The 72,089-nt window shown below is 31.4% G+C and overlaps 3 protein-coding genes, 1 long non-coding RNA gene and 1 pseudogene across 5 annotated transcripts in view; 3 read left to right on the forward strand and 2 right to left on the reverse strand.

Annotated features, from left to right (window-relative positions):
* The window catches only part of ALDH2C4 (aldehyde dehydrogenase 2C4), a 10,325-nt gene extending 1,881 nt beyond the window's left edge, over positions 1–8,444 (reverse strand). The window contains exons 1-5 of the mRNA XM_085720021.1: positions 8,282–8,444; positions 6,073–6,215; positions 1,338–1,721; positions 237–326; positions 1–144 (exon numbers count right to left, since the gene is read on the reverse strand). The exon at positions 1–144 is cut by the window's left edge and continues 30 nt beyond it. Of these exons, the coding sequence (XP_085576147.1) occupies positions 1–144; positions 237–326; positions 1,338–1,721; positions 6,073–6,215; positions 8,282–8,387 (867 nt within the window). The 5' untranslated portion in view covers positions 8,388–8,444. The remainder of the gene's footprint in view (positions 145–236; positions 327–1,337; positions 1,722–6,072; positions 6,216–8,281) is intronic.
* Positions 8,445–18,583: 10,139 nt separating this feature from the next.
* LOC146918362 (aldehyde dehydrogenase family 2 member C4-like) lies at positions 18,584–23,979 on the forward strand. The gene is made up of 9 exons (XM_085720022.1): positions 18,584–18,969; positions 19,837–19,979; positions 21,154–21,537; positions 22,000–22,089; positions 22,195–22,368; positions 22,454–22,591; positions 22,786–22,923; positions 23,022–23,083; positions 23,467–23,979. Exons 1-9 carry the CDS (start codon positions 18,873–18,875, stop codon positions 23,738–23,740), a joined length of 1,500 nt encoding a protein of 499 aa, XP_085576148.1. The 5' UTR covers positions 18,584–18,872; the 3' UTR covers positions 23,741–23,979.
* A 13,407-nt stretch (positions 23,980–37,386) lies between these two features.
* LOC146918363 (ABC transporter B family member 9-like) lies at positions 37,387–38,948 on the forward strand (annotated as a pseudogene). The gene is made up of 4 exons (XR_015016165.1): positions 37,387–37,521; positions 37,690–37,804; positions 37,901–37,981; positions 38,179–38,948. The product of XR_015016165.1 is annotated as an ABC transporter B family member 9-like (transcript).
* A 5,605-nt stretch (positions 38,949–44,553) lies between these two features.
* On the forward strand, positions 44,554–45,610 carry LOC146918364 (uncharacterized). Its single transcript, XM_085720023.1, has 2 exons — positions 44,554–44,884; positions 44,986–45,610. Exons 1-2 carry the CDS (start codon positions 44,668–44,670, stop codon positions 45,414–45,416), a joined length of 648 nt encoding a protein of 215 aa, XP_085576149.1. The 5' UTR covers positions 44,554–44,667; the 3' UTR covers positions 45,417–45,610.
* Positions 45,611–53,694: 8,084 nt separating this feature from the next.
* Positions 53,695–55,362, reverse strand: LOC146918365 (uncharacterized). The gene is made up of 2 exons (XR_015016166.1): positions 54,029–55,362; positions 53,695–53,947 (listed from the first exon to the last, which is right to left on the reverse strand). It is a non-coding gene; the product is annotated as an uncharacterized LOC146918365 (long non-coding RNA).
* Between the last annotated feature and the right edge of the window lie 16,727 nt (positions 55,363–72,089).

Raw genomic sequence — 72,089 nt, forward strand, 5'->3', positions numbered from 1 at the left:
TTCAGCAGCTTTATCAACATCAGCATCATCAAAAATTAAGAGGGGTGATTTTCCTCCTAATTCAAGTGAAACTGGTTTCAAATTACTTCTAGCTGCAGATACCATTATTTCGCGTCCTACTTCTGTTGAACCGGTAAAACTAACCTACACAAACACAATCAAGGTAATTTCATTAGTCTTATGTTACTTTAAATCATGACATTTTCAAATGCTTATGCTTGATATTTAAAATTTACCTTATCAATGTCCATGTGTGAGCTTATTGCAGCTCCTGCAGTTGCACCAAATCCAGGCACTACATTGAGTACTCCATCTGGAATTCCAGCCTTCAAAAGATGATAAGTAAGAAAAACTAATCAAATTAGTCTTAGAATTTAGATTAATGTATAGTCTACAAAAGCTTGTTAATGAAAATTAGTCCTAAAATCTGGATTAGAACTAACTCAACACAACAAACATAACTGGTAACGGATATCTTCCACTTATAAATGTTTTTACATATCATATCACATCCAACGTGACACTACAAGAAAAAAACTTATTACCAATATATTATTGTTGAAGCCTCGTTTCTCAAATGATTTTCTACCTCCTTTTTTTGATCTATGTTTGTTAATAATCCGCAGTTAAACATTTGTTTTGTAGTTTGAGACTAACACATCCCCTAATGCTCAGTACTGGACATTTGGAGTGTGACCTATGTAACCTGATTACGGGTTAACCGATCTTTAATAGACTTAGAAATAATCTAAATTAGTGTTGAATTGAAATTCAACCCGATAAAACAGACTTTTAAGGTCAATGATGCGTCCACTTATATACTTTTCAAACCATATCTCATCTAACGTGATACTTTCAGTGATAAGTTTATAATTGTTTCCTTACACAAAAGTCCTTATAAACTAATATAACTTTAGACAAGTTAAATAAGAAAATGTTTGAAAAAATTGAGATGCAAAAACATTTCTTTCACATATAAGTACAAGAACCAATTGTTTTAAAACATATAGCCATTGCGAGATTGTTTTATATAGTTTTTATTTTACTTACAAGTGCATCTTGAGAAGTTTATGCAAACTATATACTCCACCAGACTTTAATATAAGTAAAAAAAATACACGAACATGACTAATGTACTTTTTTGCTTATATTTAAGTCGAGATGAAGTACGTTTCAATCCTCATGTGGTTAACATGTACATGTCAATTAAGTTCGATAAGAAAATTTTCCAACCACAAGGAATCAAAATACTCGAACATATCTCACATGCGAATGTTACTAAATGAATTAAGGAACTATGCTTGAAAAGTAAATGAACCAATTTTCTTTAACCTTACCTCTTTAGCAAGATGAGCATAAAACAAAGCAGAGAGAGGTGTTTGTTCAGCAGGCTTAAGAACCATAGTACAACCAGCAGCCAAAGCAGGAGCAACCTTAGCAGCAAACATGGTACTAGGAAAATTCCAAGGAATAATGTGTCCAACAACACCGATTGGTTCCATCAAAGTATACGCATGCATCTCCCGAGCAGGTTTTAAAACCTCACCGTGAATTTTATCCGCAGCACCGGCATAGTAACGTATTGTATTTGCTACTCCAGGAATGTCAACAGCTTTGCAGAAAGTGTATAGTTTTCCAGCATCAATTGTATCTAATGCTGCTATTTCTTCTATGTTTTGATCAATTAAGTCTGCCCATTTCAACATGATTTTTGCTCTCACCTGATTAATCAACAAACCATATGTCAAGTTTAATATATGCTGCAAAATATAAATGGAACCAAAGTATATAGGCCATGTTTTGATAACCAACTTAATTAACTGTTTATAGCATAAACGATGATCATATAAATGTTTATGTATAAGCTATTTCTACAACAAAAGGTAAAATAAGTCAACAGGTTTATATGTTTTCATAAACTATCATGAATAGATTATCGAAATAAGCTGAAAATAGCTTACGTACATGCCATAAGTGATTTTCATATGTTCTTGTAAACAATCTCACGAGTGTTTATGTCAATAGACGAGTTCAAACAGGTCAATCAAAAGAAGGTTGCAACTTTTTTTAATCATGGTATGTTTTGCTTTCTATTATTAACTAAATAAATTAAGGGAGTCAAATATTAGATCAGACCAATTTTAAAGAAAAATCATCTAATTCAGTTGCTTTGATTTTGTTTCCTGACCCTCCAATCAGTTTGATGTTTTTAACTTAATTTAATTTATTTTAATTCAGATTGGATTGGTTATTTGTTTTTCAAAAGATGCTATACAAATTTTATCCAACATTTCATCACATATAACTTGTCACATTTCATCACGTATATAAATAGTACTACATATATTTTCTTTCAAAAAAAAAAAAGTACTACATATAATATTTATGTATGTAGCTTAACTATAATTTGTGATTTGCATTTAACTCCATATTTTTTTTTATGGTCAAGTGTTAAACTGCTTCGCTTAAACATCAACTCCTAAACACCATTCAATATACCAACTCTAGAACAGCAATGATTGGTGTGAGTGTTCTAAACGTTGCTCCATTTCAACCAATAAAAAAACCATAAACAGAACGTGGACCCAGTGACAGTGATATGAAAGTTAAAGAAAAATATTTCAAAATATTTATTGGCTGTTTTTTTTCCCAACCCTACGAAGTTTTCACGCGCCCTATATCATTTGGATTTTAGAATTCAAATAACTAAAGATCTCATAAGACCTTTGAAAACATGTTAAAATATTTTGAATTTTAGAATCGGAAGAAAACGCACAAGAAACTTATAAAATGAAAAAAGTAATGGTCATATTTATCTGGTGTAGGCCCGTTGCATTATATTATAAGTAACAGCCTAGGGCTAGACGGATTATTGGACTATTTGTACACCAAAAGAGTCACGGGTTTTGAAGTCAAAGCACATGACACGTCAGAAACATGAATATATCTTATCAAAGTTCTTTGTTTTTGTCTTATAAAATATAAAAGTTGAGTTGTAGTGTTGTACCATGCATTATGCATGCAACTTGGAAAGGTTATTATATTAGTCATTGAAAAAAGTAGACACTATTTAATTTTTTAAAAATGAAAAATATGGATTAAATCTTTAAACAATGATTAAAAAAATGTTAAAAGTTTAATGTGTAATTTTTAAAAAGATTGGTGATATAAATGGCCCACTATTAATCGTGAAAAGATATGATTTTGGTTGAATCCTAGGGGCTCACCAGATCATTAACAGTCTAAAGGCTCCAAGAAAGTTTAAGAAAATATTTTCATACTATTCAGACATCATCATGTCTGGAATATAATTCAAACTTATATATTTTTTTTAATTACAAGCGCTACAATTAGAATGTTCTAGTACAGTTTATGGTTTTCGATGCTTGAGAATTGTTCAAAATTTCGATGTTTATAGACATCTCCACCTTCAAGGAGAAGTTCAAGGTCTTATACATCTTTTACGGTTGAGATAAATGTAATGGTTAATTTGATTCTACATAGACCAAGAAACATATATAAATTAAGTTTTGAGCATTAATATTCGTTTTCCTTGTTCTTTGTCGAATTGAGACAAATTAGATCATCCTCGTAATCGTGAGATGAATAATATCATAAACTTCTAATTAATATTCATTTCATAGGTATAGGGCATTTGTTTCAAGTTATAGAATTATATACTTGGGAATGATATTTTTAAGAATCTTATCATCCAAAGTATTTATTCCTACAAATATGTTTGGCAAGTTCTTGATATTCCTATGAACTTTGATAAAAAAATAATATAAAATTAAAATAATACAAATAAATAAATAAAAAGTGAGTAGTTACTGGTAGTTGTATTCTATTTTCATGAGAGTTTTTAAAATATCTCTAAAATATTTATATATATGAAATTTAATATGATTAAATTATGCCTGTGTAGAAAAAGGTTACACTATTTATAGACAAAAGTTAAATCCTTTTATTTAACTAAGAATGGTGGTGGATCCTTTGTGTAAAAAAAAAAAAAAAAAAACTAACAATGGAGAGGGTCCTATTATTATAATATCAGTTTCTAGTTTACTTTCAATTTGTAGGGTAGAAGGTCAGCTCATTAATCATTATGAATAATAAATAGGAGGTGATCCCCACTTTTAAGGGTGATTATTAGGACCATTAAACTAATTTGGATGAAACTTGGAACCATTCAAAATAAATTTTATTTTGTAAGTTTAGTTTTTGGGTTAATATTTGTGTAGTCAACCTTATTTATTTTGTGAGTTAATATTTTATGTTATCACTATTTTGACCTTATTGAACATGAGAATGTGCTGTGTACGTATTATATTTGGAAAAGTCCATTTCTGAGTGATAATACTACTTGACTTTGAGGGTTGAATTGAATTACTCAAAAAATTCATTGTTAATAAGTCTGCAAATCAATCGTAATATAACTACTTGCTTGCATCAATAGGATTTAGTTGTTTGGAAATAAAAATTGAAAATCACAAATAATTCAATTGCAATATCAAGTGACATAATTAATGAATAATCAAACATGTAGCAGTTGATTAATCACTTTTTATAATCGTACTGTCTCATTATGCAATGTCTGAGGTTTTCCACGGCATATATTGTGCATGTCTCTACCAACTGAGCTAAGTCTATAGGGACACAAAAGCTAACAAATTAACAATTAACTTACTAACGTAATTGTTTAAAAAAAACATTTCATCATTTCTTTAGTGAAATATCCCTAACTATTTGAACTCTTTTATTAAAAAAACAAGTAGGAGTTCTTTTTTAAATTATTTGAACTTATTTTCTTTTTAATCAACATGTTAGCAATGAATTCTATAATGAGAATGATAATTTTTTTTATTTTTTTTATAAAAACTAACTATCAAATCACAGATATTACTGTCTCTTTTATAGGTTCCCTACAAGTTTTTCTATTTTCTACTGTATCAAATACTTCCCCAAAAAAATTCAAATACCATATATTCTTCTCATTTGGTCAATGGATTCTATTCTTAATAAATCCAAACTAGTTGTGCCAACCAAAGAGATAATGCGTGTATATATCGTGCAAAACAAGGCACAAGGGGCTGCCGGAAGAATATGTCTAACAACAGTAGTTATAATTTTTTTTTATTTTGTTAAATAGTTTAGGGTTTATATATTCAACCCTTAAGTTGAATCGGAAATTTGAGGCTTAAACCCTGACTTATAGATATTGTAATGTTTCTATCAATTGAATTATATTTATGGAGACTAGTGGTTTTAATTATTTTTAGAGGAAAGTAGTTATAATTTATTGAATGATTTTTTTTTTTTATCAATTTTCTGTTAATAAAATTTAGGATGAAGAGATGCTGTCCAAATCTAAGGAATAGAAGAGTGAAAGCAATGTTGAGGAATAAAAGTATTTACGTTATTTAGGTCCATCAAAAAGCACTAACACAGTTCAATAAATATTTATTATTTGTGGATCCTTAACATATGTGTCGTAATGATATGTTAGTATCACCTTTTTTATTGGAAAATGTTAATGTGTACCCTTAAGACACAAGTTATTGATTTAAATAAAGAAATAATTTATTGAAATATGTACATTGCATTTAATCTTTAACTTTTTAATGAATTGAATGCACAAACTTTTTAAAAATATTTATTCTTTTAGATTTCTTAACATGTGCCCTTACTGCATAAGATAACACTACCCTTTTTTCTTTTACCAAAATTTAATGAATGATTTATTCGAAGAAATATTCTTCTATGGTCACAAACATAAAAGAATAACGTTGGAACACACATATAAAACGATTTTTTTTAATAATAAAGAAAATTGATAAAAAAAACTATTAATATTTTGAATATAAATGTTTCTATGTGTACACCGAAACACTATTCATTCATATTTGTGACTATAGAAAGATTCCTTTGTTACAAGGCATTAACTAGAGAAAGTAAGTCAAATTAGACTGTTGCATAAACTAAAATAAGGTTCAGCCAAAAAAGAGTAGAAAAATGGAAATTTAATTAAATTATTAAATGAAATAAAAAGAGTAAGAGAGAAAGATAACATACAAAACCGGGCATTCGAGGCCATGGACCATCATCGAAAGCGACACGTGCCGCTTTTACAGCTATATCAATGTCTTCTTTTGTTCCCTCTGCAATCTTTGCTATCACCTCTTCAGTTCTTGGATCTATTGTCTCAAACTCTCTTCCTGTTTTTCCCATTTTAAATATTAGAAACAAAAGAAGAAGAAAAAAACACAAGCACCAAAAAGGTTTTAATAGTTACTTTTAACAAGCTTTTTGAAAGTACAAAATATGTTTCGCTGAGAGATGTTTAGTCTCTGATTATGTACTTCATCAGTCAAAATATCTCTGACGACGTCCTTGAAACTAAAAACTACTTTTAACTAATTTTGGTTGATTTTATATGTTCGAAGGACTATTTTGAGTAATGAGTGCATAATCAAGAACAATTTAGAAATTCAGCTACATTGATGAACTATAGTATATATTCATTACACATTTAAGAATAAAAATGACTATTTGCTCTATGTAATTCGACCTTGTTTGAAATCCTTCCTAAGATAATAGATCTGATTAAATGTGGTTTGAATCACAACACTTTGAAGTTTGAACTAACTACATCGTTAAAAAAATAGAATGTATCAATTCATTCAAATTTCTCCTTTTTACGTATAGATAATGACACATTCATGTAATGTCAACCTATTATAAATTAAAACCAAGTAAATGAGTTTAAGAGGTTAATGAACTATATCAAAATACGAATTGTTTAAGAGAATCTCAATTCGATTTCTTAGTTAAACAATTCTTGACAAGAGCAAACTTTAAATTATTATAAAACACCTTTACCGTAGAGATTGGAGGGTTAAAAAAAAATATAAGTCAAAAACACACCGACGTATATTATGTATATGTAATATACTAAATAAAAGAACAATAACATTTAATTAATAAATTCTCTCAAAAAAAACATTTAATTAATAAATATTTTAAAATTTCACCTAAAAACAAAATGTTACTATAAAAAAAAAGGCATAAAAATGAAGCGGTTATGTGCGTTCCCATTTTTTTGTCTTATTCTTTGTCTATTATAATACATTGCATAATTCAAACGGAACTGAACTCCAATATTAGTAAAAGGCAGGGAAATGATTCTTTGACAGCAAATATGATATCTTCTCCCCTAAAATAAAAAAAAATGATATCTTCTGATTTTTTTTTTTGTATGTTTTAATATGTGTAAGTAAGTTGTAGAAAATAATTTTTAAATAAAAAAATGATATCTTCTGATTTTTTTTTATTTTGTATGTTTTAATATGTGTAAGTAAGTTGTAGAAAATAATTTTTTAAATAAAAAGAAAGAGACATTTAGATAAATATATAAAATGTCACATTCTGTATTTTTATTTTGATATTCAAATAACTCTGGTAAAATTTAATATAACTTATTAAAAAAAATAAAAAATAAAGGAAAACACGATTAATCACATTTATGATATGTATGTACACCTGTGCGACACACGATTAATCACAATTTTAACTTTTTTTTTGGTCTAATCACAATTTTAACTTTAAATTGAACTAATCATCTATCAAAATAAATTATTAATTATATCTTTACACGTGATTAACTAGATGTATGGAAAAAGGGTCTACATCAAACATTTTTTATCTAACATGCACAAGTTGTATTGTAGGCCTTATGTACTAGCATGATTTAAGAATGAGTGAATTACGGTGGCGGCCAACTCTTAACTAACAATCATATTTATGAGTCCAACCATTGAAACTATATGCAACATAAATTTCACATTTCATTCATCTATACATGAGTCCAACCATTGAAACTATATGCAACATAAATTTCACATTTCATTCATCTATACATACGTGTAAAATTGTGTGCCGTGTACTATCATTCAACTTTCATGTGACAAAAAAGGGAAAGAAACATAAAACTCATAATCTTGAAGGTATGATAAGCTTGAGAAACAATGAATTATTTTTTGAAGAATTTAAATTAGGCTGCCTAAATTGATACCGAGAAAAATTGATATCGGGAAGAATCGAACCTGAGACCATGTGAATGATCACGTTCTCAGGTCTCAAGTCAATATCACCGAATCAACCCAATTGAGTTAAGAAACAATGAAAATTAATCTATGGAAAGAAGAAAAACTTGAAATAAAGGGGAATTAAAGAAGAAAAGGAATGAGTAGAGAAAAGGAAAGATGTAAAATTAGTGAAGAACCTTGAAGGGAATCAACAAATTCTCCATTGATGAAGAGTTTGGTGAACTTGATGGTTGGAATCTCTAGAGAGAAATTGGTCTTGCCATTGGAAGAAGGTAGAGTCATCTTTGTGTGTTTCCCAAAGAAACTAGATTCAAGTCACAAGACAACTTGGAAGAAGGTAGATTTCAAAAAATGGGAAGAGACCCTTATTTTTATAGACAAATGACTGAGGATATGGGGACATACAAGAACGTGTGAGGAGAGGAGTAAAAGGTGACACATTTTGTCATATTTGACACATAAACGTGTCCTTTTTAATATTCAAATGGATGAATTCTGTTTTGGTTTAATTTACACGGTCAAAGTAATTTTTTCCACGGTTACGATCAGCATAGTTCAGTTGGTATAAACAATGCATTACTCTCTCTGATCCTATTTATAACAAAAATTAACTTTTTAAATACATTGGGTAATTGATGTATCTTGTCTAGAATATAGACAAAATACATCATTTATGTAATGAATAAAAAAAGTCAAATATTTCTTATAAATAAAACCGGAGAGAGTATTATTTATAGGGGCCGATGTTCGAATCTTGAACACTTCACTTATTGTGAATTCTAACAACTAAACTACTTAAAAAAAAGTAATTTTTTCCACACGTGTATCTTAAATATATTTGCACATATTAATTATTTATCGAGGTATGTGAGAACACATCGTTAAATACATATAAAATTTCTTTAAGGCTTTGTTTGCGAGTTTGAAGGGAAAGGAAAGGATAGGCTTGGAGGGGTGCAAAATATGAAGAAAAATAGAGAAATCTTACAAATTTTTTAAAAGAGTAGTTTTTTAGAGAATGATAAATTAATGCATATGATTGCTTTATTTTTAATTTTAAAAATATTATAACAACCTAAATTAAATTTGAAGAATTCTTATTAACCCTCCAAAACCCCCCAAAACTCTCCTCCAATACAATTTTTTAGTTCCTCCAAATGAGGAGGGTTTTGTATAATGAAGAAAAGTTAACCCCCTAAAACCCTCATCTCCCATTTTCCTCTATTTCTTCCACATGCTCATTCCTTTTTTCCCAAACTTCCCCCCCCCCCCCCCCTCCAAACTCGCAAACAAACCCTAAGAATATGAATGAAATCAACCTCTCTTTTCAACACTTTCTCTAATAACCATTTTTAGAATGTAAAACTCAAATTGATTAGAGTGGATGTTAGGGATAATGTTAAAAGGAGAATGTTGCTAATAACTACTCTATATTGAACGTGAAATTTTACTTCCTAATGACATGTCATGAAGCACACAATCGAAAAGTAAACGACTAAATTGGACAGTTGATATACTTTGAGTGATATCAGCAGGGCACAATTAGGAAAAAAAATTGTTGTTTATAGCATAAAGTAATGGTTAATGGTACCAAGAAAATAATGCATCGACAAAACAAAATAATGCATTGGATGCAATATAAAAATTATATGAGTATAGTAATTTATTTGAAATAAAATAGTACACGGTCCATTACATTTGCAGAGGGTAGGGTCCAATATTATTTTCTTTTTATTAGGGACAAATAATAAGACAAGGTAAGTCCTTGAAAATCAGGTGAACTCTCCATTGTAAAAGAGATAAAATATTAGAAGAAACCAAAACTAGGTAACTAAAAATAGGAAAGCTAAAGTTTCACAATTATGATATTTGAGTGACTAAAAATGAAAATTAAGCATTTATCTTGAACTCAATAGTACCATCTGACTGTTCATCCAAGTGAATTTGTTGTAATAGATGGTATTGAAAACAATTTTCATGAAAAATGATATCTTTCTCACTGTTTGTACTAAAAGAATGAGTGTTGGAGAAGTGTAAAAAAGAAAGTGTTTTTAATATAACCGAAAATCTAACACCAAAACTTATTAATCTAACACCAAAAATTTAACTCTAATGATAAAGAAAAATAATAGAAAGAAAACTTAAAAGAGTTTGTCTAACATGTGCAATATTGCATATGTTAAATCAACTAAAAGTTGTAACTTTTTATTGAAAAACAACAATTATTTATTAAAAAGCTACATATTTAATATAAATGCATAAATTCCAATTCAAAGTAACTAATTTAAACTTTTTAACATGTGTAAATTTGCATACGATAAAGGATAAGAAGCAAAAATAATGGGCCTTTAGAGCCATTTCAATTTTTATAGCAAAAAGAAAAGTCCAAATTCTTTTTCTCTTCGCTAACCTCTAGAAATGGAAAATGTAGCATACAAATCATTGATTAAAGTTGCATTTGTTCAAAACTAATCTTTCAATTTGAATCAAATAATCATCTAAGACAGGAAATAAAAAACACACGATACAAAAACAAAAAATCGAAACAAATAGATTCGTGCACAAGTGACGAAATCACAAAAATAAATGAAAGAACACTAGAAATATGTTGCAATTACTTATTAAACTATAAACGAAAGAACACTAGAAATATGTTGCAATTACTTATTAAACTAAAAAAAATAAATTGACTACGTTTGAACAAATAAGTTAAAATACATTAAAATCATGATTTTCACAACATGCTTTTTCAAATCTAAAATATATCTTTAAAAATAATATTTTTTAAATGTTTTACACAAAAAATGTTGGCAAAGCCAATCACGTGGACAAGATTTACACAAAAAATGCATTTTTTTTAACCCAATCTCATGTGCACAAGAAACTCTCGTTTAGTTTATGATAATGAAGAAAGTTCTCTTGTACTAACTTGTATACAAGTTTATATCACATATATTTATATATAAAGACTCTAAAGGAAGCAAATTCAAACAAACCAAGGATTTGAACTTGTTGAAATATCACTCAAAAACAACATTTTCTAGTCTCACTTTTAATTCATTTTTTAATTATTAGTCTCAGTTTGATTTATTCAGCATTGCAATTGTGAAATTTCACTCCCTAACATTGACCAATAAAAAATAAATGATTATATTTGCACAATTGTAAAATTTTGAGGGAAATCAGCAAGTCACAACCAGAAAAAATTGAAGTGGGGGCAAAATACAATAGACTATATATTAGAAACGATAAAGAAACTCATTTTTATGTCTCTAAATTCTTTTGCTATTTCAACTTTTTCCAGCAGATAAAGAAACTCTACCATGACAATACTCATTTTAAACATATAACACATAGTATCGTTTCATTAAAAAAATCATTTGTTTTTTCTTAAATTACTATGTTATTTATACGAAGTTTTCATCACTTTTTAACATAAAGTAATTTAATTGCTGCGTTTTTTTTTTGAATTATATAATGTCAAGGGTGGTATTTTAGTAAAAAATGGAGGGCGCGTGAGAATTTTGAAGGGTGGGAAAAGAAATTCTCCAATTTGACAGTGAACTATTATTTTCTAGAGAAATGATATTTGTACAACCATTTTATTACAACTTTTTGACAACTTTCTCTCTCTCATACTCACATGATGTTATTATCCTCTCTCTTCCTTTTTCTCTCTCCATTGTTTTTGACCAATCAAAAGAGAGAGAAACAAAGTTGTCACCAAGGTTGTCATTAAAGGGATGTACATATATCATTGCTCTATTTTCTATTGGAGGTGGCAACAACCCATTTCTATTTTATTTGAGTAATGATATTTTAACAACTACTTTTGTACAACTTTTAGGACAACCTTGTTGTTCTCTCTTCTTATTGGCCAAAAACAATAGAGAAAGAAAAAGGAAGAGAGAGAATAAGAAGATAATGTGAGTATGAGAGAGAAAGTTGTACAAAAGTTGTATCAAAATGGATGTACAAATATCATTTCTCATTTTATTTAGGCTTTCTTTTGTTTTTATTTATTTTTTTGTTGCTTTTACTTTTCCCACCACATGCTATTCTCACACACCCTGTTTTTCTTCCCAAAATACCTTTTGTGCGGATTTTATAATTCAAACCATGTTTTGGATTATGCATTTCGAAATCATGCATTTCTCAAATTTACAAAACAGCACTCACATATAATATTAAGAAGACATAATTAGAAATGACCAAAATTAAAATTATTGTAAAACAAAAATGCAAAGAGACAAAAATGAATCAAATTCTCATTTTATTGTTAAATTATATCTTTTATGGTACATTTACATTAATATTGAAGCTTTTTACACAAAATTATTAAACTCATAATGATAAATCTATGGTGCAAGAAGATAGAGGGGAAAAGAGACTTAGGGTAAGATTTGTTCACTCTATAGGGAGAATGAGACTTTGATGATCAACCTTACACTCAGACAGATGGTGTCAATTTACAGAAGGCGACCATTCATGCAATCCCTAAAATATTAGAGTAACTTTTTTGTATGAAAGACCAACGGTAGAAGCAATTTGTAGAAGAAAAGAGAATGAGAGAATGCGAGATGGAGTGAAAATTCGTGAATGATTGATGGATATTTACAGGGAGGGGTTTGTGAAAGATGGTGCATAGAGTGTAACGACCCATTAATCATGGTAAACAAAACATGGTGAAACTGGTCTGGCTAGTCAAGGGACCCAAGAACAAACTGTTCAACGAGTCAGTCATGTTGCCCAAGCCACTGTCCGCACTCAGAACTAGTTCACACTATATAATCTAAAACCATCTTAGAAATGCTCGAATTATATAATCCAAACTAATTCAATTATCTGTGTTAAAACTCGCACTTTGTAGGGTGAGGGACAATTCAAATTATACAATCTGAACTAGTCAAGTACACAATTTTTATGTGGTCTACATTGAACCAACAATTTATATGGTCTACGTCGCATAAAAAATTCTATAAATTGGTGCTCTTGTTTTCATATGGTGTGAACCACACCAAATAATCATGGACACAGTAATCAATTTGAATATTAAACTAGTTGTAGTTTATTGCAATGGATAAAACCCCACTTTATTCAGGGTTTGAAATGATGTCACTCTCTCTGAATTGATGGAACTGTTAGAAAAAATCAATTGTCGACTCAACCACAGAGGCGCGAGGAGGATGGATGGTGTTGAGTATCGATGTCCATCAACCGACTCAGCTGGAAGCGTCTAGTTTACCCAGATAAAGTTCAAGAATGACGACGACGTGAGAACTACGTTCTTAATATTTGGTTAGTATAATACTAAATAAACAATTGAGTTGGACGCTTCCTTGGTTCTTTCGAAGATACTAAAAAAAATTGATTTGACCCATAACATATGAAGAAATCGTGGCTCTCATGGAGGAACCAGATGAAGAAGTAGTTTCCCTGATCTGTGATATGTTATTTTTGTTTTATTATATGTTTAACTTTGTTGAATTGATGTATTTGAGATTGTTAAATTTAATATATGTCGTTCAAATTAAATTACCAGTGTTAAAACTCGTACTTTGTAGAGTGAGAGACAATTCAGATTATATAATCCGAACAAGTTAAGTACATGATTTTTTTGTGGTCCATATTGCACCGACAATTTACTTGGTCCACGACGCACAACAACTTGTATAAATAGACACGTTTGGTTCATTTGTTGTTAAACACAACAAAGAACTCTGAAAAATTATCCAACAGATCTAAACACGAAGAGATTGTTATAACCCAGATATTGCTACCTTGAAATATGTCAGCTGGTAAAACAACAGGATCAAGTTCAAAAACACTACTTGAAACACATTATTCCCTTTCAACATTATCATGCAGCTATGAACACAAAGAGGTTCTTATGAACTTAAACATTGCTGCTCTGTCAATAGAAATATGTCAGTTGGCATGACAGTTGGATCAAGTTCAAAAACACCTCTTAAAACACCTTCCATTTCATCATTTATCATATTATGTTGTTTTACGCTGTTGAATTATGTCATTTAATTTTTTCCTATGTTATTCACAATGCAAAACCCTCCAAACCTCAATCTTTAACACAGTCCGGGATAGTTCGGATTATATAATCTGAACCGTCTCAAACTGTGGACTATGGCGTTACACCAAAGTTTTGAGTGGTTTTGGTGTGTTAATTGAGTTTTAAATGTTAAAGATGTCACCTTTGACCCAATTTACAATCTAAGAACATTTTATGGCTATAAATAGTCTTGCATCCTTTAACATTTTCACTTCTCATCCATTCTCAATTATTTATTTATTTTATATAGTTTTTAGTGGTTTATGATATCATGGTCACGACTGCCCATTTATACAATCCCTGAAATTGCTTTGCAGTTTTTGTGGGGATCGTATGATGGGCAATACAGACGTTTGATCTCAACTACATATTCATTTATGTGTTTCAGCATGTTTTAGATTATATAATCCGAAAATCCGTCTATAAGAGTTCAGTTTATATAATTCAGATTATATAATCCGAAAATCCCTCTGTAAGAGTTCAGTTTATATAATCTGTGCAGAGAGTATTTTGGAAAAAAATAGGACGGGTGAGAAACGCATATGGTGAAAAAGTAAAAAGCCATTTTTTGTTTGTTTTGAAAAAGTAAAAGCCTGAATGTTCATGTGTTTGTTTTTGACAGGTAAAGCTACAGTCGAAGAGGAGTTTCTTCAAGTGCAAATTTGGAGCAATCGTGTTCAACAAAATCCAGTATTTGTAAACCATTTCAAGTCTTTTGAATTCGACTAGAAAGAAATCAAATTCTCTCTAAAAAAGCAAGATCAAAGGTCCATGACACGTGGAAACAGAGTCAAGCTTGTTGAAGTCATATAGTTTAGGACCGTTGATTTTTCAGTTATTTTCTTATGTATAAATAGTAGTTTTTCATAGGAAAACGGGGTCACAAATCATTATCAGAATTCTCATACTCGAATTATCTAAGCATAGAGAGAAAAGAGTAACAAAGAATGCATGCAGTGACGGATCCAGAAATTTTAATAAGTGGGGTCAAAGTTATATCATAAAAATGTATATAAAACTATATAAACGCGTAAGCGTGCAAAAATTATATAAGTTATGTTTATAATTGCTCTAAAATGTTGATTTTTTAAGACATTTTTCTATTTCTAGCAGAATATAAAAAATATAACCTTAATTAATTATTTTTTCAACCCCTAACGACAATCAGAGAGCCTTTTTCAACAAATATAAGAATAATTTAGAATATAATAGTGGTTTTATGGCTTTGCTAACGATATCATCTAAGAGAATTGGTTAAAGATTTCATAAAAGAACAAAAATTTCTTATATTTTTGTCGATATAATAATTACAACAACTTTTCATAAAAAATTTACTTCTTTTAATTTCTTATCTAGTGCTCTTAGAATACTCACTGTGTTCTTTCTTAGTTTTGTAATTTTTTATAGTGTTATGAATTAACAAAGTAGAAACAATAATATCATATAAGTGGGTCAAACTGCATAAATATCAAATTTTAGGTTAAAAATACAATAAGCAAGTGGAGGCAAGTGGGGTCGGTTGACCCCATTGCCCCCACATTGGATCCGTGCCTGAATGTATGTAACATGATTTGATGAACCATTTCCTTAATGCAATTTCATTTCTTTTAAACTTATTTATTTGCATCTTTAAAGTTAAGTTTACTTTCAGTCGAATCAAGCTTTATTCTTCATCTTCTTCATATTTAAACTCATGAACATGATGAACATTCAAACAATTTCTGAAATAATATTGCACAACATGTCATATGATTTCTAGTTTGATCATGCAAGTAATTTTTTTAAAACTAGCACTTTTTAAAGAGAAAATAGATCTAATATTTTCTTCATCAATTTATTTAAAATTTTTTGAGCATAAATCTAACATTTTCAGAAATTTTGAAAATGCTAAAACCTTATTTTCATTTCTTCGATAAATACATTCTTTCTAGCTTTTCTTCCATCTTTACTCTATAACAATTGTTTTTTTTTTGTGGTGGTCGGGATTTGAACCCCTAGACCTTGCATATATTATGCATTATTCAAACCAACTGAGCTAAGCTCACGAGGACACTCTATAACAATTGTTTACTACTTGAGTATTCTATTCCGTTGCTCGTAGTTTAAATAAAATATATTTTATGAAAAGAAAATTGAAAATGTTTTCATAAAGTAAATGAGATTTTTTTTTGGTTGTGTCCGGGGTTCGAACCTCGGACCTTGCATATATTATGCATTCTCCTCACCAACTGAGCTAAACTCACGGGAACAAAGTAAATGAGACTTAAAATAATAATAAAAATGAAAAGAATAAAATATTTTCTTAATAGTGTATGTCATAGTCCAAACAATAAGTCACTTATTTCTTAAATATTAAATTTTTTACTCCTGCACCATGAAAAGAAGAAACATCCCATGTCAATGCAAATCAAACCTTAAGACATTGATCATATAAGTCGTATCTTTTAGATTCAACATTTTGCTAAACTATAGTCGACGTGTGATTAATCATTCATACTCGAATTCAGACGTCGAATGGTGTTTGCATATGGATCATTTGTATCGATTATCTTTTGCAATAAGGAGTTTGACTAAGAAAAAGCAATGGCAATCATAAAAATTCAGATGTAAGACTGGCTGAAAACCAAGGTTAAGGTTTTGACTTTTCTATCATAAGTGGTACAATGTTCGATGGTGTGCTTATTGTGTGACGTGCATGCACTTCTATATTTAGTCAGTCAAGGGTAGGTGGCATGCATGTGCATTGGTAGGCATGCACTTCAATTTTTGAGAAGTTCTTAGTTGCTTCATGTTTCAGTCATGGGGTGTTGTACAACATTTCACACTTTTTTTTGCACTATAACAATAAGGGTTAATTATGTTTCTAGTCCCTATAAAATAGCGACCTTGTAAGTTTAGTCCCTACTTAATTTTAATAGCATTTTTAGTCCCTATAAAAAAAAATTTACTTATAATTTTAGTCCCTGCTAAAACAAAGTTTGATTAATTATCCTTAAACTCTTAAATTTTTGAACGATTTTTTTGAGACAAGATTAGAACACTATGAAAGGTTCGTTTACTAAAATTTAGAATTTTCTGACATGAAATAAATTAAATATGAATTTTTTAAAACGACAAAAGTTAAAGATAAAAAGTAATAAAATCTGTATGTAGAAATCAAATTTTGCGATAATTTTTTGCGGATGAACTTTTAGTAATGTTCTAAACATGTCTGCAAAAAAATTGTTCAAAAATTTAAGAGTTTAAGCATAAATTAAACAAATTTGAATTGAGTAGGGACTAATACTCAGTGCAGAAAAACAAAATTAGGGACTAAAAATGCTATTAAAATTAAGTAGGGACTAAACTTACAAGGTCGCTATTTTATAGGGACTAGAAACATAATTAACCCTAACAATAAAGACTTGTCTTTTTCTCTAAAAAAAAGTTTGAATAAAAGGCTAAAATATAGTTTTGGACCCTGCAAATATGTCTCATTTTAGTTTTAGTCCATGTAAATATTTTTTGTAGTTTTTGGTCCCTGCAAAATATTTTGTTTTTGAAAATAGTCCCTAAAATATTTTGTTTTTGAAAATAGTCCCTCCAGGGACTATTTTCAAAAACAAAATATTTTGCAGGGACCTTTTTAAAAATCAAAATATTTTGTAGGGACTATTTTCTACAAAATAGGTTCAGTCATCATGTGCCACGTGTACAAACTATCACAAAAGTGGGGTTAGGGACCAAAATCAAAATGAGGCATATTTGCAGGGACCAAAAACTACATTTTTTTTTACAGGGACTAAAACCAAAACGAGGCATATTTGCAGGGACTAAAACCATATTTTAGCCTATATTAGACAAACCATTCATTGCCTTAAAACAAATGGTGAAATACTACTTTTCTTCATCTTCGAAGGAGGAAATCCTAAAATGACGGGTTAACGTAGACTTAAAAAATCAATATGGTGTTGAGAGAGATATAACAATCCAATTCTCTTCATAGAAAAAACACAAGTTCGGTCCTAGAGTTGCAAATTAAAATACCATATGTTATCCGATTTGAGGATTAGTTTTATATTGGACCTCAACTATGCTTATTAAGACCTACAAAGATAGTTAGAGTTATATTTTGTTGTTGTGTGATTCGGACATCCTCTTTTATATTTTGTCGAGTTTTGTATTTTACGAAATATCATTTCAGAAAAATATCATTTTATTGTTTATATGAATCATAATAATTTTTTCTGCATATTATCGTAAAAAATAATCAATATTGACTATTTCGAGTAATAAAAATAACATTTTTCATTTTCATTTTTTTTTTTGGTGCAGTTTCACTTTCATTTTTATTATATCATTATTGCTGTCTATCCTTGAACGTGAACCACAATTTTTCAGTTTATATGTTTTGCACCATATTCTTGGTATTGCCCACAAATTCTGACATTGCTAAGGCATTCAAAGTGGAAAATAGGAAAGGAGAAAAAGTGTAAGTCCCAAAGTATCAGGGGAGGCCAAAAGAATTTAAATCTTTTTTTGAGCTTGATATTTTTCCACATATTCTTTAAATATAATGCAAACTCATATGTGAGATATGTATATGTGTCATTGCTCCTTATAAATAACTCATGTACCACACCCCTTTTCTCAAGTTACTCTTTCTTTAAACTTATAAATAATAACTTATTTAATAGAGAAAGATAGGTAGAGAATTAGAGATGGCAAATCACAGCATCTTAGACTCCTTTGTAAAGATTCCAACTATAAAGTTTAAAAAGCTTTTCATCAATGGAGAATTCGTGGACTCAGTTTCAGGTTTTTTTCAATTAGTTTCATACATATTTGCCTCAATTCTTTTTAATTTTCGTACAATATTTACCTCACTTAATTGACATTTCATGCCTTAAAAAAATAAAAAATTTCATACATGCTAAGTAAATACAACTCAAATTACAAGTGCAAGGATATTTGATATCTTGAGGCGCAAGTTTAAACTTATAGTTCTCTATTTTTCTACATGTAATATGTGAGATTTTCACAATGTGACCATTTGACAAAAAATAATTCATACCTTTGTGTGGTGTGTATTTTTTGCATTGTTTCCTAACTAAATATATAAAGTAAGAGTTTAAAGATTTGAACCAAAAAAAAAGTTTAAAGATTATACGTTGACAAATATGTTTTTATAAGTGAGAATATAATTTTTTTTTTTGAGGGAAATATAATTCTTTTATATGGTCATTCAATCATATATTATCATATAGATATTTGTAGATTTTTTTTAAGATATGTTTATTACAAAGTAACATAGTGTTCATGATGTTGGATTGAATAAATGTGTAAAAAGTCATAAATGAAAAATATATAATTGTATAGTCGTTGATGAGAATTTATCCATGATATATACAGAGATCAATTATCAAAATTCAATTTGGATACTATATTTTAGCACCAAAAATATGCATTCCATTTCCACTATTAGAAAAAATGACATTGGACTATATCTCAACTTGTGATATAATTTTTGGGTGTATTCTTGTCAAATCATAGATATATAGGGGTAATGGTCCCAATTTTTTCAAAATAAAAATTTAAAATTTAAATTGACTTTTATGGTTACAAAGTTTTAATTGACTTGATATACTTATATGCATATTGGATTTTTTGTTGAAATAAAAAAAGGAAAAACTTTTGAGACTGTTGATCCAAGAACAGAAGAAGTGATTACCAAAATAGCAGAAGCTACCAAAGAAGATGTTGATATTGCTGTGAAAGCTGCAAGAGAAGCATTTGATAATGGTCCATGGCCACGTATGCCTGGTGCTGTAAGTTCAAATCTTCACCTATTTTAAAGTTTGTGTAACAACATACTCTAATACTTTTTTTCCAACATTGGTGTATGTTTGGTTTTAATTTTGAATGTGACAAAATTAATTACATAAGTATAGAATTGATTTTTGACATTTTTGGTTGTTATAGGAGAATTGATTTTGCTTGTAGAACAGATTCTAACTTATAATTTGTAGTTTTTGACGCAACAAGATTTTTCCATTCAAATTTATTGTTCAAATCATTTCTAAGTGAACGTATTCAAACATACTCCTTTGATTACATTTATAAATAATTTTTGTTTTTTCAAATTTATTAAATAACTGATGTATCTGGACTATATTATAATCAAGATACATCAGTTATTTAATGAATCTGAAAAAGCAAAATTGCTTATAAATGTCACAAGAGGGAGTAAATCACTTCACAATCAACTTATTTTAACTAAAATCAATTTCACAAAATAATTTCATGTGGGTCCCACTTCTATAAGAGATTGAGTTTATGTTAGGAATTACGGTGAGTATTGGTAGCACCAACCTTAACAATGACAATTTTACAACCGTTTTCGAGTAGATTTGATCTTCATCCCTCGAAGCGTAAAAAAACGAATTTGTGGATTTTCTTGGTGAAAAGTTGCATTAGCAAGCATCATTCATAAATTACTCATTGAACACAAATATTTCATAAATTATTGCAAGGCTACTTTCATTTATTTAAGTATTTTATATGAGTAGTCATCTAGTTGGCTTTTGTCCAAGGTGATCACAATAAAAGAGGGAACATACTTTTGACATCCCTTTAAGAGTGCATAAGAAAAGTAAAAAATAAAGTGAATATTGAGAAAGACAAAAAATATGTAAGGAATGTATAAAATAAGTGGCTGTAGAAATATATAATTTTCTTTTCCCACCCTCCAAACTTCTTAGGCACCCTATTTCGGATTTTAAAATCCGAAAAATGGAGAGTTTATGGAGGGTTCCTGAACGTTTTTACACCTTTCGAGTTATATAATCCGAAATGTTGTAAGGCGCGCAAGAAGCTTGAAGTGTGGGAAAAGAAACTCTCAAAAAATAATGCTTAACAGATTTTCACACAAAGAACTTAGCAAATGTTCTCAACTAGGAAGCAACATGCATTAATTTGATATGGTCATGAACTGTTTGATAGGAGAGAGCAAAGATTATGGTGAAATGGGCAACCCTAATTGAGCAGAACCAAGAGGAAATAGCAGCATTGGATACAATTGATGGAGGGAAACTATACAGTTGGTGTAAGACAATAGATGTACCTGAAGCAGCCAATATCCTACGTTACTATGCCGGTGCAGCCGATAAAGTTCATGGAGAAGTGTTCAAAACTTCTAGGAATCTTCACATGTATACCTTGATGGAACCTATTGGTGTTGTTGGACACATTATACCTTGGAATTTCCCAACTGTTATGTTCTTTGCTAAGGCTGCTCCTTGTTTGGCTGCTGGTTGTACTATGGTCCTTAAGCCTGCTGAGCAAACACCTCTCTCATCACTTTTTTTTGCTCATCTTGCTAAGGAGGTAAGGTTAAAGAAAATTTATCGAGTTGGTTTTGAAAGATTGTTTATAGTTCCTTAATTCATAGCGTGTGAGGTGTATCTGCGAGGATTTTGATTCGTTGCTGACCGGAAATTCAAATCAAGCAATTTGGACTGTCCAATCAAGTTAGGAGAGCTCACGTTCCGACTTGGTATTTTGAATCCGATTTTCAAAGTCGGAAAGTGAAAAGTCCAATCTTAATATGATGTCAAATGCATGATTTCCGTGACTGCAGGGGGGATCTGAACCCTAATCCTTGGTATCTAATGTGTTTATGTCTAGTTTGTTAGCATCACCAATACATGTATGAAAATATGTTACCATATGTTCAATTTAAGAAAATTTGTACCTATTTCTACTTTTAAACTTTTATACTAATTAATAATTACAAAAATATCACTTTGTTTCTTAAGACTTTCTTGTTTCTTTCTCCTTTTCATCTAGGCTGGTATTCCAGATGGAGTGCTCAATGTACTGCCAGGATTTGGTTCAACTGCTGGAGCTGCAATAACCTCACATATGGACATTGATGCAGTAATTTGGCTTCAAAAAATTTTTACGCCATGGATTAAGTTAAAGATGCATTACATTTCACAAAAACTAGGCATTGACAACTACTAATTTTTGCTGGTTTTACAGGTCAGTTTTACAGGTTCAACTGAAACAGGCCGTCGAGTAATGCAGGCTGCAGCAATGAGCAATTTGAAGCCTGTATCACTTGAATTAGGAGGCAAGTCGCCTGTTTTAATTTTCGATGATGCTGATGTTGATAAAGCTGTTGATCTTGCTCTATTTGGAATCCTTCACAACAAGGTATATAATTTTACCTTCAAGGAAAATCTTGTAACATAAAAAAGATCAAAGACTTGTTACTTAAGTAACTCTTTGTAATTTTCAGGGAGAAATATGTGTTGCATATTCTAGATGTTTTGTCCAAGAAGGGATTTACGATGAATTTGAGAAGAAAGTGCTTGAAAAGGCGAAAAATTGGGTCGTTGGTGACCCTTTTGATCCTAAAGTTCAACAAGGACCCCAAGTAAGGATACTAATATGCACAATAATTCAAAATAGATTCCTTATTGTAAATGTGTTACACAATTACATATCTCGACCATCTAATCTCAAATCAATGATCAAGATCATTTGAAATTGATTTACGCGCTTTATAATTAGAATCAGAAGGAAATCGATACCAACATACTTCTCATTTGCACATTATTTTCTTTGCAGACTAGTAAGGCGCAATTTGATAAAATTCTTTCCTATATTAAACATGGAAAGAATGAAGGAGCCACATTATTAACTGGGGGTAAGCAAGTGGGAAACAAAGGATACTACATCGAGCCTACTATTTTTACCAATGTTACGGTATATTTCTACTCTACCAAGAAAAATGAAACCATATGTCATTCTCATAACTGAAGAATAAAACTAACTTTTATTTAATTTTTTGAAAATTTGTGTAGGATGACATGTTAATAGCACAAGATGAAATATTTGGACCTGTTATGGCACTTTCTAAGTTCAAGTAAGTATAATTTATATTTCGTTTTCGCCATCTTAGACATGGTTTTAAATTAGAGTCGCAATAATATCAAAATTTTAAATATTATAGAAAATTGCGGTCAAATATAATTCGTGTTAAAGTCGAAGAGACATCTAAAACCACCGACACTTTATATTGAAGGCATGCTTGATGCCCGACAACACACACAATATTGTAGTGCACATAATTGCATGTGTCAATATTGTGAGTGTTGTCAAGCATCAGACAAGCCTTCAATATAAAGGGTCGGTCAATAACCACGATGTTGTGGCTCAAATTCCGGTCACAAACTTTTTTTAAACCCTAAACTTAGTTTTAAAAGATATTTATGAATATGCACCTAAATGTTGAATTAAATATTGAAGGACCATTGAGGAAGGAATTAAGAAGGCCAACAATACCAAATATGGCCTAGCAGCAGGGATTGTGACAAAGAATTTGGATATTGCAAATACAGTCTCAAGGTCAATTCGTGCAGGTATCATTTGGATCAATTGCTATTTTGCCTTTGATATTGATTGCCCTTTTGGAGGGTATAAGATGAGTGGATATGGAAGAGATTATGGATTGGAAGCACTTCACAAGTATCTTCAAGTTAAATCTGTTGCAACTCCTATTTACAATTCTCCATGGCTTTGAAACTTTCATCTCAAGCTACTTGTGATATACAGTGATATACATGAATTGGATCAACTACTTTAGTGTTTTTTTTTTTTTGAATTCTAAACAATGTAAGTTTTAGGTTAATAATGATCACTAAACTTTTGAGCTTGTATTTTATGTATCACATTGAAGAACAGTGATGAAAATTGTCAAAATGTTGGTGATTTGAAATTGAAATATACTATCAAATAAGTGAATATTGAAGAAGTTGAAAAGTTGAGGCGTTTATAGACACTCATAAGCATACTTTTAAAGAAATTGCTTCTTTAGTATAAGTTAGAAGGAAATTAAGGCTATGTTTGGTGACGTGGTGAGTGTTGAAAAAACATGGTATAACCAACAAATAGATAAATAAACTAAGAGAAAGATGAACTTTAGAATTGAATGAATGAGAAAAAATTGATTACAATTGGTGTAGGAAACACTTTATATAGTGATCCTAATTAAATTAACAAACAATTTGTAACTACTATTAACCAACTTATAACTACATTTAACAAACTATAGCAATATCTAATAAATCTCTAATTATATCTAACATTGAGGGGAAGTGAACGCACGATGAGTATAAAACTATAGTTGGATGCAGACTTTAATTGTGAAAAGTGTGAGTTTCAAACAAAGACGGAAATCAAAGTTTTAAACTTTAGAAATTTCATTCTTGTTCAAAAAAAGGTCACGTTTCTTGTGAGAATCAAATGATACGTTAATAAATGAGCCTCTCCCTCAATCCACCGATGTTCTCCCCTTCTGCACCACACATCTCCTCACACAACTCAACCACTCTCTTCTTCCCACTTTTCAGCTCCCGTCGTTGCTCTCTCCCTTCATCAAGATAAGGAGACAGAAGCTATTTACGGTGGTTAGTTTTTTTTAATCAACACTCTATTTCTCAAACCAAAAAACTGTTAACACTCTATTTCATCTCTCTCCACCGCTCTCAGCTTCTTCGATGGATCTCAGCATTTCAAAACGTTTACTCTTTCCTTTCATTCATTTGCATTATCGCCGCGAGTGCACACTGCACTGTGTAGCTCGAATTTCAATCTGTACCTTCTCTCTCATTTTCTCACCATTCTTCGGTTGTAACCCTCCGCCACAAGTTTATTAGGGGTAAGGTAAAAATCATAGAAGGAGATATTGAAGGTTTTGTTGTACTGGTTGTGCGAAATCGAGGAGAGTTACGCCGGCGTTTTTGAGTGAGGCACGCACGTACGATTGCAAATGGAGGGTTTTGAAATTAACTCATCATTTTGGGACTTCTGCTTCAATTTTGTTTGTCTTCTAATCAGGCAATTACATAAATCATTCTCCAAAGTTGTTGATTTCATTTATATTTTATTGTAATCTCACAGCAAATGGAAGAATCATATGTACCTTCTTTAGAATAGAAGCTTTATGCTATTTTGGGCAACAATCATTCAACCTGAACCTCTTAATTTGTGCAGACATAACTTTTATTTTATTTTTGTTTCCTTTTGTGTTGTTTGTTCATGTTTGAACTAAATTTTCTTTTCTTCTTTCATTTGCAAGTAAACAGTTTTCATTAGAATGGTTTTAGTTTCGAGTAACTCTAAGGGATGCATTAAGTTGTATTTGGATTTTATTCTATTGTGCATTAGCTATCTGCACTCTTTTTGCAGCTAAACAATAAAATGTGTCCTTAATGATGCATTTTCCAGCAATTGCAGTTTTAGTGATTATATGCATAAGGGAACTTTCATTCTGTATTGAACACAATTATTATGTTGTGGTGGTGTTGTTCTATTTTAACAGGAAGTGTACATTTTGTGCTCTGATTGGGTGTGATCTCAATAAATTTGAGATGTTAAAAAAAGAATACTGTGTAGCCATTCGTTGTTTTCAATGCAAATAAGGGCAGGCCATTAACACCAATGCTTCCTCCACCAAAATTTAAGCATAGTCCTCCTTTGATGTTGAACATGAATTGAGGAACTCAATTTAGTTTATATGTTGTTTATTTCATCTGAAGTACTCTTCTTCAAGCCAATAACAAACTCCTCCAAATTTGATCACTCATAAGGCCCTTTCATTGGAGCTTTAAAACTGGTTTAAAAGTCTTTGCTGCAAAAACGTATGGTCATCACTGTTGAACCAAAAATCTTTTTGATGAATGTTTTAATGATAACAAACCTTATGGAATAAAACGCTAAGTTTTATGAATATTGATCTACTGATGTTTGCACTTTAGTCTTTTCAGAGAAGTAGACAAGAAATAAGTCTCTTACAAGTGCATATATATACTGGATAAAAGAATACCAAAACAGTAGCATCACAAGCTCAAAGATGATATAAAAACAATATTGTTTGAATCAAAAGAGTGTTGATTATAGATTCAACAAGAAGATGAATTTTATGATTATTTGACTCATCCTCGTCACCACATGGTTTTCAACAAAGCCTTAAAGATTCGACGAATAAAAGGATAATATTTGAAAGAAATGATCTTCAAATAGTTTCTAAAAGAGTTTAAGGAAAAGGCACAAAAGTTTCATTCAAGAGAATGAATGAATGTACCTTCATGATTACATGCATGCCTAAACTAAAACATCTCAAAGATACTCAATGGGCAAGAAACATTGTGTGAAATCACTGAGAGGAATTATGAGAAAAATCACATCACCAGACAAAATAATTCAAGGTTAATTGGCCAAGAAGATATTGTCTTCTCATATAAAAGAGAACATTATCAACTTTGATGAAAAGAATGTTCTCATGATGAAGATGATTATTACACTTGAAATTATTCTTATTCCTTCATCGAAATGATTAGAATCAACTCTAAAGAGAAACCAATCCATGAATGAATTATTCATTAAGTCATTCATCAATTGGAGAATTATCAAGGAAGAAAATTCATGATAAAATGCATGAAGATTCTATCATAAGATTTATGATGATCTAAGAATCTTCCATCATTTTTCAAGATATGATTTGGGAGAATAATAATCAATCAAAGAAATTTTTACTTTAAGAAAGGTTTATCATGTTCTTACAAACAACATTCTGGTCATACATTGTGAAGAGAACATCCTCACTTGATGTTTTTAAAATATAACACATATTTACATTTATTATCTTGTTATCTACTAATGTTTTTTGTGAGAATGTTTCAGTGAGAATGTTCTCGAGAACGTTCTGACTTCACAAAGATAACAAAGCATCTTCATCAAAACAAAGGACAAATATGATCTATTAATTAATGAACAAGAGTGTGCAGAATTAAAGGTCAAGAATAATGGTTATTCTCTTTGTCCCACCAAAAGAAGGATCAAAATCATAAGAGATCAAGATTCCTTAAAATGGCATTTAAAGGTGTAGCAAATCTAGAGTGTATGTGCACATGGACCACAAGACTACAAAGGAATAAAATCTGATTAGGCCACATGAGATTTTCGACCCATTAAGGAATGAATGGAAAAAGGTCCATTAAGGAAAGTTTCTTCAAATGATATTTTCACATGACATCATTAAAGGAGTCACTCTATGACATCATACAATGACATCAAGAATACATCATCTCAAGTGGCCTCCAAGTTTCTAAAAGAAGGCAAACAGCTCATAGACACCTTGCAAAAACGTGTTGCTTCATGCCCAAGTTTTGGTTGACACTGAAAAAACGTTCTTGAGAACGTTCTCTGAAGACAGCTTGCACACTTGTTCCCCAAGCAACATTTGGAGCTCATTTTTTAGTTTGAAATGGATTCAAACAGCTCTTTTGTGACCTGTCCTCAAAGGCTATTCGTGCTCTATAAATAGAAGAGGTCATTGGAGGTTTAGAGCAAGAGTTTGAAATGTAAAGCTTTGATAACCCTCTCTCTCAAAGCAAGAACATTCTCTCGATCATTCTCTTCAACAAACACTAAGCAAACTCCATAATCATCACTATATTTATTCTCTATATCTCTTTTGTTTGAGATATCTATTTGAGTTTGTGTTTGTAAAAGTCTCTTTTGTTTTGAGACGTGATCTAAAATCTTCCATCATACAAAGTGTAAAGAGCTAAGTCTCAAGTCTATTGGGCTTAATAGTTTGAGATAGAAAAGTTCCAACCTTTCTTGTGCGAAAGCAAAGAATTGTAGAAGCCTGCTGAGGTTGATAATACAGGGGTTACGGACTGATCTGGTGTGATCAAGACCTTATAGTGTTGGTTAGAAGTTTCTACCAACTGAATACTATAGTGGATAATCTCACACGAAGTGTGGGGACTAGAAGTAGCCGGGTTTGGTGAACCAGGATAACTCTCATGTGTTATTCTTCTTTCTCTCTCCCTCTCTCTCTATCTTTTATTTTTACACGATATGCACACACCATCACACGCATTAATATTTATTTATCTCCAGAATATTCTGGTCCTAATTAATCACAACAAAATTAATCCAGAATTCTCTGGTCCTTAAATAACCATTAATATTGTTTTATCATGCAGCTTAATAATTAATTATAACTTCGTTATATTTATCCAGAGTTCTCTGGTCCTTAATTAACCATAATATTATTTTATCATTCAGTTTAAATAATTAATCTCATAACTGTTATCCAGAACATTCTGGTCCTTAGTAAAACTGCTTAATTATTTAACCTTACTCTATCCAGAACATTCTGGTCCTTGACAAAATAGTTTTCACATTTTATCTTAAATATCATTTTTCTCATTCTACTTATATAATCATTCTCCAGAACATTCTGGTCCTTGACAAAACTATTTAATCATTTAAGGTTTATTTAATCCAGAACATTCTGGTCGTGTATAAATCAATTGTTATATATCTAATACTTTAATCTTGTTAGACTAACATTTACCAAGAACCTTCTTGAGTATATATACTTATTTAAGTTGCAGGACTAAATTTTAAAAGGGTCACAATTCAAACCCCCCCTTTCTTGTGACTATTTCTTCCACTTCAATTGGCATCAGAGCGCTGCCTCTAAGGGGTTAGCACTTAACAGTGCTAGAGGAAAAGATTCGGGAAGAAGTGGTGTCGACATTTGCAAAGTATTCACCTCCACACAAGAAGAGACACATAAAATACTTTTATGATTCATCATCAGAAAAAGAAACAACTAACATTTGTCAAATGACAAATTTACACTACAGGAAGGTAATTGTTTCTGATCCTAACTTTACTTACAATAGTTATGAAAATCCTCTAAGTAACTCGTACACTTTATCTCAAAAATATAAACTTTAAAATAAAAATCAATTTTCTGAGATAAAGAAAGAAAAACAGAAACTACAAATCTTGAATGAGAGATATCTTAAAACCATTCAAGAGTTACATCACTCTCATTTTAAAATGTATGAGAAACATAAGGTTCTCAATAAGAAACAAAATAAAATTTTAGAAAATTCTGATATACATAAACAAAATGTTGTTTTGAAAGAGGTAGTAAAAGAATTGAAAAATGACACAACCAACTTTGTGAAGTCTACTGACACCTCTCAAAATATCATGGGATCTCAAGTAGGAATATTCGACAAAGCTGGTTTAGGATTCATAACTTCTCAAAATCAAAAGATTTATCAAAATTTTTTATACCAAAGAAAACTGAGAAGACTAATGAAAAATGTGCATTTTGGCAAAGGATTGGACATTATGAATCTATATGCTTTTACAAAAAGAAATATGATAAAAAATGTCATTTTAAAAATATATTTTATTTTAGATCAGAATGCTCTCAAAAGGTTGAGAAGGTTAGAATAAAATGTTCCTTTTGTAACAAATCTGGTCATCTTGAATCATTTTGTTATCATAAGAAAATACTTAAAGAGATTAGATTTGAAAAGTCTTTTCATAAAAAGAATTTGAAACATCTTTTCACACTAAAATACAATAGTGTCGAAAGGTTGAGATTGATAAAAGGGAATGTTCTTCTTATAAACAAACCTGATTATTTTGAATCAAGAGAATGTGATCATAAGAAAAATTCTCTCAAGAAGATAAACACTAACCTCCAAGGACCCAAATCATTCTGGGTACCAAAATCATTATCAAATTGAAATGCAGGAAGGTCTTCCAACATTCTAAAGAAAAGCTTTGACTCTTAGACAATTAGTTTTCAAAAATATGTTTGGAGATCAAAACTTCAAAAAATATGTTTGGAGATCAAAACGACGATTCTGCAACTTTTTAAGATTATGTTGAGTTAATCTTGAACAGTGAAACAAATTTGAATGATGAATCTAATATGATGATCATAATGTTGATCATGAGGCTGAAACATCACATGATAACAAAAAAAATTGGTAAGGGCCAAGGTATGTCATATCATTGCAGACTTGTGATTGATACTTGCTGCACAAACACATACAAAAATATAGGAAATGAATTTTTTTATTTTAAAGAAAAAGGTAAGGCATTTCTAAAAATAATAAATGAGTTTGTCTCGTTTAAAAATTTATACATCCCAATGAAAGCCACAACCCACTTTGATGAATGATTCCTCCTTCGCATCATTCTCTAAAGTTGTTATAAACATATACACATGGTAAGTACAGGTAAATTCCAAACTGGAAGTCAATATAGTCCAGTTATTATTCTTTTAACTAAAAATGGAAATTGCATTTTAACAGTAGTATTATGTTTTTAGTTTTGGGAAAAACCAGAAGCATCTTAATTTTCTTTAAGAAGTGCATTCATCTTTTTGGACAAAGTCATATATACTTCTTTTTGAACTTCTTTTCATATGTACTAACGTTAAAGGTTTTGTCTTTAGTATAGCAAGTCATTTTTTTACATAACTTTGAACTTTTTTTTATATACTGTTTCTTATTTAAATCTTTGTATGTTTAAAATAAAAATAATAATTAAATATGCTTATGAACTTGAACTAATCTTTACCGCCATATTCATACTTGATGCTAATACACTACTGCATCATTTTTTTCAAGCAGTACATGCTCCTACATATTTATTTGTGAAGGTTTGAGTCTAATTAACTTGTGATATATTTTGGAAGTAAAGTTCCAAGATATTATTGTTAAGTGTTTGTTTTGAACAAACGTCCAACCAAACTTAATTTCTTTTAAATCATTAATAGTTAAATATGGTTATGGTACACTTAGTAAAAAAAATAGGAGGAAGGTTAAAATATACCTTGAAATTTTTCAACATCTGATGAGGGATAAACTGACAAAAATGGCTAAAAGCTAGCTTCACCACTATCTTCAAAATTAGTGTAAAATATGCAATGATGTATCATTAGTAATTATCTCTCACGAATTACATACATCATAATCAAGTCATTTTTTATTTATCATGAAGCACCCTTTAAAGTGACATGTGGTAACATAATTAAATTGCTTGTCCTTTGTTGTTTTATTTTTTATCTAACAAGCAAAAGTAGCAAATTCACTTATGAAGAACATTCACCGTCCAACTTATTCAATCTATAGAACCTATGAATGGGAAGCAACATTGTTGCAGATCTCATCTAAAAATGAATAATCATGTCAAAACCACATATCTTATGGATTTTTAATATGTGATTATTATTTAAAATTTGCTTGAACTTCAATATCATTTCTATAAGGAATGATCATCAAAATATTTGAAAAAATCATCGTTCAAATCATTGTTTGAAGAAAATAATTTTTGACATGATTTATCTTGTTCAAAAACCTTTCATAGTTTTTTTTTGTAATACTTTTGGAGAAAACCCATGAACAATGCATCTTTGTGTTTTTCACTTTATTTTATCCAAAACTTATCAAGGTTGATCCTAAGTCATGATTAAATGATCAAGTTCTAAAAAATCTATTTGAAAGAGCTTACATTAGAAAGAGTAAAACAAAAATTATTCTTATGACATGAGAAAGTTGATTATTCTAAAGATAGAGAAGAAGATAAAGCTACTAATGTTCAACCTGCTTCAAATGGTTATGCTTATTGATGCTTGAAACTCTCCATCCAAAAAGGAAAAGGTATGAGAAAGAAAAACATGTCATTCTCATTGAATCTCAAAGAAAAGTCATCCAAAAAGGTACACTCATTTATAAACTTTATAATACTTGCAAATTGATATGCAATGTTATGTTATGAATGATTGGATACTCTTAGAAATGCACGATAAAATTATTTCAAAATAGGTGTGACTTCAAATCTTAATTGTATGAATTAATTTTTGTGATGTCTAATATATGCATAAGTCTAATTCCTAGCCTAAATGCAATAAATCTTTCATTATTGTTTCTACTCCTTTCATAAAGATATGATATCCATAAATATCTTTATAAATCATATTTGATGATTTAAATTGTTGCATTATGTTTTATGTTTGACGAAGACATGTTAAGAATGCATTTAATATGAATTTGTGCGTTCTAAATTGAACAAGGAGTTGGTGTTGTGTCAAGAACAACTTTTGCATAATACTCTTTATTTTCACACTCATCTCTTATGGAATATCTTGATGAATATTAAATGTTTCAACAGCATTTTGACGAAATTCATCTCTTGACATTCTTAAATGAAATTATTTTTATGTTCTTAAAATACATTTCTACGTAAGTTATTGTCATAAAATCCAACTTGCATCATTTTCATTTTTAATGGTTCATTGAAAAATTGGTTCCTAAATGACATGTAATGATAGACCTTAGAATTGGATCATAAAAATATTTTAATTGTATATTTCATAATGGTCTGAAATTTGATGGTGTTTATGAAATTGTATATTTCGTTAATATATTCATTTCTTGATTCTCAAGTGATATATGTTGAATATGAATTTTACAAATATTTTAATATGAATTATGAAAATTTCATTCTCCAATCATGTTTTTAAATGGATCCTAATTTAGGATTTATCTCTGAAATATTTTCAAAAGAAACACACCAATTGTTCTTTTGTTCTTGAACTTTTTAAAGTATCGAGAATGTTCTCGTCACAATGATCAATTAAAATTTTGCATGTAAAAGCCAAAAGAATTAACACTTGTGTAACTTCAGTTTGACAATGTTTTAAATATATATATATGGATTGCATTATTGATCAATATCTTTCTATATATGTCAATGTCTTGATGTATGCTTATTCTTGATCATGACATGAATACTCTAAAAGTAAATGAGTTAGTCTCTTAATCATAATGCATGATAGACTTGAGATTCAATACAAGAAAAATATCAAAATATCATGCTTTTGATAAGTAAAATACAAATCATATGTTGTTCTTACAAAAGTATGATATTTAAATATGTATATTCATGAATTGATTTATGATATGTCTTATCTAAAAATCATATTCAATGTCTTTCACTATGAATATTCTAATTGAGTTTTATCGTTGAAAGGATTTCAACAAAAATAAAATAATAATCATATTATTGTTAAACAAGAGAATAATCTGTTTGACTTGTTAATAAATTCAAAAGTGATCTAAAAAGGGATTTACACATTTTGTTCTTAAACTAATATTGAACATATTTTTGGCATGAATTTTTTTTTTTAATCATTGTTGAATGTCTACCTTGTTACACTTGCAAAATTTGGAAACAAAAATAGTGATATAAACATCAATGACATATTTGTATATGTTTGTGCATAAATATGTTGCATAAATACTTCTCTTCAAACTCATCTCATGTGTTTAGAGTATGCATGATAACTTGAAAGATAGGTATCTAAGAGAACTCACACTTGCACATTTACAAATAAATTAATCATATACTTGATTGAGAACTTGTGTGTCTTTTAAATTCTTGTGAATTACATGTGATTGATTTATATCAGAATGAGCAAATACTCTTCTATAGATTTATCATTTAAAGAACTCAATATTTTAAGAGAGAATTTATTTTTTTGACATTGTGTCAAATGACTCTGATTTTATCGCTTCCACTAAATGACTTATTTTCTCTCTATTTCAAAAATTGTTGAACATGACAAAGTAGTCATAATTGTCATTATTTATGAAATGATAACTGAAATACATATTAATCATGACATGTGCTTAATTAAGTTTGATAGGAGAATATGACTTCACAATAAAACATGACTCTTATGTGAAATATCTTTTTATTGTTTCTTCCCACGTCTGTCCTTCATTTTTTTTATATCATACCCAATACTTTTTGATAGATGCCAAAAGGGGGAGAGATATATGTGATGGGAGAGTATCATAGGATGGAGAGAAAACTCCAAGATGAATTTAATCAATGAAGAATGTAAACAATTAACCTCTTGCATATATTTAGGGGGAGCTTAATTAGAATGATAAGAATTAAACTCTTGCACGTGTTTAGGGGGAGCTTAATTTCAAATCTATGAACATTCTTACATTTCTTATTATACACATCCATAAAACTTAAGATTTATTCAAAAGGTTTGTCATCATCAAAAAGGGGGAGATTGTTGAACCAAAAATCTTTTTGATGAATGTTTTAATGATAACAAACCTTATGGAATAAAACGCTAAGTTTTATGAATAGTGATCTACTGATGTTTGCACTTTAGTCTTTTCAGAGAAGTAGACAAGAAATAAGTCTCTTACAAGTGCATATATATACTGGATAAAAGAATACCAAAACAGTAGCATCACAAGCTCAAAGATGATATAAAAACAATATTGTTTGAATCAAAAGAGTGTTGATTATAGATTCAACAAGAAGATGAATTTTATGATTATTTGACTCATCCTCGTCACCACATGGTTTTCAACAAAGCCTTAAAGATTCGACGAATAAAAGGATAATATTTGAAAGAAATGATCTTCAAATAGTTTCTAAAAGAGTTTAAGGAAAAGGCACAAAAGTTTCATTCAAGAGAATGAATGAATGTACCTTCATGATTACATGCATGCCTAAACTAAAACATCTCAAAGATACTCAATGGGCAAGAAACATTGTGTGAAATCACTGAGAGGAATTATGAGAAAAATCACATCACCAGACAAAATAATTCAAGGTTAATTGGCCAAGAAGATATTGTCTTCTCATATAAAAGAGAACATTATCAACTTTGATGAAAAGAATGTTCTCATGATGAAGATGATTATTACACTTGAAATTATTCTTATTCCTTCATCGAAATGATTAGAATCAACTCTAAAGAGAAACCAATCCATGAATGAATTATTCATTAAGTCATTCATCAATTGGAGAATTATCAAGGAAGAAAATTCATGATAAAATGCATGAAGATTCTATCATAAGATTTATGATGATCTAAGAATCTTCCATCATTTTTCAAGATATGATTTGGGAGAATAATAATCAATCAAAGAAATTTTTACTTTAAGAAAGGTTTATCATGTTCTTACAAACAACATTCTGGTCATACATTGTGAAGAGAACATCCTCACTTGATGTTTTTAAAATATAATACATATTTACATTTATTATCTTGTTATCTACTAATGTTTTTTGTGAGAATGTTTCAGTGAGAATGTTCTCGAGAACGTTCTGACTTCACAAAGATAACAAAGCATCTTCATCAAAACAAAGGACAAATATGATCTATTAATTAATGAACAAGAGTGTGCAGAATTAAAGGTCAAGAATAATGGTTATTCTCTTTGTCCCACCAAAAGAAGGATCAAAATCATAAGGGATCAAGATTCCTTAAAATGGCATTTAAAGGTGTAGCAAATCTAGAGTGTATGTGCACATGGACCACAAGACTACAAAGGAATAAAATCTGATTAGGCCACATGAGATTTTCGACCCATTAAGGAATGAATGGAAAAAGGTCCATTAAGGAAAGTTTCTTCAAATGATATTTTCACATGACATCATCAAAGGAGTCACTCTATGACATCATACAATGACATCAAGAATACATCATCTCAAGTGGCCTCCAAGTTTCTAAAAGAAGGCAAACAGCTCATAGACACCTTGCAAAAACGTGTTGCTTCATGCCCAAGTTTTGGTTGACACTGAAAAAACGTTCTTGAGAACGTTCTCTGAAGACAGCTTGCACACTTGTTCCCCAAGCAACATTTGGAGCTCATTTTTTAGTTTGAAATGGATTCAAACAGCTCTTTTGTGACCTGTCCTCAAAGGCTATTCGTGCTCTATAAATAGAAGAGGTCATTGGAGGTTTAGAGCAAGAGTTTGAAATGTAAAGCTTTGATAACCCTCTCTCTCAAAGCAAGAACATTCTCTCGATCATTCTCTTCAACAAACACTAAGCAAACTCCATAATCATCACTATATTTATTCTCTATATCTCTTTTGTTTGAGATATCTATTTGAGTTTGTGTTTGTAAAAGTCTCTTTTGTTTTGAGACGTGATCTAAAATCTTCCATCATACAAAGTGTAAAGAGCTAAGTCTCAAGTCTATTGGGCTTAATAGTTTGAGATAGAAAAGTTCCAACCTTTCTTGTGCGAAAGCAAAGAATTGTAGAAGCCTGCTGAGGTTGATAATACAGGGGTTACGGACTGATCTGGTGTGATCAAGACCTTATAGTGTTGGTTAGAAGTTTCTACCAACTGAATACTATAGTGGATAATCTCACACGAAGTGTGGGGACTAGAAGTAGCCGGGTTTGGTGAACCAGGATAACTCTCATGTGTTATTCTTCTTTCTCTCTCCCTCTCTCTCTATCTTTTATTTTTACACGATATGCACACACCATCACACGCATTAATATTTATTTATCTCCAGAATATTCTGGTCCTAATTAATCACAACAAAATTAATCCAGAATTCTCTGGTCCTTAAATAACCATTAATATTGTTTTATCATGCAGCTTAATAATTAATTATAACTTCGTTATATTTATCCAGAGTTCTCTGGTCCTTAATTAACCATAATATTATTTTATCATTCAGTTTAAATAATTAATCTCATAACTGTTATCCAGAACATTCTGGTCCTTAGTAAAACTGCTTAATTATTTAACCTTACTCTATCCAGAACATTCTGGTCCTTGACAAAATAGTTTTCACATTTTATCTTAAATATCATTTTTCTCATTCTACTTATATAATCATTCTCCAGAACATTCTGGTCCTTGACAAAACTATTTAATCATTTAAGGTTTATTTAATCCAGAACATTCTGGTCGTGTATAAATCAATTGTTATATATCTAATACTTTAATCTTGTTAGACTAACATTTACCAAGAACCTTCTTGAGTATATATACTTATTTAAGTTGCAGGACTAAATTTTAAAAGGGTCACAATTCAAACCCCCCCTTTCTTGTGACTATTTCTTCCACTTCAATCACACTGTTGCAAAAGCGTATTGCTCATCTTTTCACTTTCACCTTCTTCTCCCTTTCGGCGACAATTCGATTTTGTCCGTTGAGGTAAGAAGTATGGAATGAAATGGAATAGGATTAGAGCAGAAACATAGAATGGAACGTGTTACATCAGTGTTAGGTACTCCCTCTCTCATTTTCCCTCTCATTTGCAAATTTCTACCACCACTTTAGCTTTTTGAAACATTTACTTTTTAACTCAATTGAATTTTGAATTTATCTTCTGTGTGATAAATTTCTAAAATCAAGGGAAAACAATTTGCCTGATCTCCATTTTATATCTTAATGTCTCTTTTGAATTTCTGCTTTTGAAGCTACTCATAACTCATAAGGTTATTGTTATATTTTTCTGAACTTATTTCTTGCAATTTTGATGTGGAACAGAATATGAACTTCAATTGCATTTGCAGGATCCAATGTGGAAAGAGTTATTCTAAACGCTGCTTCAGACATGCTATCGATGCTAAATCATGTGGAATGCTAGAGAAGAGGGTAAATCACTTTCTTAACACAATATTTTGAAGGTAAAGTAAAAATAAAAAAGCTAGAAAGTTGCTTCTTATGGTATTGTTTTATGTTAGTTCTTATTATTCAAATCCTTAATCATATTTTTAGTTCGTACCTATTAGCAATTTCTTCTTCTTTGCTGTTGCTAACTTTTCGAATTTTTTGTTTGGTTTAACATGTTTCAGATCATGGTACATAGTTGTTGAGTTCGATGATGGATAGTTGACCAAACAATGTGCAGCGGAGAGATAGTGAATGCCATATTTTATTTAATAAATTCACAAAAATATCCACAACGGGGTGTGTGTACGTGAGAAAAAGATGCATGTGAAAAGCTTTAAGCTTGATCATACTAAGTTTTTGTTCTATATTTTATTAACATTAGCTCTTGAATAGTGTTTGATGCAGGTTCATTGAGACACAATCTAAAATAATTGTGGTGAAATTCATCTAGGAAAACCAGATATATGGTTTATGGTAAGGCTGATCGTAAATTTTCTTTTATTTTCCATAAGATTTGATAAAAATATACCTATAATGTTGTGATTATTTTTGACATTTTGTGTTCAACAAACGTAATTGTAGTCTTTTAGGTCATTTGTGTATATAAAAATCATCAGTTATAAGTCTCTTAAAGAGATTTTATAATCCTAATTCTGAACATGTATTACTAGATGGAGTGGATATAAAAACTTTCAGACTAAGCTGGTTGAGACATCAAATGGGTTTGGTTAGTCAAGAGCCTATTCTTTTCAATGAAAGCATCCGTGCCAACATAGCTTATGGCAAAGAAGGAGGTGCTCCGGAGGATGAAATAATTGCAGCAGCTAACACATCCAATGCGCACAACTTCATAAGTTCTCTTCCAAATGGTGATGACACCTCTGTCGGGGAAAGAGGCACACAACTATCATGAGGACAGAAGCAGCATATTGCTATTGCAAGAGCCATGCTGAAAAACCCCAAAATACTTTTGCTTGATGAGGCGATAAGGACACTTGATGTTGAGTCAAAGCGTTTAGTTCAAGAGGCTCTAGATAGAGTGAGTGTGAACAGAACTACTGTGGTGGTGGCTCACCGTCTTACAACAATTCAAGGGGCTGATACTATAGCAGTGATTAAAAATGGGGTGGGGGCTGAAAAGGGAAGACATGAAGTGTTGATGAAGATTACTCATTGTGTTTTTGGCTTTATGCTTCATTAGTAGCTCTTCATTCAAGTGCATCATATGATATTTCATATCATCTTACCTACTCCTCTAACAACTTCTAAGTTCTTTTAGATCACAGGAACAAGATCCAAAGTCTCGGTATCAATATCATGTTATTTCAAAATCCTCCCTATCGTTTTTGTTGTTTATTACTATGACCATTTATTTGTATTACTATGTTAATGAAAATTCTGCTGAGTGCCAATTACATTTTATTAAGCCATGTTTAATTTAGGATGTGGTCAATATATTTATATGATATTTGAGTGCTTGGCCTCATTGCTATAACCTCTAGATAATTCCTTTTAATTATTTTTCTGCTAATTGGCTAAGTTGAATTATCAAAAGAATGAACTTATTAAAACCCTTTTCAGTTATTAGAACATCCATTTTTTGGTGTTATTGTTGGAGCATCTCATATCTTTCATAGGTAATTTTGTTAGTATATCGCATATCATTGAGTTGTGTTTTTAACTATATATGACCCTTGCGGCAGCACGGGTAGACGATCTAGTTGGTACTAGTATTTATAGGTAGGGAAAGAAGGAGGAGTAAATATTGGCGTCTTATAAATCTTAAGTAAGAGATAACTTAAGATTTGAAATCGGTCTCACCATCATTAATTATTTTCAAATTTTATTGTGTTTTTATCTCTCTAAATAAAAGAAATGAAGACGATTTGAAATGAAGATGATCCATGTGAATCAAACTTGAATATTGTTTTAATTAGTTAGAACTCACTTGTCCAAGTCCCATAAGTGTAGCTCAGTTGATAGCTACCAGAGATAATTTGTGCAGGGTCAGGGTTCGAACCCCGGATTCTGCACTTCTCCACACATAATGTGTGTGAATGTAGTAATTAGGCTACTTGACAAAAAAAAAAAAAAAAAAACTCACTTGTCCAATGGCACTCAGCACTTCTCCACACATAATGTAATGTGTGTGAATGTAGTAATTGGCACTCAGCACTCACCATATTATATTGCTACTTCGACCATAAATTTAGTTGATTTCAGAAAAGTAATTCATGTTGTAAGTTCAATTTTAAGGTTAGCTTTTTTATTGATTTATCTATAACTTCAATTCTTTTTCTCTTCAGATTTCTATTAATTTGATGTTAGTTTTTGAAAATACATCAATTAAGATAAAAAATGTGTGATCAAAGTTTGTTAAATTTAAAAAGCATTTTATATTTTTTTAAAATTCTATATTATTTTTCTATTGTAAGGGCCAACAATATTTTTAAATAATGTATATTATTCTTAACATATATTAGTGATTAATTTTTTAAAAAAAGTTCTTGCACCAATGGAGTTGAGTCTAGCTAGAGAGGTTAGACTCTCAAAATACGAGAAACTAGGGTTTTAATGTCAACTTAGAGATATATCCATATATAATATCCGACTCACCTCGAATAAAATTACTTTCAATTGAGATATCCTATGACAATAATTCTTAATTTTTATGTTATTCTCTTTAAATACACTTTGAAAGCCTCCATTTAAAACTCGCTGTAGGCTAAAAATGCATTAGGTCGACCCTGAACATACAAGATTTAGGGCTTCACTTCAAACAATTAAAGTATATGAGAGTGTCAATAAGATTTAACTTTAGAGAAATGTCTTCACTTCTCAAACAAACTATTACTATAAATTGTTGACAGTGCATCAAATTTTTGTATAACCTAAAAAAAAAAAAAACAATGCTCTATATACAGTATGTCACTACTTTATTTATTTGATTGAATTAAAATTGGTAAGAGATAGAAAAATCATTAATAATAGGGTTAAATATGTTTTTAGTCCCTACATTTTGACGAACTTTGAAGAATAGTCCTTACATTTCATAAAATGTTTTTAAAATCCCTACATTTTGCTTCCGTTTACGAAATTAGTCCTTACCGTCAATTTTTACACAGTCAACAAACAGATTGGTGATGTGGCATTTTTTTTTGTTTGTTTTTACTTCTTAAACGGGTTGGACTGAAAAATATGGGTGAAACACAACCCGACCATATCAAACCCATTACAAAGATGATTGAATCCCTAAATTCCCAATATCAAACACCTTATTCTAGATTTTGCATCTTATTTTTTATCTAATCTACCCACATTCATCACCCCATTTAATTCCAGCAACAACCTCTTCTTTTACCATTCATCAACAAGGATTCATTTTTCAAAGTCTGATTTGCGGGTCATTATAGTTGGGCAGAGAGATCATGAAATTGAGTTTGGGGGTTGCTTTTGATTTTGCTTCATTTTCTAGATCTTCTCTGCCAAAGAGATGATGGTTCCTTCCTCATCTTCTAGATTTTATGGGTTTGAGGGTTCATGATTTTCTAGGTTCTGTTTCTTATTTCTGGGTTTGGATTTGAGAAAATCAGCAACCAAAAAATAGATCTAATCTAATCAAATGGATGACTAGAAATTTATTGAGAAAATCGTTTTTTAGGAGGGTGGAAACGGTATCAACTTTTTGCTGTTAAGTGGGTATATTGTTTTTCTACCATGTAGCTGTATTCAACTCCTATTGTATGGGTTCTGTTTTTTCTAGTTTTCTGGATGTATGTTTGGGTAGAAGAACTCTATTCATCTCTTTCTTCTTTTTTATTTTTTTTATTCCTGCATTGGGTTGAAAAAATAAAAAGAGCACTGCAGTTGAATAAGAAGAGTTTTTGTGTCAATTAAATGAGAAAAATATGTTTTAAGATATAAAAACAATAAAATTGGCAACCACAATATTTAAAATGTTCATGTGGCTTTACATGTCATTTAATGAGGTCCACACTACATGCCCAAATACCATTCCGTTTGCTGACTAGGAGGATAAGAGACGGCAGGGATCAATTTTGTTAACGGAGAAAAAATGTAGGGATTTTAAAAATATTTTTTGAAATGTAGGGACTATTCTTCGAAGTCCGTTAAAATATAAGGACTACAAACATATTTAACCCTTAATAATAAAGCATCTCTGGTTTTAGTACAAAACCAACAACTTAACGTATCAATTGCTCACAGCCACACGGGTTACCCAAGACTACAGTTCCAACTGATAATAGCCTTTCCCGTTAGCAGGCCAAATTTCAATCAATCATTTCAACGAGAAATGATATTTGAACAACAATTTTTTGACAATTTTTATGACAACTTTATCTTTCATACTCACATTATGTTTTTATTTTATCTCTCTATTAGTTCCAACTGATAAAATACTCACATTATGTTTTCATAATCAATCATTAATAATGTGAGTATTTTATCAACTTGATTTTGCATTAGCACGTAACTCTCCAATTAGTGTGGAATTAATAACTGATGTTACCTTTCCTTTACTATCATTGCAGTTTATCAATGCTAAATTATTGGCAGCATGTACCGTAACATTATTGTCATCGCTACTGTTACTTCAGTTTTGACATGCTTTGTTTTCTTTTTTTGGTTACTAGTATATTATGGATACAAAATTTTCGTAACCCTAGAATTATATTATGGATACAAAATTTCTACCGTTTTTTTTAAAGGACGAAGTTTCTACCGTTGTATATCACTTATGAATTTACGTTGGAGAATCGGTTGCAAATCGTTTTTTTTTTTCACATGTAAGAGTTATAGATTGAGTAACTTACTCAAATAACTTGCTTTAGCCTAGCTAATATGAATAGGACGAGCAAAGTGTGGTTGGAAACCAAATTCATTGTTTTTTATTCTATTCTCAATTATTATGGGTAGTGTTTATGAAGCTCTAACATGATCTGACATCGAGTGGACATTTTCTGCATGAAGTTGTGTTAATCTTGAGGAGTAAATTGGATATTGGATTGCACCAACGATCCACCATGAATTAACTTTTATGGCGGTAGCTTTTACTATGTCACAACAACCCTCTTCTATTTTTGCTAATATCTACAATCTATTTTTTATTCATGTTTTCAACATGTGACAAAACAATTATTCGGAAAATCATCTCTATATAATAAGAGAGGAACTTATTTAATGGTTTAATTTCGATTTAGCGGAAGCAAGACACTATATTTAATGGGGAAAAATGTCTCATAATTAGCTATGCAAAAAATCTAAGCACGATAACGATTTTTTTTACACATTCATTCAATCAAATCACAACCATTGTGTCACATTTATAGATTATTTTATATAATATCTTTTCAAATATATATATATATATATATATATATATATATATATATATATATAGTTATTAATTGAATGAATGTGCTAAAAAAGTTTACATTATCCGTGCTAAAAAAGTTTAACTACACAAACTTAACAAAATAGTGTGGGGGAAACTACCCCACATTAGGAAAACATAGATATATCCAACGCCATAAATTACTAGGTCACATAATAATGTAATTACTTTTTTTTTTTGACAAATAATAATGTAATTACTTAATAAGCGAGATGTGGGATCAAAATAAAAAATATTAATAATAATAAAAAATTGCTTGTGGATGAGAAAAAAGGCACAACAACTTGAAGAAGTTGGTGGTTGCCATGGAGACTTGGGTTTCACGTAGTACCCTGCGAAACAGTAATTGATTTGGACAATTCAACTTGAAATGAACGATTAAAATGTAAAGATGTGTCTTATTTAAACAACTATTCGTAAATTCATAAAGAAAATATGCATCGATACGAAAACCAAATCAATAGAAAGAAAAAATAAAAATATAATGTGATTATGAAAGTGAAAATTATCACATAAATTTTTAAAACGTGATTGTACAAATATCATTTCTCAAATGTAAAGCTCCCAAAATCCTCTGCCGAGATTAAAAGAGGTGTCTAACTGCATTATTTTCTTACAACAATCTAGTTCATTGTAATGGTGGTATGTTTGTTGAGAAAAGAAAGAAAAAAAATGTGTTGGAGGTATTCTTGACCAAACGAGTGGACAAGAAAATCAGGATAAAAGAGAGACTATTTTTTCGATGATTCATAATTTAAGAAAGAGGTATGGTAGTAATACATTAAGCACATTTGTTAAAATCTAAAATAAAAATTTATAAGTTTTATGTGAAGTAAAAAAAGTTAATTTTTAAATTTTCAAGACGCTAAATAAATACGTCATTTACAAAATAAAATTTTAGTGGTAACATTATATTTAAATGGCCACAATACCATATCAATAGTTTTGGAGAAGTTAAATGTTATATTATGGGTAGTACCATAATTGAATGATCGCAATAACATAATAGAGTGGTCATAGTATCATAATATAGTGATTTTAATATTAAATTTGAGTGGTCATAATAGTCATATTTGAGGGTGTAATTCAAACAGTTTTCTACGGAACGGTAGTTAATCACACAATTGTAGCTAGACTTGTTTTATCCTGAAGACGGCTTGGCTGATTGTCTTCCTTGTACAATTTTAGACAGTGTCACGAAACATCTTAAAGAGACCGATTTGATCCTGACTCAAATAGTAAAAACTTTGGTTGATGAAAATTATTTTTCAAAATAGATTTCCAAATAACTTTTGATTGAATTCTTGTTGAAAAGGACTACTTTGTTGTTGATATGTTCAAAATTAAAATTCTTCTTAGAGACACTATTTGATATATGGTGAAAAATTAGAGAAGCTAAGAAAGGGGTATTGGATAGAGATTGTAAGGAACTTTAAAAACTTTCTTAACATGAAATATATGTGACGTCTAAAAATAGTCTTAGTGAAAATGCAATATATCTAAAAATAAACTTCCGAAATTAAAAAAAAAATGCTGAAGGGGGGTGTAGAGAGAAGATGGTTCGCAGTAAGTATAAGATGGAAAAAATATGGCCCAGAAGCCCAAATAACGAAAACAAAACAGTTATCAATCAAGGATTCCACTCCACAAAGCTTGAAACGCACGAAAACAAAAAAACTAGGGTTCCAATTTCCATCCAAATAACCCAATCAATCCTATTCCTAGATAAGAAAAGGTTGAAAAAATGGCGGTGATTGATAGCGAACCGGTGAAGTCACCGTGTGGAGACGAAAATGCCCTCGGGAAGGTTATGGGAAAACACAAGTTCGACGAGGAGGAAGACAGCGACAGCGACATGGAGGAAGTCGTCAGCAAGGAGATAGAATACGACGTCTTTAACGACGACGAACGCCCCCACATCTACCTTAAAGCGATGTATCTGGAATTATCCGACGACGAATGTGAGATCTCGATTTCCTGTTTTTTCTATTGTAAACCCTAATTTTATTATAAACCCTAATATTGGTGGTTGTTCTATCTCTCTATCTGTATGTATATACAGATTCCGACATTGTAGCATTACCTTGTGGTTGTAATCACGACAGCGATTCTGAGTGCGAACGCACAGATTTTAAATTTCCAATGTTCATTGGGAAGTATCGATATTATGTATTAACATCCATCGAACCTTATGTGGAGGAGGTGATGAAAACTGCCTCTGATAGCAAGAATTTTGTTGTTCTTGTTACCAACCTCATCCGCGAAATAAACGACGCTGATTTGCTTAATCTTTTCCAGCCTTATGGTAATGTGATCAATGCCAAGGTTGCTCGTTGTCCTCACACTGGCGTCACCGGTAGCTTTGGCTTTGTTTACTTTGAAAACAGGGATGATGCTCAGCGTGCTATTCACAAACTCGATCGAACTATCCCCCCCAAACATATCAAAGCCACTATCGGAGTTGAATGGGCCATCGCCCCATCAACAACCTAACATTGCCGCCTGGCTGGCCACCTTTCTCGACTCTCGAAGGTCTTTCAATAGTGTGTTTACAATTATCTGCATTATGGACCATTTGTTTCCTTTTTTGTTGATTTCTTCTTCAAATATGTACATTTTCCACTACTAGTTAAATGCATCTATGTGTTTCAGACTTTCAGTTAAATGACATTTGTTGTTTGTTGTTCTTTTCGCTTGCACGGTTAGTTATTAACTTGGCATTTTTAGTTCATTATTAGATTTCTTTGGGAACCCAAAGATGTTGTGAAATTTGAACCCTCATCTAGTTATGGTTATAGTAGTTGTCTTAATCACATTTTTACACATGACTGATTTGATTCTGGTGCTTGTAAATACTAACTAATGATGTAATAAAAATCGGACCGACAACTCAATCAGTCCATCGGAGGTGTATTTGGTCCAATCTAGACTGAAAACTGCTAGGACACAACATGATAACAGACGGTAAATTGATCGAAATCTGTTACTGTTAGTTAAGCTGAAGATGAAGTTTGTGTATGTATTGGCTGTGATTGATGAGAAAGAAAAATCAGATGATTGATTCATTCTACTAAAGTGTGTGTTGTTCGAACTCTCTCCGATGACTGACAAAAACGAACTATCAAGACTTTCTAAACAATTAAAAGAGTGTGATCTGAAATTAATTTTTTATGCTAGCTTGCTTCCATATAATTAGAGAGACTATGAATGCAAAGGTCTTGCACTGGATCCACCATTGAGGCTACTCCATTGCCAAGATTTGAGACATCTACTAGTATGAATGATACATACGCAATGAAGCATGTACACCGATACATACAATGATACCTCGACACCGATAATAGTTTAAGAAAGTTAATTATATTTGTTGGAATCATATCGGTGTCGGAAACTAAATTAAGTTGTTCCTATATCATTTGTGAAACACAAGTAATTAATACTATAAATATGAGTATGAAAGTGAATCATCATTCTTGGTAAAAAGTGAATCATCAATCACAACTTACCATCATCAATAAACTAGTGAAACTTGTGACACCAAATTGACCCAAAGTTTCATCAGTTTTCTACATAGAAGACAAAATCATTTAATCATTAAGCAATTAACATAGGGAAATGCTAACTTGTGTGCATTACATTTAATCTTTAACTTTTTAATGAATTAGATGCACGGAATTTTAGAAAATATTTCTTATTTTTAGGTTTCTTAACATGTACCTTAAGGACACAAGTTAGTACCACCCTTAACATAATTAGCATTATTCTTTAAAAAAACATAATTATGATTATGATATGGTAAGCGTTCTATAAAATTAGCATAAACTTAAGAGTACAACTTCTAAAAGGCAGTTGTTAAATGTTTGGTTACAATTTGATTATGAGCTACTACTGCATTATTGTTTTATGTTTCTTCTTCTAAAGCTTAAAGAACCAAGGAAAGGGGCAATAAAATGGTCCCACATGGATACAAAAATGTAGTATGATAGAGTTTATATACGTCAAAGTGTCTTCAAATTTTGCAATTGATACAGAGGTTGGATTATAAGTTGTCATTTGAGAGATGTGGTCACCTATTATTGATATGATATTATATATTAATGACTTATAATCAAAGCCCTGTATTAATCTTTTATTATAATTGTTTTTATCTCTTTAACTTTACTAAAGAACTCATTCACTTGAGCAATGCCTACTTGATTATTTTGAAACTTGCATTTATTTGCTTATCTAATTCATCAGCAACTATGCTAAGAAACATGAATGTTTCTGGACTTCTACATGCTTCAATGACTATCGTGATAAAGCGGGGACACATATCCTTATAGCATTGTGTTGGGGAGAAATCCATGTCTTCTACCACATCACTAACACCAATAGTGAGTAAATCTCCATTTCTTGTTATCCTTGTCCACCTCTTCAAGATAGAGTGTTCGGACACTGATTTAACATCCATATGAATAAATACTTTTAAATAGTGACAACAAAAATACCAAAGCTCTTAAACTTACGGCATGAGCAATATATTAAATTCTTATCCAAATCAAATGACACTTGCCACTCTCCTGAATACATTGCCATGGAAATAACAAAATCAAATGGTGATGTTTGCATGTTCAAACTTTGGCGTGCTCATATTAAGACTTCAATTCATTATATCGCTTTTCTTTTACAACAATTTCAAAGCGCTTAAATTTTTTGATTATACTTAATGAATATTAATTTTTCTAATTAAGATAACAAGGATAAAATTGAGATAAATGATGATAAGATATAAGCTATTTGGGTTAGCTAATCAAAAAAGGCTATAAGCTAGTAAAAATAAACAATAAGCTTGTGACAAAGTGGTGTGTAATGGACCCAACTGAAGATGAGGGAGCTGAACAACCCAATTGGGACAAAGAGCCTCGTCTAAGGTCCACAAGGAACTGGGTTAGGCCCAAGTGGAGGAATGATTATGTGACTCCTTAATATTCTAGGGTATCGGCTTTGCCTAGTCAATAAGACCTAATAGAATATTCCTTATGCTTTGTAGTCCTTTGTATAGACAGCTGTAGGATAAGGCAGTTAGAGGCAGTACAATCCACAATTGTCAAATAATTATCTTATATGTATTGAAGGGACACTGAAATAAAGGCAATGGTTTGAATTCAGAAAAAACTAAGAGTCCTCTCCACTCACGGAGAAAACTATCCCATCTTCTTTATTTTCTTTATTTCATACTTCAGCATCCTTACATTTGGTGCTTTCATTGAGAGAATTAATGACACAAATTATTCAAACTCCGGAGCAGCAATTTTATCTCGCAAAGTTGTTAGGCTATTCCTATGAAATAGTATATAAACCGGGTGCCCAAAACTGCGTGGCAGACGCCCTTTCGCGAATACATACGACTGCACCTCAATGTTTGCTAATTATTGTTCCTCATTGGGATTTCTTAGCCCAACTTTCCGACTCTTTCAAAAATGATGTTGAATTACAAGCTATGGTTCAAGAAATTTCTCAAGACCCGGCAGCTCATCCCAACTTTGAAATTATCAATGATTTGGTTTTCTTTAAGGGTAAGCTCTATATTCCACCCTCCTCTCCTTTCAAACAGACCCTATTGGAAGAGTTTCATGCTTCACAAATTGGAGGTCATAGTGGAATACAAAAGACATGGGGCCGACTCAAGGAGAACGTATATTGGCATGGCATGAAGGCTGATGTCACTGCCTTCGTTAACAATTGTCAGACTTGCCAGATAACCAAACACCCCACACACGCCCCTTATGGTCTTCTTCAACCTCTACCAATTCCACAAGGAGTGTGGGAAGATGTTTCCTTGGATTTCATAACAGGGCTGCCTTCATACCAAAACAACACAGTCATCTTTGTGGTAGTTGACCGCCTCTCCAAAGCAGCTCATTTCGGCACTCTTCCAACAAATTTCACCGCCGTAAAGGTAGCTGATTTATTTGCTAAAATGGTCTGCAAATTACATGGAATGCCTAAGAGTATTGTCTCGGACAGAGACCCCATCTTCATTAGCAAATTCTGGCGAGATTTGTTTCGATTAAATGGTACAAAACTCCGGATGTCCACTGCGTACCATCCATAAAGCGACGGTCAAACCGAAATCGTCAACAAGGCATTGCAGCAATACCTTCGTTGCTTTGTCCATACGAAACCAAAAGAATGGGGTCACTACATTCATTGGGCCGAATGGCATTACAACTCTTCCATTCACAGTGCCACTGGTGTCATTCCTTTCCAAGCAGTCTATGGCAAGCCACCACCCTCACTGCTCATGTATATTGCTGGAACTAGTCATATTGAAGCTGTGGATTCAGAACTCACCAACCGCACTGCAATTCTGGAGAAATTGTGGAAAAAGCTCAGCAAGGCACAACAAACTATGAAGTTGTATGCAGACAAACAAAGAATCCCACACAGTTTCAAGAAAAGAGATTCTGTTTTTGTGAAAATAAGGCCTTATAGGCAAACTTCAGTGGCAGGTCATAGAGTTCACAAACTAGCTCAGCGTTACTATGGTCCTTTTAAGATAATTAACACTATAGGGGACGTCGCATTTGAGCTTCAACTGCCACCTACCAACAAGATTCATCCAGTTTTCCATGTTTCGAAGTTGAAGCCTTGCTTAGGTGACTCCACACCACCCTTGGAGCTGCCTCTAGATGATAAGAACAACCAGCCTCTCATTCAGCCGGTTACAATTCTGAACTGGCAACGCGGGGCAGATCCCTCTCAAACTAAGGTCTTCATACAATGGAGTAGAACATTTCCAGAAGACGTTACTTGGGAGTTTTTCTAAGAGCTGAAGCAGTCTTATCCTCGCCTGCACCTTGAGGACAAGGTCCTTCTTGATGGGGGAGGGATGTAATGGACCCAACTGAAGATGAAGGAGTTGATCAGCCCAATTGGGACAAAGAGCCTCGTCTAAGGTCCACAAGGAACCGGGTTAGGCCCAAGTGGAGGAATGACTATGTGACTCCTTAATATTCTCGGGTAGCAGTTTTGCCTAGTCAATAAGATCTAATAGAATATTCTTTATGCTTTGTAGTCCTTTGTATAGACAGTTGTAGGATAAGGCAGTTAGAGGCAGTACAATCCACAATTGTCAAATAATTATCTTATATGTATTGAAGGGACGCTGAAATAAAGACAATGATTTGAATTCAGAAAAAACTAAGAGTCCTCTCCACTCACGGAGAAAACTATCCCATCTTCTTTATTTTCTTTATTTCATACTTCAGCATCCTTACATGGTGGTTATCAAATAAGATTTTTTTAGTCAAATGAATTTATAAAAATAAGGTATAAACTATAAGCTCAAAATTTTGTCTTACCAAACATACTCATAATATGCGGTCGAGTCCTTACCAAAGAGACCGCTATCATACGTAGTTGTGATTATCATTTCGGTTTATCAATGCTAGGTTTTGGCAGCGTGTATCGTAACATTATTGTCGTTGCTACCGTTACTTTAATCAAGACCCTAAATATGTCGGTTTCAAAATAAAATTCTACTATTTTTGAACTTCTTATTATTTATCAAGTACGTATTGTAAGACACTTGTTAATAAATCCAAAAAGATTTGCCATTTCAAAAAAAAAAATCGAAAAAGAAATTTTAAGATGTTGGAAAAATTAATCTAGAGCGAGAAACATTATTAACCCTGAAATCCAAAAAGAAATATTAAAATGTTGGAAAAATTAAGCTCAAATTTTTTGTACGATTTTGTAGAGCTTATGGAAGAGTCGTACCATGCTTGTTTGGCAAAACACAACTGAAACTTGCCAAACTGTTCTAGAGCGTACAAATGCAGCTGGTATGCATAATGTTGAACACAGGGGCGGAGCCACCCCCAGCTAACCTGGGCACTAGCCCGGGCTCAGTGGCGGATCGCTTAGGAGACCCATAGGAGCCACTGCAGGTCTGCAGCCCCCAAGTTACCTATAATTATCATCTTATCCATAATTTATCAAATGTTACATGCGCGCTGTAGTGGATTGGTGAGCTCCCTAACACGCAGAGGGCATGGGTTTGATCCATGCTATTCAAAAAATGAGTTCCTATGGGGACTTGAACCACCGTTCTCCATGTTAGATTCAACAAAATAAACCACTGCACCAATCCACAATTTTGTTAGTATCCTAAAACTGTTTAATATATATTCTGAAAATATTTGGCAAAATATTTTGCCCAGGCTCTACACAATTCCTGGCTCCGCCACTAACATGTAGTAACTGCGGGTACAGTTGTTGCGCTCAAGTGTCGTGGCAGAAACCGGCAAGTAGCAGGCTGAAGTGTAATGTAGACGCATCATTTTTGGCGGCTTTAAATTGTGTTGTTTTGGTTTGTGCATTCGAGATGAAAATGGTAATTTTATTAAGGCAAAAACAATGTGGTCGAATCCGGTGCGGGCAACGGACATTGGTGAAGCTTTGGGACTTTCACATGCCTTACATTGGGTGCGAGACTTACAAATTATGAATGTGGACTTTGAACTAGATTCAAAAAGGTTGTAGATTACTACAATTGAGGCCACAATGACATTTTCGAATTTGGTGCAATGATAGAGGATTGCAGAAGACGTTGTCAAGCTAATTTTCCAAACTTTAAGGTTGAGTTTAGTCGGAGGCAAGTGAATAAGGTCGTTCACACCGTTGCACGAGAGACGACTTTCTTAACTAATCTCCATGTTTTTAATGTTGTACCTTCTTGTATTTCCACATTGATTTCTAATGAAAAGCTATATGCTATTTTTCCAAAAAAAAAAAAATGTTGGAAAAATTAATCTAGAACGTGACATGATGAAAGAAACATTATTGGTTCTGCGGTGACGAAAATTGATTTTGAAAGAATTGATTTTGTAAAATTGATTTTAGTTAAAAGTGAGTTTACAGTAAAGTGATTTATGTTTGGATAACTTTAAAGTAAAAGTGATTCATGTCAAAAATGTTGTTTGGATAGTTTGAATTAAAATTGATTTTGGATGTATAAATTACTAAAAAGGGCCTAATACAATTTCCATCTACTGCCATATGCTTGTGAAACATTATATCAAACATCTCCAAGGTAAGAAAATTTCCTTCAACGAACAAACACTAAAAATTGGACCGAAAACCAGTAATCTCAATTCTGGACTTAGTAGCTAGAAACATCAAAGAATTCATCAGGCAATATGTTAAACATAGACCAAAATGGTAGGAGCTTTGATTGTAGTTTTTTTTTTTGTCTAAACTCTTCCCTCCTTCAAATAATTGTCAAAAATCTAACCACATCCTGAGGCAAAGATGTTGTTAGTTGAATTTTATAGTAACAACTTGAATTCCTGAGGCGATTGTAGTTTCCCTCATTTAACCAGATTCAACGAAATCAATAGCAATACAAACAGTTATCTTTAGCAGTTTCCTAGAGTAGATCCAAGACATAATAAAGGCCTTCAATCTCTCTCGTTGAAGTTTTGAAAGTGGTAGGAGACTTTCATGGTTGTTAATAAGGGCAGTGAAGGAATAAAAAGAATTCTGAAAAGGCAAACTGACAAAAAATAGTGAATTGATTTGGGGCTGAATGTAGAAGCTAGGATTTCTGGCTTCTTGTAGAATTGATTCTAGAAGGCAGAATCAATTATTGGATAGGAAACCAAACATGCCAGTAAAAGAGAAAAATCACGTTTAAGGGTCTAAACGTGAGTTTGGGATGCGCAAACGGGTAACCAAACAGAGGCTAACCCCCTTTTCCCTCCTTTTTTTTACACGTTTTCTATGGACCCCATCTCACGCGTCTAGAAAAATTGGAAAGTTTTTTTTTTTTCTGAGAGAAAAAAATTGGAAAGTTTTATTTTATTTATATTTATATTTTGCTTTGAGGGATAGAGTAAATGGAAAGTCGAAAATCGAAATCACCATGAAAGCATAAGAAGGATATGTATCAAAGAATATTATCAATATACTAAATTTCATCCATAATAATTACATATACAAAAATTAATAGAAAATAATCAATGAAGCATGTATGTAATCACCAGCGCCACCAACATAAGAGAATAAGCAATTCCTTGATCCAGAATCTGAGCATCACTAGTAGGAGTAGGTGCTGGAGAAATATCAAAATTCTGAGCATGACCCATGTGAGAAATTGCCAAGAACAAAATAGTAAGAAGTGGGAAGATGAAAATATTCATTGTCTTCATTATTTTCTTGGGAAAAAGAAGCTAGAAGATGATGGAAAATTTGAATAACTCAACTATGAGGAGCTAAGAAAATCTTAAAGTTAAAGAATATGTATTTGATTATGAATTTTGATTTGAGCTTGAATGAAGGGAAAAGTTGTATTTATAGGTAGAGAAAGAAGGAAAGTAAAATGTGGCGTCTAAGAAATTTCAAAGAAACAAAGAGCTATTTCGACACGGTTGGTGCGACTCGTTGACTTGGGTGCTGACATCATTGAACTCTTAAGTTTTCAAAAATCAATTGTAAAAAAGAAAAAAGTTTTCTAGAAACACTTTTCATATTGTTAATTCTAGAAAATTATTGCATATAGGAGTAATTTCTGTTTAAGGATTTTAACACTTATAGTGTTTTTTCTCTTATAAAAATTTAGGATTAGAGAATGGTACCTGATTTAAAGTCAGAAACATATCTTAGATTCAAATAACATTTACAAATGAATTGATATTTATCTCCTTCGAACGACATTAGCGAAATTTGAATCAAAAACCTCCTAAATTCAAGATATATTTTTCAGATACATCAGTTACACAATGAATCTAAAAAGTAAATTGTTTCTTATAATAAGGACCGAAGGAAATATTAATTTTGCATATTTATCTCGATAGCTATTAATATCATAAGAGATCAATAGAACCCACACCGTTGGACCAAACACCAGAGATCTGCCATAGACTCTACCATAACATCAAACCAAACACCAAAGATGTGCCACAAACTCTAACACCAAAGATGTCCACCCAATCAGTCTACTTTTCATACAATCCACCACATAATTCTAGAAATTAAACCTTCGTGGGTCTCCACCAATAGGAAGACCAAGATACAAAAAAGGGATCATACAATCCACCACATAATTCTAGAAATTAAACCTTCGTGGGTCTCCACCAATAGGAAGACCAAGATACAAAAAAGGGATCCTACCCATTCTACAATTCATTACCAAAGATCCCACTAACATCCAAGACTCAACAGCATTAACTTCAACCAACATACTTTTGTGAAAATTTGCCTTCAGTTCTGAAATCACCTTGAAAAGAATGAGGACTGCTTTCAATGCTCTAACATTCGCTAGACTTTTTTCTCCCAATAAAAAAGTGTCCTCCGCAAATTGTAAATGCACAAATAAAAGAGTTTTTTTTTTTTTTTTTTACAGAAACAAATACAACTTATTTCATTAATAACAATGCTCTCAATATAAGATGACATATAATCATGAATGTAGAAATTAACATACGATAATGAAGCCTTAGCTTACAAATGAACAAGCTTATTTATTTGTTTCATAACGACACTTATTTTAAAGTTTTGGAAAAATTTAAGTAAATCTTTGCAAATATCAAGAATTGATTCAAACATGGAATTGGTTGGTCCTCGTGAGCTTAGCTCAGCTGGTTGGGACAATGCATAAAATATGCAAGGTCCGGGGTTCAAACCCCGGCCACTACCAAAAAAAAAAAACATGGAATTGGTATTGAGATTGCTAGAAATGTTGTCAACCACTTGATTACAATCAAGTTTAATAGGCATCTTAGATAAACCCAAATTACCAAGCCTCTTATTGCTTCCTTTAACCCCATTGCTTCAGTCTCATGAGGTCGTGGAAAACCCTTGTACCAAGTTGTATTTGCATTTATGTACTCTTCTTTCTCCCCTCTAAGACACATCTACACACCTTAACAACCTTGTTCCTTAAAGATTTTTTCATCAATATTACATTTTACCTGTCCCTTTGCCGAACTTCTTGGCCATCTGCCTCGGTCTTTACTTGTTATCGTAGTGCTACGTTGCTTGCCTAGTTCTCTTCGCTCTTTATTGTCAAGGACTTACTTCATCAAAGCAGTACATCTCAAGCCATTTGAATTGGGATGCGTTGATTAGTATCAATGTTATTTTAAAGCTTACCATTCATTCTCTTCCAAATGCACCACAAAGTCATGACGAAAATAATGAGTTATTGAGGAGATAATTGCTTTAATAACTGGAAAAAGATATACAAAACCATCCTTAGTTTCCAAGTTCTCCTGGATAAAATGCGAAAGACCTGCTACTTCTTACATTGCTTCCAACTCAACACACCTAAAAAAAATGTCAATCATTTTCATACGACTTCTCACACATCATGTAACGATCACTACACTGGACACCTTGAGTTTGTCTTCCACATCACTATTAAACATGATGTACGTTGATCACGTTTGTCTTCCACGCAGGGCCGTCCCTATATATTTGGAGGCTCGGCTCTCAATAAAAAATAGGCCCCTAATAAAATAAAAATATAATTTTTTTTAAAAGAGCAATCATCTATTTAAATTGAAAATAAGATCCGTAAAAATAAAAATACAACTTCAAGCTAATATCTTTATCAATCTTCTAGGTTGTTTTAATTTCCCTAGTTAATTTGCACACATGTAAAAATAAAAGGTTTATAATGTTTTATTTGAGAGAATAATTATAATGTTTGTTCTTTAAAAAAATTATGATGTTTGTTGTTAGAGAATTAGAGCTTTACTATTTTATACGATAAGTATGGACGAAAAATTACAAGTAATGCTCTAAAAAAAATATTGTTTTTTTATTTGTAAATGTAGAATCTAATATGTTAAGGAGAATTTGGTTGAATTGAATAGAGTATTCATGATAGACGAGACTCAAATTAAAAATTTAATAAAAGAAAAAAAGGAAAAGAGAAAAAAGGGATAGAAAAATTAATCAAAGAAGAAAAACTAAGAAAAGGAAAAGAAAAATCAATCAAAGAAAGAAGAAGAAAAGGAAAAGAAAAATTAATCAAAAAAAAAACAGAGAAGAAATTTAAAAGAAAACATAAAACAGAGAAGTTAAAAGAAAACATAAAACAGAGAAGAAAAGAAAGAAGAAGAAAAGGAAAAGAAAAATTAATCAAAAAAAAAAAAACAGAAGAAACTGAGAAGAAATTTAGAAGAAAACAAAAAACAGAGAAGAAATTTAAAAGAAAGCATAAAAGAAAACAGAGAAATCCTGGGTGTTGAAAACACTTGACCTGCGCATGGAAAACACTCATTTATACCACTGGGACAAGAGAACAATTGTGAAATATCTATCGCGCTATTTCTATATATTATGTTTTTGTATGCAGTATACAAAAAAAAAAAAAACATTTGGGCCCCCAAAATTTGGAGGCCTAGCTCAGTAGAGCTGTTTGCACCCCCTCAAGGACGGCCCTGCTTCCACGCATGTGTATTTTGGTCAATTATATCGTTTACCAGGAAGTCCTCCGTTCCCATAATCATAGGACAAATAACATAATCCCGTTCTTCATCACCAATCCAAGGATCATGCCACGCCCTTGTCTTCGACCTATCCCCTAAACGCCATCCAAGACCTAAAGGAGTTCATTTTTTAATTTCACCATTCTAGAGTTATGTGATGTGGCCGACCTTATTATTATTTTTTCTTCAGATGTGGTAGGCCACTCAGAACAAAATAACCTATTACAATTTTTTTCTTCTTTTTATCGATAACGTGACATGAATATAGAAGCTTTAGCTAAGATTTACACGTTTTCTTTTGACCTAGCAATCTCACGCGTTTGGAAAAGAATGTAAAGTTGAACTTATGAACGTTTGAAAGCACAAGAAGGAAATGTATCAAAGAATATTATTAATACTAAATTTCATCAATAATAATTACATATACAAAAATATTCTGGAATTTTCTTCTACAAACATCAATAGTAAAAAATATATATCAATGAAGCATGTATGTAATCACCAGCGCCACCAACATAAGAAAATAAGCAATTACTTGATCAAGACTCTGAGCATCACTTGTAGGAGTAGGTGCTGGAGAAATATCAAAATTTTGAGCATGACCCATATGAGAAATTGCCATGAACAAAATAGTGAGAAGTGGGAAGATGAAAATATTCATTGTCTTCATAATTTTCTTGGGAAAAAATAGCCTAGAAAATAATGGAAAAGTAGAATAAATTGGAATTGAGAAAATCTTAAAATTTAAGGGTATGTGTTTGAATATGAACTTAGGGGAAAAAAATGGGTGGCGTTTAGCCTGGGCAAGTAAAGTTCTTTCCCACCATGGGAAAATGCCTTTTTGCTGCACAGGTGTAAGTTGCAAAGGGTTGTGGCCAAACAAAAAAAATCCTGCATTTATATTTTTTAATGTTGTTGGTATTTTACTAGTGTACCTCCCCATTCTCTCACATCTACCTCATCTTCACTATTTTACTTCATCAACAACCATATCCTTTATCACCGTCAATTGTATTTTTTAGTTGGGATTTTTTTTATCAAACACTTTGCTCAAACCACCAACAACAGCCTCCTGTATAGTATCTTTGGCATTCTCCTGAGTTTCCAAATTCTAGACCTTGTCTGTATCTCCTCTAAGTGGTTCACACCAACAGGACCATCCACACCTATTTTCTTTGCAAGTATAAAAAAGCTTATAAGAGTACCAAGTAGACAGAATCGCGATCCAACTCGCAGGATCGTACGAGTTTGCGATCTTGCAATCCCCATCGTACCAGAACGTCACCGGAATCGGTGGAAGCGGTCGGAATCGCAATCTGGTGGGAGCGGTCGGAATCGCCGTGAAAATGCGTGAGATCGGTGGAATAGAGCGTCTTCCTCATAATCTCGGGTTCGTGGGTCGGGTTCGTGACCCGGTTGCTTAAAAACAAAACAATAAACATTTTCCTTAATATTTTGTACTCTTCACGTTTTTGCTCAATAATTATTCTAATTAATTGCTCAATAATTATTTTGTATTTGACAACATTATAATAAATTAATATCAACATTATAATAAATAGAAACATAGGGTCAATTCAGTCCGAAAATTTTGGATGAGAAACAGCAAGCCCAAAACAAATTTCTAAAGCCCATGAATTAATTAAAAAAATAAATCAATAAAACAAATGATAAATTGTTATTTAATTAATGGTGGGGTCGGTTTTTTTGGTCCACCATGTAACCATCAAAAAGTTACAACAATTACCAAGTCATAGATCTAAGCCATTCAAATAAAAAACTATTAAATCAATGGCTATGATTAAACTTTCCCATGATGGGAAAGAACTTTCCTTTCCCATGCTAAACCCCACCAAAAAAATGGTATTGGTATTTATAGGTAGAGAAAGAAGGAGGAGTAAAATGTGGCGTCTTAGAAATTTCAAGGAAAGTTGCTGAGTTTGAAAACGTGTCAGCTATTTCGACTCGTTGACTCAAGTGGTGACATCATCATACCAAGAATAAAAAATGGAAACATGAGTGTATGTTACATGTGTGCAATGTGCAACTAATATTGTTGTCTCAATAATATAGCTGTGTTTTTGTGCCTTCCAAGTTGAGATTCTCAAGTTACAACTATCAAAGATTCATTGAACTCCAAGTTTTCTAGAATAATGTCTCATATTGACTCTAGAAAATTATTCGATATATAGTTGAATAATAGTTTATTCACACTATTAACCGTGCAAATTCATGCCTAACCAATTGACAATAAGTAAAATAAAAATCAATTTATTTTTATAGTTCATGTTTGATTTTTTTTTTATTCTATTAAAAAAAATGTTTGAATTTTTTATATGTGAGTTAGATATATCACAGCAAACCACTGTGATTTTGTAAAATTTAAACATTTTGTAAAATCTATAAAGTGTAGTTTTTTAAAATCAAGATTAACTTGCTTCAAAAAAAAAAAAAAAATCAAGATTAACTTGTCGTGGTTTGAACATATCCACTATAATTTTAATTGTGCACTGACATTTTTACTTTTTTTGGGTCTAATGTTTTCAAGTTAACTGTAGTGTAGTGTGGTGTAGCGTTGCTTTCTTGGTCGCCTTATTATTTAAAATAAAATTATGGACTTTTTTTTAAAAGAAGTTTGATTCTAGTCCTTCACAATATTGAATTCATATTAGTCTCAAAGTACGAAAATGTATCATTTAGCCTCTTATAAAAATAAATGGAATATGTCAATCTTTTTGTCAAAATATTTAGTACCAATTATTTTTTTGGCGTGTTTCTTTAACTATAACATGCTTATGTGGCACTCCACATGTCATGCAACACACCATACATGTCTAATAAAAAATCCAAAGACATTTGGTTCTACACGGTTTTATCTGAGGTTGTTTTGGTCCACAAAAAAGTTTTAAAAGCCCTACATTAGATAATTCCATTTCTTTTCTTCCCCGTTAAAGGATAAAAAATGCACTATCTCCTTCAATAAATAGTTTTTCATACGCATCACTTAAGAATCAAACCATGCATGTATCAAATGTTTAAGAGAATTAAATATATCAATAGTGTTATACTATATTGGTAAATCCAATTAGTTTGTACTCAATCTAAAAGTTCACTTAAAAGCAATAAATTATTAAAAAAAATCAATTTTAAATTGAAAATAATTAGACATAATTGCACTTTTGATCCTTCTATTTTATGAAATTCACGAAAACTACGTACCCTCCTTTTTTAAATCGTATTTGTTGAAATTTGGTCTAACTTACACGCAAAAAGGTTATTTTTTTGGCTAAAGAAAGTGGATTTTAGTCTCAAAAGTGATATTTTGGCTTTAGTTTCAACATAGGAAAATATGAGTTGAAACCAAAATTGCAATAAATATGAAAAGAGGGATCAAAAAGTTCAATTTTAAAAAAATATGACTATTTTCTTGATTTGATAATATAGAGGGATTAAAAATACAATTAAGCTTAATAAATTTTATTTTGGCAAATTTTATTTTACCAACCAGGAGCCTGCTATCTCTGATGCTACTACAGACTTCATTTGGCATAAGTAGGTTCCCTTGAAGGTTTCGATTTTGGCTTGGAGACTCTTTCGGAACATGTTACTTACAAAGGATAATTTGCTGGTGGGCGGCATTCTTTCTCATGTCCCTGTTTTGCTTCTATATGGGGTCTTGTTAGGTCTTGGCTTGACATTTGTTCCGCTGTTCAATACTATTTACAGGAACATGCTATTCAATTTGCTTATTTATCAGGCAGTTTGCGAGTAAGTCGATTTTTTTTTTTTTTGCAGCTAGTTTGACTTTATTGTATTTGAGTTTTCTGGAATGAAAGGAATCATCGTATTTTCAAGAACATCGGAACCTCTATCTATCAGTTGTTAGATAAAGTGAAATTATTTTTCTATTGGTGGATGAAGACAACTAATATTAATATTCGTCATAATTTTCATATGTGGTGGTTGAGCCTGTTTGTTTGTCTAGACATCGACTAATTTGTTGTGATTTTGCCTCTATTGTGGCGTGCTTTACTGTATACTTTTGAGGTTCTTTTTGACACACCTTGTACTATCAAGGACGCTCCTTTATTAGTAATATATCTTATTTTTGCTTGTTAGAAAAAGAAATTAATTGAACGGGGCGAAATTGGTCGTTTTAATTTATGATTCAAATGAAAAATAAAGTATTTTTTTAGGGGAAATAAATAATATTTATTTTTATTTGTCACTCATATAGTTCATATGATATCATATATTCAAATTGGCACGCCTTGACCATGTTATATCCGCGTGAGAACTGTGAACTGATTTTTTAATGGAAGGCATTGAAAAAGTTTAAATGTGTGTGACAATTGGACATTAAATTATGAGTATTCTATTTTGATATGTAGTTATGATGGTGATTGTTTGTCCTGTTTAAAATAATAAAAGAAAATCAACAATTCCATTTACAAATTTCTTTTGATATGATCACACATCTGTTAAACAATAATATCTCATGAGTCATGAGTTCAATTTGTCTATCCCATGATTGTCAAAAAAACAAAACTGTCTATCCCTAGCAATAAAAAAATGAAAAATAAAAAGGAAATCCGCGTCAAGAAAAGTTGATTTACACGAAACATACGAAAAACTGTAACAAAAAAAAAAATACGAAAAGTAGAGAATAAATAAAAGAAGAAAAAAAGCAAGAGGTAGCAGAAGCTAGATATTCCATGAGGCTATCGCAACAAAAAATCTATTCCATGAAGCAAATGTGTCAAAGAAAATTTCTAAAATTTCATTAATAACTAAGAATAATTATAATACAAAAAAAAATGTGGAACCTCGTCAACAAATATTAAGAGAAATTACAAAAATAAAAAAGGAAAAAAATATCAATGAAACATGTATGTAATCACCAACGCCACCAACATAAGAAAGTAAGCAATTCCTTGATCCAGATTATGAGCATCACTGGTAGAAGAAGGTGCTGGAGAAATATCAAAATCTTGAGCTTGAACCAAATGAGAGATTGCCATGAAAAACAAACTAAGAAGTGGGAAGGTGAAGATACTCATCATGGTCTTCATTTTCTAACGTGATAATTGATTAAGTTTTTGGGAAAATAAAAGGGAGAAAATTAATTATGGAAATATTGAACAAAATGTTAAAGGGAAGATGAGAAAATATCAAAGAGGGTATGTTTTTATATTTTGAAGAGGAAAAAATGGTAGGTTGTATTTATACATGTGAGGAAGAGAAGAAGAAGGGAAATGTCGAAGGTGGTGCATGGTGGCGTCAACGAGAAATTTCAACAATTTTGTAGACGCAAGCAATGACCATGTTGGCAACTTGTTGACTCGGGTAGGGACAAAATAAAATTGAGGGTGGAGGCTAAAAAGGGAGAAATATAATATATATCTAATATACTATATGCCTCTGAAAAAACAAAATATATGATACACTCTATACCAAAAACAAAATGTATATCTCACTCTCGATTCAAGCATGAGTGGGCTCAAAGATAAATCCTCAAGTCATTTGCATCGCCTTGTATAGTCCTAGCATTTAGTTTTTTTCCGGTATTTATATGGATGAGATCGAAGAGTTGACATGGGTTTACGGTTGATTTACATTCATTATCTTACATTAATGCTAGTATTTGTTGGCAGCAATTTCAGTTACTTTGACTCAAAAGGAGATGCAAATTCTAAATATTTTCATGACATTATGTCAAATCGTCGTTGTGGAAATGGACTTACTTCTATTCTTGTTGAAGACGCTCAAGTGGAGGGAGTGGGTAATGTGCATAATGCTGTTTGTTCTTATTAATTTGGGGCTCATTTCAAGACTCGTAATGTTGAGAGGCCTAGTGTGAATAATTTTGAGTTTCGTACTTTGACTCCTATAGAAGGAGTAAATTTGACTAAACCTTTTCGTATGGAGGAAGTGAAAGCTGCAGTTTGGGATTGTGAAAATTATAAGAGTCATGGTCTAGATGGCATCAGTTTTGGTTTTATTAAAGAATTTTGGAATGAAATCAAATACGACATTATGAGATTCATATTTGAGTTCCATCAGAATGGAAGACTAGCTAAAGGTATTAATTGTACTTTTACTGCTCTTATACCAAAGATCGATAGTCCTTAGTGTTTGAATGATTTCCGACTCATTTCTCTAGTGGGAAGTTTGTATAAAATTATGGATAAATTGTTAGCAAATAGACTATGGCTAGTTATTGAGGGGAGTAATTTCTGAGTCACGGTCAGGTTTTGTGAAAGGCACGCAAATTCTTGATGGGATTCTTATAGCCAATGAGGTGGTGGGCGAGTCTCCTAAGTTAAAGAAGGATTTGTTGTTGTTTAAAGTGAATTTTGAAAAAACATATGAGATCTGTTGATCAGGGGTATTTGGATGTTGTTACAGAAAAGTGATGTTTCCAACACTTTGGAGGAAATGGATGAAGGGGTGTTATGTTACTACTACAATTTCTGTTTTGGTAAATGAAAGTCCTGGTGAAGAATTTCCATTGAAAAGGGGGTTGAGGCAAGGTGACCCTCTTTCTCCTTTTTTATTTTTGTTGGCAACATAAGGTTTACATGTTACGATGACAACCATGGTGGGATCTAATATTTTTACGGTATCGAATTGGCAAGTATGACCCTACTGTTATTTTCCATCTTCAATTTGTCGATGATACACTGATTTTTAGGGTTAAAAGTTTGGTGAATGTCAGAGCTATGCATGTAGTTCTTTTGCTTTTTGAAGCTATGTCGGGTTTAAAAGTTAATTTTAACAAAAGCTCGTTGGTTGAAGTTAATGTCAATGATTTTTAGCTGAATGAGGCGGCTTTACCTCAACCATGTCTCTAATTGAGCAACAACCTTAGGATCTGGTTTAACCACTTTTATCTTTTTGTTATTTTTATATTTTGCTAGGTATGAGTGTATGAGTATTTTAGCTTGCACTCCTATCTCTACTCGGTTTAGTTTTGTTTTATTCGTTTGTGTGGCTTCTTGATTCTTATATCAATGAACATCAAATCTGAAATAGAATGGGCTAAGATTATAATGATCTTCTTCTATCCAAATTATATCTTTTTGAAATGGTTCTATCCAACTTAGCTCTCAATATATATGAGCATAATACTTTATTATTATTTTTATGCACAAAAGTCATTTGAGCGCTTTGAAATAAGTCTAATGTCTGATTAATTTTTTGTTTTAAGCCTCAATTGTTTCTAATAATGCAGTGAGACTTACCATCTTCTACAATAACCTCATAATCTCTTTCAATTATTGGTTGTGAGGTTATCGTGAAAGACAGTCCTCAGTACATTTCTAGATACATTAAAAAATAACAACAAGCAACCTTAGTAACGTATTAGATTTATTCCATTTGACTTACATGACATTTGTTCATAGAAGTAATAATAAATTAGTCCATATTCTAGCCCAAGATGCTCATATTGGGAGCAATAAAATTTGGATATAAGATATATAAATATATATATATATATATATATATATATATATTCTATGCTATATAAATATATCTATTTTAAGTTCCCTCAAAAAAAAAAAAATCTATTTTAAGTATAATATACATTAAAGAGATACAAACTTCACCTCAAAAAAATAAAATTTAAAGAGATGCAAACTTGTCTACCAAAAAAGAAATACAAACTTTTGGTGTGATTTCTTTCTTTCTAAATTTACCGGATATAAAAATTATTTTATACTAGACTTTTGACCCGTGTGTCGCACGAGTTTTCTCGACTATAATAGAGACCAATAAATAATCTTTAACCCGTAAGATCATTGATATGGTATCCATTTAAAAATGTATCTTTTAACCTCTTATATAAAAATATAGAGACCAATAAATAATCTTTAACCCGTAAGATCATTGATATGGTATCCATTTAAAAATGTATCTTTTAACCTCTTATATAAAAATAAATCGAATATGTCAATCTTTTTGTCAAAATATTTAGTTGCAATTATTTTTTTGGCGTGTTTCTTTAACTATAACATGCTTATGTGGCACTCCACATGTCATGCAACACACCATACATGTCTAATAAAAAATCCAAAGACATTTGGTTCTACACGGTTATATCTGAGGTTGTTTTGGTCCACAAAAAAGTTTTAAAACCCCTACATTAGATAATTCCATTTATTTTCTTCCCCGTTAAAGGATAAAAAATGCACAATCTCCTTCAATAAATAGTTTTTCATACGCATCACTTAAGAATCAAACCATGCATATATCAAATGTTTAAGAGAATTAAATATATCACTAGTGTTATACTATATTGGTAAATCCAATTAGTTTGTACTCAATCTAAAAGTTCACTTAAAAGCAATAAATTATTAAAAAAAATTATTTTTAAATTGAATCTATTATTTGCAAATGTTCAAGAGACAACTTAGGTCTCGCAAATGGAGAAAAGCTTAGTTAGGAGTTGAGAATCAAAACTTGAGAAAAAACATGAAAGAAAGAATAAAAGAGAAATATTTTTTCATCAAAGAAGGTTGGTTTTATATAGTGTTCGATAGATTGCAGGGGGAGAGAAATTAATGTTATTTTATTTCAAATCAATGTAACGAGGCAAAACTATAAATCCAAAAGAAACCCAAAATCATTAAACCACACCTATACATGTCAACTGTCCTTAAAATAATTTGTTACAAGAGTAAAAATAATATTAAGTAAAAAATTGTCACATAAAATCAAGATGGTTGGTGGCTTGGTGCTGTTTAAATTCATTTGATTGTTTGGTGAATGTGACTAAGAGAAAGAAGAAGACGATGAGTCACAAAGGTTATATGAGGTGAAAATAAAGGAAGTTGATGGGTTTTTTATGAACATAGTTGTGTAGTGTTGTTTGAGAAATTAGAGTTTCCTTCCTATAGATTTGTTTATTTGCTATATTATTTCCCTTTGTTTTTCAGTTATCCTCTTTTCAATCCCTTTTCTCTTATTTCTTTGTTCCTATTTATACTTGAAATCATGTTAAGGTTAGAGGTGGTTGCAAAAACCTAGAAATTCAGTGGAGAGGTTATAATGCTAAAAGAAAAAAAGCAATGAGAAAGAAAAAATGGAAGGATGTTCAAAATGTATAGTGAGTAGCATGTTGCTTCATGTGAGGCATTGTGAGCTCAAAATAGAGAAAATAAAAAACCTAATGGTAAAGAGATTTTGGAATGATGATGGAAATAGAAGAATTAGTTAGAGTGTATTTGTTGAAATGCTCCAACAAGGCTATGGCCACTTTGCTATTCTAATTTGATTTGTTTATATCACTTTGTACTTTTATGTAATTAAAGACTAATAGTTGGATAAAGGAATATTTTTGGATTTAGATTTTATAAGGAGCTTAAAAATGATGGCAAACCTAATAAAATTTAACACATTATTACCCTCGTTTTTTTAGAATTTTTAAATTGGCAGAATAAGGTTGGGGTAACTATAGATCCAATTAAAGGGTTAAGAGTGGTCATTATCTTTATTATTAGTGATACGTGGATCATTAGATTAGTTCTTTTTGGTTGAATGTGGATCATTAATTAGATTTGTATTAACATATAATTGTTGTCTTGATTGAAATTTTCTCTATGCAAGGTGTTCTTGATTAGTTCCTTAGTTTTATGATTGTTGGCTTGAGTCTTGTGCTCTTGTCCGACTAATTCTCTTAGGATCTATTTGGAGTTTGTAGGGAAGTGATTAGTGAATGAGAGGGCATTAGGTGGAGAAGGAGAAGAGAGAATGGACAGCGACGCACCGTCACTGATAATAATTTGACACACAACCAATCAAAAAAGTCTTTACATATATTTTGGTTTTCCTTTATTTTTCATGTCTTCTTAGGTAGAAGTTCATCATTGAACACAAGACGCTCTTTGAAGTAGTTTAGGAACAGGCAAGTGAGAAACATAGTCAATTTCTTAGCATACTTGCTTGATCAAAAAGGGGATCCTTCTCACAAGTTCAAACTAGCCTAAATATTATCTTATCATCTTATTGATGTACATTGATTCACAACTGCTTGAATCAATTAACAAAGATACAATTTATAAATTTAATGAACCTTGGTGAATGCATGTTTTATTAATTAAGGAAAATATTAAAACAAAATTAGTACACTCTCCGGTCACAAATATAAGCAAAAATCCATGTTTTAGATTCATTCAATAAATGATGTATGTGGTCTTTATTGTAGGCAACATACATCATTTATTAAATGGATTTAGAATATGAATTTTTGTTTATATTTGTGACCGGAGGGTGTATATTATTAATATTAAATTAAAAAAAAATTGAATATTAGATCAATCAAACACAATTGATATCTCTCATTCTCATGAATTAAACATTACTCTTTGAGTTATGAATTTCCATCACAAACAACAATACCAACTAAATGCATGAACCACCAATACATTTTGCAAGGAATACATATATTCCTCATTATTCATGTATTAAATATGAGTATCAAAGTCATGCATGGAAATCATAAACAACAACACCAACTACATGCACAAACAACCAATATATTTATTCAATCCCTCATTTTTTTAGCACATCAAATGCACTCTTTGAGTCATGCATGTGATGTGAGAACAAATATTATATATGTTAAAAATATAAAGTGACTATAGATTTTAGTCTCTATTACATTTGTTTATTAAAAAAATTATAAAAAATCTCATAAAATTTTATAATGTTCTATTATTATTTTATGTACAAATTATAAATTACATCATTTAGCACTTTAAAATTATGCGATATTTTGATTTGTTTTCATCTATTTTTGTAGTTTTTTTTTTCTTTTTTTATTATTAAAAGACAAAGCAAAAGCACTAAATCTACTTTTATTTTCTTTTTTTGTAAAATTATTAAGTACTACTGTAAATCTTTTTTTTAATAGTGTATCATATGTTCATAAGTCTAAACACTACCAAGTATCTTCAAAAATTATTAGTAGTTACTACAATCTACTTTTGATTTGGTCAATATGCGGAGATTATCAAGTATTAGTTGTAACTATGCTAAATCTAATTTTGGTTAGTTCTCGTGAGCTTAACTCAATTGGTAGAAACAATATATGGTATATTTAAGGTTTGGGTTCAAACTCCAGCTAAAAAAAAATCTATTTTTGGTTAGTCATTGTGAAAACTCTAAATTTGATGGCTACACTAAATTCTTTTTTGGTTCCGTCCTTCTGAACATTTTTTTCATTAAAATAAACCTTAAATGTTAATGGTAATTATGTCGAAATCCACTTTTAGTTTGGTAACTACTCACCACTTTTCAAATCTGAAAACTTTAAAGGCTTAATTACACTTTTGGCCGCCTAAGTTTTCCAAAGTTGTGATTTTGACCTCCTAAAAAAAACAACTCTTTCCAGGCCCCCTAAGTTTACTTTCTGTTGCAGTTTTGGCCCCCCACGCCAATTTTGACCCTGTAAACGCTGACGTGGACGCCACGTGTGTAAATTTTTAATTTTTTTGTATTTTTTAATTTTTTTATTTTGTAATTAAAAAAATAAATAACTTTTTTTTATTTTTAATTTTTGTAATAAAAAAACAAAAAAATTGTGATTTTTTTATTTGTAATAGAAAAACAAAAAAAAATATTTATTTTTATTTTTGTAATTAAAAAAACTTTTTTATTTTTGTAAAAAAACAAATTTTTCTTAATTACAAAAATATTTTTTAAAATTAAAAAAATTAATAATTTACACACGTGTCCGTTGACTGGGTCAAAATTGGCGTGGGGGGCCAAAATTGCAACAAAAAGTAAACTTAGGAGGCCTGAAAAGAGTTGTTTTTTTTAGGGGGCCAAAATCACAACTTTGCGAAACTTAGAGGACCAAAAGTGTAATTAAGCCAACTTTAAATTGATGGCTACATCAAATCGTCGGTTGGTTTTATTATTACAAAGTTAGTGACTGAGCTGATCTCAAAGTCAATGCCTATGCCGCATCATTTTTGGTTTGGTCATTATAACATTTTTTAAATAAAACCAAATATCAGTATTGATTGTGTGAGTTCCACTTTTGATTCAATTATTACACAAATTTCAAAAAACAAATTCATAAAAGTACACAAATAAAAGTACACAAATAAACAAACATTATCTATCCCAAAATTACGTGGTCTTTGGTGATTTTTCTATTCCACCAAGAGATATGTAGGAGAAGAATACTCCTGTCAAGTGCAAAACTAATTAGTTTTTCTTAATAAAATTCCTTATTTTTGTTATTCCCACTATATTTAATAAAATGAAAAAAATAATTTTAGAAACGAATATATTTTTGTACAATTAATTAGCGGTAACCTCTAAATATTAAGATTTTGTCAAAAAAAATAAAAACCTCAAATATTAAGATAAATTTTATCCAAATGCAAGCAGATTTTGTTACTCATAACTTAGCAAGAGCAGCACAATTATATGCTAGTCACAATAGTTTTATTTCGATCCTATCTTTTATTTAACCTACTTTGATGAAAGAAATGAGTTAAGTTTGTTATTGTAAAAAAATAAAAATAAAGGAAAACCTTTTTAATCTAGGTTGTCATAGGATTTTAATACCGTCTTTATTATTATGAACTCAAATGGTGTTTTCAAAAACATTTTTTTTCATTTAAGAGTCGTCCAATACTGTTCTTATTTAAATAAATTTTGGTGGTAATTTATTTTATCATTAATCGAATTTTAGGTCGTGATAGTAATTGATCTGAGACTCTTTATTATGAAAACATGTCAATCAATTATTATTGGAGTGAAGTGTTAAGCATCTCAAAAGTATGAGCAAAGAACAAAATTGTCAGGAAGAATAAATTAAATTTGGGCAAGTTTCTTATGTCGTATATTGTATGCAATTGCTGCATTCAAAATACACCAATTTGACCTCACAATTGGAATGTTGATCTTAACAAATATATGTCTTAATTCATTAATTATAAAATATATGCAAATTTACGGTGCGCTCGCTTTAAATAAAAACAAATATTGGCTAAATTAGCAATGGTTGGCAACTCAATATTTTATTGTGAAAGATCAAGAACAAGCTGACAATTCAAAGGTAGGCTGAAGTTTTAAACCAGAAATTATGTAGAGAGCAGCGTTAAAAGTTTACAATCAAGTGACATACTACTCAACAAAATGGTGCATTGAAAGTGTAGAATTAGAAAAGTATAGAACAGGTTGAGGAATCTGGTATAAACTTTAAACTCATGGTGGTTATGGTCCCCTAATTTTTTAATGACAATTTTGGTACAGCATCATAAAACTAAGTGTCTCTCTTGTATCCGAATGTATGCATGTATACTTTTTTTTAAACCATATTAATATTTTACTGGTAATTAAACAAAACAAAGAGATTTTACCGGTAATTAAACAAAACAAAGAGAAAGCCAAAAACATCTTACTGATAACTAATATTAGTTTTATACTTCAATTCAAATGCTTCACTCGTTCACATATGTCAAACAAAATGTCAGCGCTTAACACACTATATTAACGAAGAATCAAGACTCCCAAGCACAGAGTATGCCATGAAGAAAATACTAAAATAAAAAATTACACTGCCAAAGTGATGGAACGAGCAAAGAAAGAAAGGTACAAATTATGTTATTGCTTCCAATCACATAATTGGGTTAAGCTACTAAGAATGGTAATCAAAAGATAAAGTAGTGTATTTTATGTTCAACTACCAAAACGTTTGTAGCTTGTTGAGCAATTGAAGTAAAGAGTGCTCCTTATGCATGAAAATTCGACCATTTCTTTCATTCCAGATCACTCAAATGCAAGATGGCCAAAATGATGCATGGATCGTTGATGATGCTTTGTTGATCCTCCTAAATGACCAAATTGAAGTAAATGATAAGAGATGTGAGTTGGGGTCGCTGTATCATAACCCCATCGCGAAACCAAAAACCAAATTGTTCTGAAAAAATTACATTGCAAAAACAGATGATTGATGTCACCATTAGAACTGCAACCACCCACACATGACTACTTATGATTTTGAAGAAGACCCCACAAAAGTTTATGAGAAGTAGGAGCCTGATTATGAAGAAGACGCCAAACAAATATCTTTTTAAGATATACCAATATGGGTTGTCATTGTTTGTTCCATATCGTTTATTTAGTTTATATCTTTTAAAGTTATACTAGTTTTGTTTTTTTATAAGGAAATATTTTGTAACCAAAATCTCGCTTCGATAATGCTTCTACTGGAACGAATTTTTTTATTAGTAAGTGTATGTTATTATACTTTCTGTTTCATTTAAAGTAGTATTTAGAATAGGGAAATGCTAACCGGTGCCTCGGGGCACTGGTTAAAGTTATGAAAAAGGAAATTATATAGTAGTTAATGCATTGAAATTGTGTAATTAATTTATAATAAAGTCAAAAACAGTTTCCTTTTATGGCAATAATTCCCTTTTATGATATGCTTAACCAGTGCCCCGGGGGCACAGGTTAGCAGGACCCTTTAGAATATATGAGCTACTATTTCGTTATTATTTTCTTTACAAGGATGTCATTGTTGTTGTGTGCAATTGTGAGTTATATGTCCCACATCGGATAGAAAAGTGGAGGTTGAACACTTTATAAGTGAGAGGATCCATAAACCCATTGCCTTAAGATTTTGGGTAAGAGTGTGGTGTCTCTCTCGCATATACGGTTGCTCTGCCTGGATGTGGATGGCCCCCCTTGTGACCCAATAATAGTGGTATCAGAGTTGTGGTTTGACGAAGGGTTTGACCGGCTCCTTGTGTCGAAAGTCCTACTGTCCAAGGGTGTTCAGGTGGCGGGTTCCGTTGTGTGCGGAGACAACGACGGTACAAGTCCAAGGGTGTTCAGGTGGCGGGTTCCGTTGTGTGCGGAAACAACGACGGTACAAGTATACATGTGTGTGGATGAAAGAGCTTCCGCTTGAGGGGCGAGCATGATGAATTTTGATGGACTCACACTTGAGGAGGAGATTGTTGTGTGCGGAGACAACGGTGGTACAAGTATACATGTGTTAGTGGTATCAGAGTTGTGGTTTATACATGTGTGTGGATGAAAGAGCTTCCGCTTGAGGGGCGAGCATGATGAATTTTGATGGACTCACACTTGAGGAGGAGATTGTTGTGTGCGGAGACAACGGTGGTACAAGTATACATGTGTTAGTGGTATCAGAGTTGTGGTTTGACGAAGGGTTTGACCGGCTCCTTGTGTCGAAAGTCCTACTGTCCAAGGGTGTTCAGGTGGCGGGTTCCGTTGTGTGCGGAGACAACGACGGTACAAGTCCAAGGGTGTTCAGGTGGCGGGGGTGGGTTCCGTTGTGTGCGGAAACAACGACGGTACAAGTATACATGTGTGTGGATGAAAGAGCTTCCGCTTGAGGGGTGAGCATGATGAATTTTGATGGACTCACACTTGAGGAGGAGATTGTTGTGTGCGGAGACAACGGTGGTACAAGTATACATGTGTGTGGATGAAAGAGCTTCCGCTTGAGGGGTGAGCATGATGAATTTTGATGGACTCACACTTGAGAGGAAGTTTTTGTGTGCAAGTGTGAGTTATACGTCCCACATCAAATAGAAAAGTGGAGGTTGAGCACTTTATAAGTGAGAGGATCAATAAACTCATTGCCTTAAGGTTTTGGGTAAGAGTGTGGTGTCTCTCTCGCTTATACGGTTGC

Source organism: Medicago sativa, chromosome 6 (genome assembly GCF_051527215.1).
Source record: "Medicago sativa cultivar Bolivia chromosome 6, Bolivia_mono, whole genome shotgun sequence".
NCBI lineage: Eukaryota > Viridiplantae > Streptophyta > Magnoliopsida > Fabales > Fabaceae > Medicago > Medicago sativa.

Excerpts from the sequence above, each read along its gene's own strand:
- LOC146918362 (XM_085720022.1), top strand. The coding sequence starts at position 18,873 with ATGGCAAATCACAGCATCTTAGACTCCTTTGTAAAGATTCCAACTATA. Across the intron at positions 19,980-21,153 it reads GGCCACGTATGCCTGGTGCT|GAGAGAGCAAAGATTATGGT; the intron begins GTAAGTTCAAAT and ends ACTGTTTGATAG. Across the intron at positions 22,924-23,021 it reads CTATTTTTACCAATGTTACG|GATGACATGTTAATAGCACA; the intron begins GTATATTTCTAC and ends AAATTTGTGTAG.
- LOC146918364 (XM_085720023.1), top strand. The coding sequence starts at position 44,668 with ATGGCGGTGATTGATAGCGAACCGGTGAAGTCACCGTGTGGAGACGAA. Across the intron at positions 44,885-44,985 it reads GGAATTATCCGACGACGAAT|ATTCCGACATTGTAGCATTA; the intron begins GTGAGATCTCGA and ends ATGTATATACAG.